Raw genomic sequence first — 72089 nt, 5'->3', positions numbered from 1 at the left:
TTAACTTAAATTATTTTAATTGTTTAATTTTGCTCTGAAATGTAGTAATTATGTTTATTAGTACTAAATTTGTTTCAGTACATTAGTTCCCAAATATGTTATGCATTTCAGAGTTATCTGGAATGGATTTTCTATTGGCATTCCATTGGGTTTTCTAAGGTTTTTTTCCTATAAATGTATCTACTAAAATTTTTATATATTTATTTTGACTACTTTACTGAAATTATTGACTTTTCTATCAGTTTTGTTGTTGATTTCTGAGTTTTCTATGAAACCAAAATAGTATCTAGGAAAAGAGTTAATTTTGACTATTTTAAGCAAATGTTTATTTCTTTAACCTCTTTTTTGTTATTGATAGAGCTAGTATTTCTAGAATTATATCAAATAAGAATAGTGAGTATAGATATTTTTAACAAGCAACCCCAGATGTTACTGGGAAAGCTTTCCACAATTTACTATCACAAATAATGTTAGTTCTTCATTTTGATAACTGTTCATCATGTTAAATAATGTCCATTTATTCACTGGCTTTTATTTATTTTAATATTAATATTATATATTGTCTTACATTACACAGAATTAAAATTAAGGCATGTAGAAGAATTTATTTAAAATATGCAAAGTCCAATAAGGTAGGAATAATAATCATTACTTCAGACAAGGTAACAATATATATGGTTAAGAAAGATAATAACAGAAACTACATTATGCCCAGTCAATATAAATTTTGGAACAATATCAAATAAACACATACACAGAGAAAGCAGAGCTTCTAAATATTTAAAAGATAATCAAACTTATTAGAGGGAGAAGATCCAGTTAATAATTGTTAACTACTTCAATTTGTATCATTCCAAAATTTAACTAATAGATAAATCAGAAAAAGCAAAGGCATTGAACATAATATTGGCAATTACTGAATGAGTATAAATGGTCTACATTGTTTTTAGGTTTGCAAAGCATCTTGCAAAAATTAACCATATATTAAGGTATTTAGGGAGAATATCTTAATACACAGAGAAAGGAAAAAATTAAATATACCATTTATATCATAATGCCATAAAATGTAATTAGCTTGGGAAATATTAATAATACACACATATTTAAATAAAAACTAAACAATCTGATCCTAAATAAAAATACTTTAAAGATTTTAAATGACATAATTAGATTAATTATAACCACTGAATAAATTAGATGATATAATACATGTTATATGCAATCAATATATAATAAAATAAATTTAATAAATTTGATTCATTATAATTTATTAATCCAATAAATCATTAGATTAAATTTTAAATCAAAGTATATTCATGAGATTTCTTTTTCCTTAATGGAAATGAAGAAACAATATGCAAATATTTCTAATAAAGCAGTCCTGAGGGAAGAATTTGTATCTCTAAAGACTAACAGAAATAGAAGCAATATAGTACAGTGGAAAACATGACTTTTGCAGTCTGAGGATTTAGGTTTAAATCCTTCCTGTGATACTTACTATCTGCATAAATTTATTGGGTCACACTTCCTCATCCATAAAATGAGAGGATTGGATTCAATGCTTCTAAGTTTTCTTTTAGCTCTAGATCATAAAAAGAGAGAGAGTAAAATAAATTAGCATAATAGGCAACTAAAAAACCATAGGAAATAGGAAAATAATAATAATCTCCAATTACACATAAATGCATAAATTCTAAAAATCAAAATAGACAAGTTTGGAAAAAACAACAGCAAAAAACTACTGGGATGGCAAATAAAAGTGGGAGTTTTTAAAGAAAAACAAAAGAAAACAAAATAATAGCCAAATTGGTAGTTAATTTGATATGGACAGAGGCAGAGAAACACAGAAAGAGACCAAAAAAGATTTCCATGAATTCATGTCTAATTATATGCCAAGATAACTGAAAATACAAAAGAATGGCTAAAAAATTACAAAAAAATATATAATATACTGATTAATAGAATTGAAAACAGAATATGAACAACTAAATCTTATGGAAATATTAAGTAAATTATTGATGTTCTCTTCAATCTTGAACATCCTCCTGAGTACACTGAAAGTTGCAGTAAGAATCCTGCTGACTCAGATCCTGGGGCAAAGGCTGCAACCATGATCGAATACTTTGATAACAGGGCTGTAACTACAGCTCCCTTCAGCTTCCACACCTTCACCTACACCTTTACTTTCTGCTGCCAGCTGGGGAAGATCTGACCTTAGGACTCATTAATACCCCAGCAGCCTAATCTAGTCAATCAGCAGAGCAGAGAAGAAGCCCCTTAAGGACAAAATAGCCCAACCCCACAGGTCCAGCAAAAAATCAGAAGAGTAAGGTTACAGCCAATGACAAAGGGGAAAGAAGGAAAAAATATGAGTAAACAACAGAAAAAAAGAAAAAAGAAATTACCATCGATAGTTTCTATTCAGGTAATGAACAAAGAGTAAATGGAACAGAGGAGGACCAAAGAACACCAAGCAAAAATGCAGAAACTCCAGTGAATTGGACTCAGGCTTTGGAAGAACTCAAAACACATTTCAAAATATCAATTAAGAAAGACTAACGATAATTGGGAAAAGAACTTAAAAAGCAAAATAAATCATCTGAAAATAGAGGACCATGAACCAAAATAAGAAAATAGTGTTTTGAAAGCCAGAATTGACTAGCTTAAAAATGAGACAAAGAAAGTGAAAAAATGACCTAAAAAGAAAAACAAACCAGTAGGAGAAGAATGACAAAAAAGCCAGGGATGAAATTCAGTCTTTAAAAATTAGAATCCAACAACTAGAAGCAAATTACTTCACAAGGCAACAAGACTCTATAAAACAAAATCAAAAGAATGAAAAAATTGAAAAAAAATATGAAACACCTCATTGACAAAACTACAGACCTGGAAAATAGATTGAGAAGAGATAATTTAAGAATTATTGGTCTATAGGAAAATCACAATTAAAGAAAAAGCCTGGACATAATTCTACAGGAAATTAGGCAAGAAAACTGCCCCAACATTCTTGAACAAGAGGAAAAGTGGAGATTGAAAGAATCCACAATCACCTCCTTTATTAAATCCCCAATTGACAATGTCCAGGAATGTTATAGTCAAATTTAAGAACTACCAAACCAAGGAAAAGTTACTACAAACTGCTAAGAAGGAACCATTCAGATATCATGGAATAACAGTTAGGATAGCACAGGACCTGGCTGAATCCACACTGAAGGACCAGAAGGCATAGAATATGATATTCTGGAAAGCAAGGGAACTGGGTCTACAACCAAGAATCAACTACCCAGCAAAATTGACTGTATTCTTTCGGGGGTAAGTATGGTCATTTAATAAAATAGAAGGCTTCCATGCATTTATAAAGAAAAGGCCTGACTTAGACATAAAATTTGATGTCCAAACACAGAACTCAAGAGAATCACCAAAAGGCAATTAAGAAAGGGGAAAAACAAACAAACAACAAAAAACTTTTTTAAGGGACCCAATAAGTTCAAATGGTTTTATTCTTTTAAGAAAAGATTATATTAGTAACTCTTAAAATTTGTTATTATCATCAGGGTAGCTAGAAGAAACATCCTTAAAGGAAACAGTGACAAACTGTAAAGGATGAAATGTCAATTATATATATATATATATATATATCAATTATATATTAATTATATATATATATATAAACTATGGGTAAAAAAAGAGGATAATACTAAGAAAAATTGGAAAAGAAATAAAATATTCCATAAAGAAGTGCATGGGGGAAGGAGGAAAGAAGACCAATACAATGGAAGAGTGAAAGAAGATGGAGACAGGATCCAAGAAAATTTTAATCTTATAGTAGGATGATCCAGAGAGGTTCAAATGGAAAGAAAATCTCCAACTCCAAATTCAGTCATCATCATCATCTTCAACAGCATCATCAACATAATCAACAACAATATCACCATCATCAACATAATAAACAACAACATCACCATGAGCAACATAATCAACAACATTGCCATAAATATCATCAGCAGCAACAACATCATCAATGGCATCAACAACATCAGCATCAACATCAGCATCAACAATGCCATCAATATCAACATCAACAACATCATCAGTGCCATCAACAACAATAGCAGCAGCAGCATCAACATCAACATCTAACTATTTTCATGGCCTAGGAAAGATTTTTGTTGGGTGGCCTAACCTAATAGAATACTACTGAATGAGAGCCAAAAGACCTAAACCCTAGGCTTGAGAGTGTCACTATGTCATTTGGATGTGAAAAGAAAGCTTTCTTTTTCCTGGACTCAGTTTCCTCAATTACATATGAGTGAAGATTACCTGGACTCTGCATTAAGTTAATCAATTAAATCAATGAATAAACCAGGTGTAAACAAGAAAAAAAGAAAAGAAAAAAATTAGTGACCTCATAAAGGGAGAAAAAACAAAACTCCAGGCTTGCATGGTCTTGCAACTAATCCTGTCAAATATTTAAATATTTACACTTTTAATCCCCCCAAAATAGGGGTGGAAATTGTAAATATCATTGTACTTTTTTATATTGTCCTGTTATATTTGTAGCAAGATAATAATGCAAAAATACTTAATAAAAATAACATAGAACAATATATTCAGTAAATCATTCATTGAGTGAGAAAATTGTCAACATAATGTACCCCTTAAACCATACAACATCACATTATGTAATAGATATAGGAAAAGCCTTTGATAAATTATGGCACTTATTTGTGATAACAATTTGTAAAGCATATTGATAAAACTGAGTATTTTTGAAAAAATCTTTCCAAAATCAAGAGATACAGTTGTTTGTAATGAAGAAACAGCAAGAGCTGTTCCAGTAATATCTATTATTTTATTCATATGAGGCAGTTGCTTTTCAGCATTATTTTGTCTTAGAGAATACACTTAGATAGAACACTGAGAGTTTAAGTGACTGGTCCAGGGTCATAGAAATAGAATATTAACAGGAGCAAAATTTGAACCTCAGCCTCCCAAATTTCAAGGGTAGTTGTCTATCCACTAATTCACACTCTCTCAAATTTGTATATGTAGAGCTAAAAATGCTAACAAAAGAAATAATATCAGAAGAAGAAATTTGGAGGACAAATAAGACAAACATAATCATGAATTATAGGATATTTTAGAGAAAACTAGATATGCAATTAAGTACAAAGTACAAATAAAAGATTCTGTAAAGTAGCAAAATATAAAATGTAACCACAAAAAATATGCATTTTACAAAATATTTTTATCTTTTTATTTACTAACAATGCCAGGAAGAAGAAATAGAAAAATAAATTCCTTTCAAACTAATTACAAAATTAATAAACTATATGGGTATTCACCTAATAAGACATGTATAGGATTTATAAAAACAAAAACAATAAAACACTTCTACAGAAATACTTAGTTGGAGAGATATTTCTTGTTTATGCTTGAGTTATGCCAATATAACTAGTGGAATGACATTAATAAATTATATTGTAGTATTAGATTTTATAGATTAGTCATGCTACCAAGTTATTTCATGAAACTAGATAAAATAATAACCAAATTTTTGAAGGAACAAAAGACCTCAAATTTCAAAGGCATTTTTAAAAAATAAAAATAAAGTGATCTTGGTAATACTGTATTTCAAACTAGGTTGTAAAGTAATAATCACCTAAATTATTTGGTACTTTTTTAAAAATAGAAAAATAAAACTGTTGAACAGATTACCTAAGTAAGTCTAGATAAAACTGAACAGTATACCCCAATATTTAATCAACCTTCCATCATAATCCACACTAGAAAGGGCTCCCAGATTGACAAAAATGTACTAAGAAACTTGGAGTTAATTTTGAAAGAAATTAGGATAAGATGAAAATCATTCAATAAATGTCATGTTATGCCAGGCAAGATACATTATCTAAATGTAAAGGTTAAGACCATGAAAAAGTTAGAGACATTGCGGCTTTTCAAAACTATAGGTGGGGAGGAAATTCATAATTACCTGAGAAAAGTGATAAAATGTAAATTATGTAATTTCAGAAGGGAAGGGAAGGAATGGAGAAGGGATTATGTATATTAAATACAAGAGAGCATCTTATGCACATTTTGGGGGGTTGGGAGTGTCTTTTGTTAAGCATTTATGAACATTTCAATGTTTCTTGTTTTTTTCTCTGGTTTAATTACATGTTATTCAGCTAAGTCCCAGAAGAGGACACAGACATTTTTTCTTTCATCTGAACCCCTTTTCTCTAGTAATAGCTTATTGACAACTTTTCTTTATTTTAGTTTTATTTTTTAAAGAGCTTACCAGTATGCAATATATTCAAATTGTGACAGCAGGGTATATTGTTGGTAGAAATATAAGGAATAAAATTTTAAAGTATGAAAAGCCTTTTTCATTGACAATTTAAGTCAATGAACATTTATTTAGCTTCTATAAAACAAGGAATTGAGGTCAAGATGAGTGAGAACATGATAAAAGAATATTTAAATTCCCTCAAGAAAATAAAGGCATTTGACCTGCATATGCTACAACCTAGGATACTCAAAAAAAGTAGTTAATATTAGGCTAAAATCACCCCAAAATTAGAGACAGGGAAATACAAAATGCAAGTATAGCTCATCTGACTGTGAGCTTGAATTGGATTCTTGGTAAAAGTCAATTCAATATCATTTAAAGGGGCATTATTAGGAGTAAAAAAGTTGTGGCACAGGATTGTGGTGGAATACTACTGGGCTGCAAAGAATGATGTGTAGATTAATTTTTTTTAGAGCATTGGAAGATCGATATGTAATTTTAAATAATGAAATGAACAGAACCAACATTATATACAGTAAAGGAAATCATATTTGAAGAATGGCTTATATATGTCCACCTTCTGAGAAAGATATGATAAGTAGAAACAAACAAGACATCATTTTATATATACACAGGCCTTTTCTTAATCAAATGATACCTTCTCTAGTGTAAGCAGAGCAGAAAGGGAGGGAGGGACTTTCCTGGCAATTTTAATGTAATAAACAAACAAATCAATAAAGTTAAAGGAAAAAAGGTTAGAAAAGGAAGCATTGGTCATTAAGAGACAGCAAACATCAATTTGGTCATGACTTTTTGAAACCTCATTCCTCTCTTAATGGAATTACTAAACTGACTAGTAAGGGGAATACCATAGACCTAGTATGCCTGGATTTCATCAAAGTATTTGAGAAAATCTCTTAGGCTCTTCATGTGAAAAAAAACAGAGAGATGTAGAGTAAATGATAGTGCCCAAGGTGACCTTGGAATTAGCTAATTAGCCAAACCAAAATAAAATAGAAAAAAAACAAAAACAAAAAGAAACAAAAACAAAACAAATGTGTCCTTTAGAGGGCTTAGAATCCTAGCCATTACTTCATTTGCCACAGCATGGTTTCTTTTTTTTAATTAATTAATTAATTTGCTTGTTACATTACAATTCTCAGGCATCTCCATCCCCTCCCTACACTAAAAAAATCATCATTTGACAAAGTTATACATGTATGCATAAAACTATGTCTTGGTATTTCTATATCAGTTATTTCTCTGGAGGTGGGCACACATAAGTTATTTTTTTAATATTTCTACTTCTGTAGATGATATTCTCCTAATTTCATTCTTCATAATTTCATATAGATCTTTCCATTTTAAAATTAAATTTCTTGTCATTGCTTTACTACAGTAGTATTCAATTATTCATAGGTATGGGATGATATCTCAGAATTGTTTGATTTGCATTTCTCTAATAAGTAATAATTATATGATTATATATAGCTTTGATTTCTTCATCCAAAACCTTTCTGTTCATATCTTTAGACCATTTATCAATTGGCTTATTTTCTTTACATTTAACAAAGTTCTCTACACATTTTAGATATGACTTCTACCCAAGAAACTAACTATAAAAAGTTATTTCCAATTTTCTTCTATCTTTGTAATCTTGGCTAAATTAGTTTGTTGGAACAAAACCTTTTTTTAATTTAATATCAAAATTATCCATTTTACCTCTCATACTGCTTTCTAGTTCCTGTTTGTACATAAATTGTTCTCCTATCCATAAATCTGGCCTTATGCTGTTTGCATTTTTGTTAATGAAGGCAAAGATGACATAGTTATCAAATCAAAGCTGGGAGCTAGATCTAATACTTTGAATTTTAATCAAAATCCAAAAGATTTCCATGGGCTAGAGTTAAACTGGTGATCTTAGATAGAGATAATTGTAAAATCTCAGACCTGGCTTTTAAAAATTCACTTTACAAATAAAGGATGAGGAAATCATAGATATACCATAACATATGTCAAAGGCACGGCATGAGTCCATATTTTCCTCAGTAAAATTGGCTCTATTTCTCTGAATATCCTTCATAATTAAAATTTTGTATAAGGTGAAATGTCCATACCAGAATAGGTGATAGTCCTATTGTACTCTTTCTAGATATAACATATCTAGAATATTACTTTCAATTTGGGCAATCAAATTTTAGGAAAGAAGTTCATCAAGTGGTATTGGTCCAGTTAACTAAACAGGAATATAAAAAGACTAGATTTCATAACATAAGGATGATTCAACTGAGAAGGGAAAGGCAGGAAAGTTGGAGGAAACTATCATAATTGTATATCATAAATGTCTCATGTGTTCAAAGAGAGGTAGCCCTTAGAAATTAGATTTGATTAAGTAATGATGCTAATAGGTCAAATGAGGATCAACATGTAAAAGATGCAAAGAAATAAGTGGAGGCTTGATATGAAAGAAAATTTAACAAACTATCCAAAGTGCAATGGGCTATCATAGGATATCATGGATTACTATCACTGGATATCTTCAACCAAAAACTAGAAAAAAATTTGTCAGAATGATGCAGAGGTCATTCCTGTTCAGGAAAAGGGCAGACTAAGAGCCCTCATGAGGCCCTTCCAACTTAAACTTTGTGAAATTCAGGACTATTACCTGAGCTGTGCTATTGTCTTGTGTCTAGAGTAAGGATCAACAGAGGTTTAGGGGGAAAAATAGAAGTAGGAGCTCAGTAAAGGAGGAGGCTCCTTGCTGATAGCAGCATGGAAATAATAAATACAGGATGGAAAATACCAATATCTGCAGGAGGAAGGAAGTCTCTCAGGCAATAAGTAGAGGAAACATCAAGAGGATGAGGAGAATCAAGTTCTGCAATTCAACTAAGGTGTTTACCTGAGGTAAATCAATATCTAAGAGAAAACTGATCAATGATAAAAAAAAAGAAAGGCCTAGAGACACAACTATCAAGATTCCAAAAACACATGCCCAAAGGGCGCTAAAAGGCTGCCTACCCTTTGATCCAGCCATAGCACTGCTGGATTTGTACCCCAAAGAGATAATAAGGAAAAAGACTTGTACAAGAATATTCATAGCTATGCTCTTTGTGGTGGCAAAAAATTGGAAAATGAGGGGATGCCCTTCAATTGGGGAATGGCTGAACAAACTGGTATATGTTGTTGATGGAATACTATTGTGCTCAAGGAATAATAAAGTGGGGGAATTACATGGGAACTGGAATGACCTCCAGGAATTGATGCAGAGTGAGAAGAGCAGAACCAGGAGAGCATTGTACACAGAGACTGATACACTGTGGTACAATAGAATGTAATGGACTTCTCCATTAGTGGCAATGCAGTGATCCTGAACAACTTGAAGCAATCTATGAGAAAGAACACTATCCACATCCAAAGGAAACACTGTGGGAGTAAAAACACAGAAGATAAAACAACTGCTTTAATACATGAGTTGAGGGGATATGGTTGGGGATGTAGATTCTAAATGAACATCCTAGTGCAATCATCAAAAACATGGAAATGGGTTTTGATCAAGGATAAATGCAATACCCAATGAAATTGTGCATCGGCTGTAGGAAGTGTGGGGAGAGAGCAAGGAAGGAAATAATATAATTCTTGTAACCAAGGAATAATGTTCTCAATTGACTAAATAAATTAACTTAAATTTTAAAAAAAGATTTCAAAAATATGAAGAGGCAACTAAAAATGGAATATAAAGTGTGAGGCTAATCAAGAAAAGACCTTTCTAATCTAGGAATCCAGGATCCAAGGACATCACTTTCTCAAGTTAGAAAGCCAAAGGTAAGGAAAGTGACTAAAAACTCCATGTTTGTTTGTTTTTTTTTCCAGTGCCCAGGTGAATGAATGGTTTGGGGAAGAAGTGGTATTAACAAGGATTACTTGCTAAAAGCTGGAGAAATAAGTTATAGAAAGGCTAAAATTCCTAAAAATTCTTAAAAATTTGAATTAATGCAAAAGAATTCTGGGCCAGGTTGAAAATGTGACCAGGTTGGCAATAGACTAGCTAATACAAAAGATCAGGAAGAAAAATAGGAAGTTAAGAGAGAGCGCAAGGCCTAATTTCCTGTAGCAGGCATCTATTACTAGAACTAACTCATTAGTTATATTAATGCTATATTTATGGATATATATATATATACTATATAGACATATACACTATATACATTGGCATGGACATGTATTCACATACACACATACATTGAATACATGTATGTGAATTTACACCTATGTTACATACCTGCATTGACCTATACGTGTGTGTAGATCATGTCATATCTACATGTCTACACACATATACACATGCATATATTTATCTGCATATACTTATAATACCAGTTTGGGGATTATGCTCCCAACTCATTTTTTCCCTAGCAAGTGAATATAGAGCATACTATAATAACTGGACCCTCTCTGGCCAGTTCTCCCATTTCATAAACATATGTATTACATAGTTATGCCTATTTGCTGTTTCATTCATTCAATTGCTTAAGCTCAGCTTATGGTGCTATCTACATGCTACTCAATGTCAAGAACTTTACTAAGCAGAATACAAAAACTTTTTTCTAAACTTAGTGATAGGTGCCCAATTGTCACTAAGGAGTTTAAACCTTAAAATTTCACAGACTTATGAATGTTAAAAATTTTACTCCACATTGAGGAATCCTCCAATTCCCTACTTGAAATAATTCCCTACCAGATAGTGAGAACTCTACTTGAATGTGAAAACTCCTTGCTATGGGAGGATCTCTACCCCATCCTTACTTAAGACTGCTTTAGGGGAGAAAACTCCTTGCTATTGGAGGACCTCGATTCCACCTGTACTTAAGAATGCTTTAGGGCAGAAAACTCCTTGCTAAACAATGAAAGTACTTGAAAACCATACTTATAAAGGAAAGGAGTTCTTTGAGCCATGGCTGTTTTTGGAATTGGTACAATGGGATGCTAGGTGCCTATAAAGGTGGGGCAACTTGTAAACTACTTAGACCTAAAAGGTGAAAACTTACTCAGAGGTTTTCTTTTAATGAAATTAGTCAACACAGCAGCATTTTTTTTCTGACTTACTAAAGAGATTAATCTACTCAGCTGTGAATTCAAAATGGGCAGTCCTTTGGAAAGTGTCTACAGTGATTGGTAGATGTAGGAATTTACGGGAGGTGACATGGGAGAAAAACCCCTATATAAGAAAAAGCAGAATCTCTTGAGGATATATCCTTTTGGAGAAATCCTTTTGGAGGATCTCTGATGAGGATCACTTGGGAACAATCTCTGGAGAGAGGCTCTGGAGAAGGGAAGCTCTTGGAGGACAATCTCTAAGGAGGTCTCGCTGGAGCACCTCTAAGGGGACTCTGTCCCTATGGAGGCTCTAGAGAGAGGCCCTTTGGAACAGTCTCTGATTGGAAGGCTCTCTGGTGAAGTCAGCTGAGATGGAGCTGGCCTAGTGTCACTAGAATCCTTGCTTAGGCAGACCTTGTGGTGAGTGTTAAAAGCCTGACTGACTGATCTCTCTCTCTTAAGACTCAGGTCTAGGCCATGTTTGCTTAAGGCCCTTCATACTTATTTCCTTTTTCTCTCTTTCTCTCTTTTCTTTAATTCCACATTTGTATTAATTAAAATCTCTATAAAACCCAGTTGACTTGGGTATTTGAATAATTGGGAATATTTCCCTGGCGACCACCTTATATTTGATTTAAAAACCAAGATACTGTAGTGAAACATATTTTCTGCGGTCAAATTTACTTACCCTCTCTTATATTTATCGCAATTTATATCTTCCACCATTTTAACTCACTACAGTTTATGGGCTTCACTATTTTAAATCTCACAGGAGGCTGGTAGATCTGCTTGAACTCAGAAATTTGGAGCTACACTAGACTAAGACAAGATACTAGCCAGGCAGGCAGATGGTGTTGTGGATAGAGCTCTAGGGTCTTTATTCAAAGACCTTAGTTAAAAATCTGACCTCAGACATTTACTAGCTGTGTGATAAGTCACTTGACTTCTCCCTGTGCCAATTTCTTCAACTTGTAAATAAATCCATTTGGAAAATGGACATCATAGCACCAAACCCACAGGATGGTGGCAGTGATTTTGGTTGTGAGATATTTGTAAAGTACTTAAAGTCCCTGGCACTCTGTAGACTGAATAAATGCTTGTTTCCTTCCTTCTTCCCCTCCCTTAATCAGGTATAGGTGTGTCTCCAGAAGCAAGGAGCCCCCAGGCTATTTAAGGAAGATTGAAATGGCCCATGTCAGAAGTGGAGCAGATAAAAATTTCCCTGTAACACAACAGTATGATCAGATCTTGAGTGGTCATTGTACTTCCAGCTTGAGCAAAATAAGGAGATCTCATCTCCAAAAACAAAAGAAAATAAAGTTTCACGCAGTTCTTAACACACTTGTGCTTATCCATCAATGCACAACACAGAGCATATGTAATCAAATGGCAGCTTATTTGATACCACAAATGCAATGGGAGAGGAAATTTTAAGAAGGAATAAGTAGGGAAAAGCAATTTGCCTATGACTCAATTCTGGAAACTTTCTGAAATATGACCAAAGAAAAAGCCCTCTCCAGTTTCCCATTCCCAATGTAATTGGTTGGAAATTGTCACTTTATCATAAGAGTCTGAATAAGTTAATGCCTGTACTTCAAATGAGCCATTTTTTAGCATCTTCACTAATGTAGTCAAGTCCAATTTGGATACTGTCAAAAGACACATAGAGGTTAAAGAAAACTATTTTCCAAACCTCACATATTGTGTTTAGCCAGGACAAATGCTTGAAGGATGAGGCAATTTTAGTCATTGCTCTGTTTTATTTCACTGGTTCAATTGTGTGTCCTTTTGAAAATGCAGTCCAACATCACAAGATCCAGAAACACACTCTAAGGTCAAAGCATTTGGGAGTCAAAAGTGAAAGTTGGCGAATGACATGCCAAATTGAATTCTCCAAGGGAAGTATTCATTCTGACAATCCAAGTGGTTGGAAGCTTGTATACTTTCAAGTCAACAGGTGTTTATATATAGTGAAAAAAAAAGTATGACAATCAACAACTTTCTTGATTGTTGTTAAAAAGTGTATGATGATGGCTAACATGCATAACAATTTAAGATTTGCAAAGTAACTTATAAACATCATCTCATTTGATCCTCACAATGACCCTGTGAAGTAGCTGCTCACTACAGAAAAAGAAATTGAGCCTCATATAGACTAGGTGACTTAGTATCTGAAGAGAGATTTGAACCTAATTCTTATTTCTCTAAGTCTAGTGTGCAACCCACTATGTAACACTGCCTCTTGTAGTAAAATAGGGGTGGGGGTGGGAGTGGTGAGAAATGAACTTATTACTTATCAGCTTGTTGTGGAAACTACTTCTGGTTAAATCATAGTGTATATTTTCATGGAGTAGTGATATAGGAAGAAGGGAGGAAAAGGCAAGTAAGAGAAGGGAGGAAATTGTTATTGGGTATAATATAACCATAATTAAAATCTTTTGCCTTCAGATTGCCAACCTGAGGTCACTGATTACCACCACTTTCTCCAATGAGAAGAATCCAGGCTCACTCAAAGAAAGTATTACTCCTACAGAGTTAGAGTGTGGAAATGTTTCTCAAAGTCATACATAAAATGGTTCACATGTGAAGTTCTTAGCACAGTGTCTAGAAACTAGTAGGCATTTAATAAATTACTTGATCTCTTTTCTCTCTCTAAAATGAGGCAAATGTGATCATCTAATTATAAAGAAATCAAGCCTTCAGAGATTTGACTGGCTCACTAATGGCATAGGCACCAAAGCAGTTTGGTACAGTAGAAAGACAGTTGACCTTAGAGCCAGGAAGGCCTTAGTTCAAATTCTATCTCTGACACATGCTGGCTATATGACATCAGAAAAATCATTTCACCTCTCAATGACATAAGCAACTATCTAAGATTAAAAGTCATAGAGAGGGGGAAGCTGGTTGGCTCAGTGGATTGAGAGCCAGACCTAGAATTGGGATATCCTAAGTTAAAATCCAGCCTCAGACACTTCCCAGCTGTGTGACCCTGGTCAAATGACTTAACTCCCATTGCCTAGACCTTACCACTTTTCTGCCTTGGAACCAATACACAGCATTGATTCTAAGATAGAAGGTAAGGGTTTTAAAAAAAAGTCATACAGAAAGTGCTATCCTCTGAAATATATGGCAATCTTCAAATGGAGGTGGATTGTTGAGAAAGGCCTAGATAGATAGGAGATAAGAAACACCCACCTAGGGACCTCTCCCAACCCAGCAAAGCACAAAACCCTTGGGCTTTTGAAACCAAGTTTATTTTGATAATTGGAGTAAAGGAAAAGGGTAGGAAGGGTCCTAAAACTACAGATCTAGACTCAACCCACCTCGAGAGAGGTACTCTTCCTTGCCTCTTTAGGTCCTGCCTATCCACTCCCTGCTCTTGCTTAAAACCCCAAATGCTATCTGACTATCTGCTATTCTAACTACCCAGATTGTCTTTAAGAAGGCTAAGGAGACAGGACTCACTAGTAGCCTGAATCCCCTCTCAAGCCTGGGGTTGGCTTCTTAGGTAACCCAAAGTCCCAGGTTACAAACCCTTGGGATTGCCTTAGCCAAGTGGATCTCTGACTGGTAGCTCTCAGACAGGTGAATCTCTATATTCCAGGGAAAATGCAGTCTAATCCAAGGCAAATTATCCAACCCAGGAATCCCTAACCTTTCCACAAGATCTTCCCAGGGAATGCCAGAGCAAAGATTCTCTTTCCAGCTCTGTGGAAAGCCATAATCGGGAGTGTCAGTTAAAAACAGTCAAATCCCAAGATCCTCCTCTCCTTCCAGGATCTTCCCCCACCCTCAGAGCTCTTATCCAAATTCTCCTCCTGTCTTCTTAAAGACAATCTATGAATTTTTCTTTGTCCCTTATCCCTTATATCCCTACACCTCCATTGGTAGAATGAATCCTTTTATATCTGAGTTCATTATAACAATGAAATCACAGTCCCAGTCCCTATCCCTACAGTCAATGAAAATTGAATTGATCATATTTTAAGATTAAAATTGTGATGGTGATCAGTTTCTAAATCTTTAAAAACTGATCTCACAAAATTGTGTCTTTGTGTTATTCTGGTATTTCTGCTTACTTTAATTGAAATAAATTCATACAAATCTTCTTAGGTTTTTTCTGAAACTATCTGCTTTATTGGCTTTTTTATTAAAATAGTATTCTATTACTTTTATAATTATAATTTGTTCAATCATTCCCTAATTTATGGGAACCCTCTCAGTTCCCATTTCTTTAACATATCATTAATAAATATTTTTTATCCTTAGCATTTTTTCGTTGAACTAATCACTCCCTTGCCTTATTGCTGTTATTGTGTAATTGTTTTTCACTTTTGTCCAGCTTTTTATTACTCTGTTTGAAGTTTTCTTGTCAAAAATACTAGGGTAGTTTACCATTTTCTTCTCCAGGTTGCTTTATCAATTAGAAAACTGGAGCAAAAAGGGCTAAGTGACTTACCCAAGGTCACATAGCGTGACTCAGAAATATTAATTTTCCTGACCCCAGGCCCTTAATCTACTTACTCTCTCTTTCCTTTTCCACCCTTTCCCTCCTATTTTCCTATAGAGTGAAATGTATTTCTGTATCTGACTCTGTTTGTATATATGTGTGTGTGTGTGTGTGTTTGTGTGTGTTCTCTCCTACAACTAGTTTAGATATGGGTAAGGTTTATATATCAACTACTTCTTCCACCCCTTCTTCCATCTTTGTATTGACTTCTACTTACACACCTCAATGATGTGAAATAATTTTCCATAAATATTCTCTTCATTCATCCCTACAGTTCCTTTTCCCTACTTTGTCTTCCTTCTTTAAGATCATCAAAACATAATAGAACTACTCCTAGGCCTTGTCTAAATTAGACTCTCTCTATGACCCTTCAGGATTATGGGTTTAAGAAGGGATATGTGCATCATCTATCCATATTAGAATGTAAGCAGTTTATTCTTGCATTTTATGATGGCTTATTCATGTTTACCTTCTTATGTTTCTCTTCACTCATGTTTTTGCACTTCAGTTTTTTGCAACTCCATGTTGTACTCACTGGTCTACTTGCTGTTTCTCACCCACCATCCCCAATTTCTTCTCTCAGAGTCTTTATGCTTGTTGTGATCAATTCTTGTACCTACTTCTTCACGTCCTATTTTTGCTTTTCTTAATAATCTAAATCCTTAGCAGAGTTCTGAGCATATACTAAGAAATTAATTATTACTTATTAAGAAATTATTTTCATTGAGATGATAGTAGAAGTTCTCTTAATGGAAGGGCCTGAGTACACACACTACTTCAATCTTTCAACTTGCCTTTGTTATTTGTGTATAAGTTTTACTCCTGGTTCTATTGTTCTCACATTGGTTCTCCCATGTACACATGAAATAAACAGAATTTGGGAAGAAGTGAGTAAACAGTTTACCTATGTATGGGGCCAAAAGCAAAGCCTTTGAGGGTGGAAGACTTACCTCTTCCTTGGCCAAAGGGAAAGGAAGAAATTAAAAGCTAACCAGGGAAAATGTTCTCTGTGTTTATGTAATAGTCAGTTCCCAAGTGTGAAAGGAGAATTTGAACTCAGTAGGAAAGTAAACAATCAGTTGGTTTCTCATAAACCAATCAAGACAGGACCCAGGGTGGGTCAACAGGGGTCATAGCCACATGCAGCCCAGCCATTGCATCAACCCTATTGGCTGCAGCTGTATTGGCATGCCTAAGGACAAAGCCTTCAAGTAATTATTTATCTGCCACATGTGGAGGCTGAGGCAATCAGAAACATCTCCAAGGCAGATATCTTCAAATCCTTCACACTGCCCAAGCTTAATGTGAAACTACAGTATTTCATGATGCACAATCAATGTCAAGTAACTGATTCATGCTAGGCAAGAAAATGTCCTATACACCTCTGCCTCTATCACAGACAGAATCAACAAACATTTTCTAAGTACCAAAAATGTGCCAGACACTGTGCAAAACACAGAGGATAAAAAGATAGACATAAGATAGGCCCTGCCCTCAAAGAGCTCACAATCTGATAGAGGAAGACCACAAAATGGAAGACATAATGAAGGGAGGGGGAGGGGGATAGGAACATGATGAAGCCCTTCAGTCATCAGGAAATGATGGGAGGTATGAGTTACAGGGTTTATTTCATCTTAAGGACAATGAATTTCTGGGGATCATAAAGTCTAGGAAAGCAGCTAAGTGAGAAATAAAAAAGTTGATGCCCAGGATGCCTTCTTTAAAAAGTAGATAATCTGGAAGGAATTTACCAATGTCCACTCTCCACCTTTCTAATCCATCATATCAGTGAGTCCTATTTCTCAACACCTCATGCAATTCATATAAAAGATTTTCTGTCCAATAAAACTTTCAAATTCCTCAGGAGGAAATACATTATCTACTTTTAAAAATGCATTGATGGTCATTTTTATTGGAGAATGTTAAAATGTCCCTTGATAGAAAGTAGATTTTTGGGGTGATGATAATTTCATTCTTTGTATCTGTCTACTCAGAACTTGGTAGATGGTACATAATAGATATTGCATAAAGGTTTTGATGATGTTTAAATCTCAGTCTCCCTCTCTTCCATCTCTAGGTTCACAATTAGGTAGTAGAGGAACAAATTGATGATTATTTTCTGACTTCATGACTTTTAGGAAAAGAAGACTGATTTTATATTTTGGGTTTTTTATTTTATATTTTACTTTTTATTTGATAGTTTTTCTGGCTTCATGACTTTCAGGAAGGAAGATTTGCATAATTTTATGATAAATTTTTATTTTAAATTAACAATCATTTATTTTCTCTCCCACTCATGTAATTGAGAATAAAAGAATAAAAGCTTTGTAACAAATATGCACAGTAAAGGAAAACAAATTCTGACATTCTCTGAATCCAAAAAGGTATATCTTAATCTATTCATTTTGCTTCTCTAATCCATCACCTCTCAGTAATTAGCATAGTTCATCAGTAGTCCTCTGGATTTATGATTGGTCATTGAATTTATGAGAGTTCTTAAATCTTTTCAAAGTTGTTGGCCTTTACAATGTTGTTGTTGTATAAATTATCTCCTGGTTCTGGTTATTTGACTCTGCTTTAGTTCCTTTAAACCTTAAGTCTTTCCTCATTTTTTATGTTACCACTTCATTCCATTATATTACTATACTATCTTTTGCCTTTTTTGTACCTTCAGCACTCATCACAGTGCCTGGAACATAGTAGATGATTCATAAATGTTTATTGACTGCTGATTTTTTTCATCCATTCCCTGATTGACATTCTCTTGGTTTTTAGTTTTATATTGCCACAAAAAGGTGTTATAAATATTTTTCCTTTTTCTTTAATTTCTTTGGTGTTATTATACACTTGGAAATAACATGGGAATTCCTCTCTGGGAAGCATAAAGGAATCTCTCTTAAATAAAACAAAATCATTTTATAGTCATCATTATATTATATATAAGCATGAGAATAGGAAAAAGTGGTTTTCCCTCTTTCATCAAACATGAACTTAAGCTAAATATTCTGGGGGGGGAGGGGTTGAAAAACAATTTTCCTCTCCACCACAAGGTTTTCTGAATCCCCTGGACTCTCCTTTGAAGCCCAAGGCAAGAGGAACAGGAAGTTCAGAGACTGGTGAGGAATGAGTGAAGTAGTAATATTCTTTGGGGCTCTAGGTTACTTTTCTTTTTGCCTGCACAGCACCAAAGTAGGCCACAAATTCCATCAAATTAGATAAAGAATGGTTCAATTAAGGGAGACTGAAGAAGTATTCACACTAGCTGCTTAACTGAATTGCCCTATCACTTTAGTTGAAAGATAGCCTAAGGGTAGTGTGGTAGAAAACATCTGCCATTTAACTGTGAGCCAACTTCTGGAATAACCAGCAATTCTGTTGTCACTGGGCCTATTTCTGTTGTGTAGCCATAAAAAATGCAAGTAATATTCAACCTCCTTTGCATTTTGTTTTACTGTTCTTCATTTACCAAGAACGAGCAGTATATTAGACACCACGTTGAAGAGAGAGGAGGTTTGGTCCTTGCCCAGTGGGCTTAGCACCTGACTAATAGATATATGTTATGCCACTGACTCACCATGTGTGCATGTGTGAGAGTGAATTTAGTTCTGGTAAGCAAGGCAATATGACAAACATCATAACAGTTATGCCTGGTATTTATGTCTTTGGAAGGTTTGTGATTTTTCTGAAGTGCTGCTACAAACTTTTTTCTTGGTTGGAGGGGAGTGGTGTGAAGGGAGGATAGGGAGGAAAGGAGACCTGTCACTGGACTGATGAAGAATGGTTGATTTTCTCATGAAGCCTAAAGTGGGATTATTCCTATTAGCATTGTATTTGAAAGGTTATGCCTATTCCTTATCATAACCTTAAGGAGGACCTTTTGGCACCAACAACCCACAACCGGATCTATTGTGTAGTAGTCCAAGCCTTCAGGTCTTCCCACCCACTATACAGCACAGTCAGACATAACAAAAACAGCAGGTTTTCATTCATGCCTTTCATTAGTGGGAAGTGAAAAATAATTTCACTAGTTAAAAGAAACAAACATGTGGGTTTCAATGGAGCCTATCAGCCATGTGCTTCTTAAATGATTAAAAAGGATTTCCCCCCTCATTTTCAATTTGTGTTGGTTAGGGGATATAGGAATTTCTTTTCATGGGATAATGGATTTAGAGCTAGAAGAAATAGTAGAGGTCATCTAGTCTTATACCTTCTTTCTACAGATGAGGAAACGAAGCTTAGCCTTTAAAAAAAAAAAGCCTATTCTACCTATGAATTTCTATGATGGTAGACAACTTAGTACTTTTATTAATGAACATTTTATTCCAAATAACTCTTTTCTAGCTCCTCAATACTTTTTATAGTTCCAATTTATTTCATTTTAATCCCCTTGTATTTGAAAAGCACTGGTTTCTCTTAAAAATTATTGAAAATCATAGCAAAAAAATACCTAAAAAGGCACTTTGGAAAAAAAAACATGCTTTATCTGGTGCCACTTGGTAAACAATATGTATATATTGATTAATTGGGCACTGTACTTGAAAGAATTAAAGATTTAGAGCTAGACACAACCTGAGTCCATGTAGTTTAACCCCCTTATATTAAAGATTAGGAAAAGTGTGTCACTTTTACTTGTTCAAAGTCACACAGACTTTATGCAAGCAGAAGGATTCCAACTCCAGCCTTCTTTAAACATATTTTTCACTATTTCCATTGGACCATCTATCCCTCTTAAAAGAGGGAAAAGAGACATAGCCTCTGCCCTTGAGAAGTTTATATTTATGTTGAAGAAATGTGCCCTTTGCCTATAAAAATTACTTGAGTCCTAAAACTCTACATTCAAATGCATGGAGCACAGATATGCAGGATTCCAAAGTCCCTGTTCTGTTTTATTTTTTAAAAATCACCTAATCTCCAGAGGAAAGAAAAAATTGGGCATTCAGGAGTGACTATTTGGCCTCAGAGAAACTTACTTTCCCTCTCCTTCCTAGGTACCTGAACTCAATTCAACTCAACTCAGCATCCTTTTAGCAAGAGATAGTATAATATTCCTAGCACCTGGGGACTGAATTATCTGTGAATTTTCCTAAGAAGTTACATTGTTAGATTCCTCAAGAGACAAGTTGTTACCTTTTTTTGGTATTCATAGTAGGCACATGGCAGTTACTTAACCAATATTTATTGGCTGATTCATTGATTAAGTGATGAGACCTACATACCTATCTATATATTTCAAAAATGTCTCTTATTTCCATGTTACTTACATGACATTTGAGGACACTGGGTGAGTTGGATGAGGGGCAGGATCTGAGTCTGTACTTGCTTCAGTAGTGGATCAATCATTGCTCTAAAGTAGACACATCCTTCAACAATGAACATACCAACCATCACATCTATTCATTTCTTCTTCTTCCTCTTTCTCTTCTTCCTCTTCCTCCTCCTCCTCTTTCTTCCTCCTTCTCCTTCACCTCCTCTTCCTCATACTCATACTCCTCCTTCTCCTTCTTCTATTAATAATAATAATAACTAGCATATATATAACATATATATATATCACTTCAAAGTTTACAAGGTATTTAACAACTATCATCTCATTTAAACTCACAAATGACCACAGAACGTAGGTGCTATCATTGTGCTCATTTTACAGGTAAAGAAACTGAGGCAGATAGTAGAGAAGTAATTTGCCCAGCATCACCAAACTAGCCAGTGGTGGAGGCAAGTTGTGAACACAGGTCTTCTTTATTCCAGGTCTAGCTTTCTATTCACTGCAAGTAATCCCTCCCTCAACAAATTTCATTATCTGAACACTTTAGTCAGCATAAAAATGTAATGGTGGCAGAAAAACTTGTTGGTTTTAGCTTTTGTAGTTAGCTATAAAGAAGAGATCTATACTTTAACTTTAATAATTAAATATTAGCATTGTCTGTGGTATTCAACCTGAATTATTTTGGTACTTAATGTCCTTATTTACATTGTTGTAGTGTTTTGTTTTGAGTTTTTTGGTTTGGCTCTGCTTTCTCTGTGCTACATCTGCATACAAGCATTCCCATGTTTCCCCAGATCCTTTATTTTTGACTTTTCCTTTTAGAGCAATAATGTTCCATTACATTAGCATATAGCAATTTATTCAGTCATTCCCAAATTGTTGGGCACACAGTTTCCAGATTTTTGCTATTATAAATAGTGACATTATGAATATTTTTGCACTTCTTGGACTTTTTTGCTGTTAATGACACCTCCTTAGGGTGTAAGCTGAGTAGTGAGTCAAAGGGTATAAACTTAGTAACATTTCTAACATAATTCTAAATTGCTTTACAGAATAATTCACACCTATGTCAGCAATGAATTAGTATGCCTGTCCCCCACCACCATTTTCCCTCTGCTATTAAATATTGTCCGTATCTTACCATCTTTGCCACTTTGAAAAATATTATCTAGTAACTCCAAATTATTTTAATTTATATGTATGCATATGTGTGTGTGCACATATATATTATGTATGCAATTATATAATTATGGAAGAAGAAACATTTTAGGTAGACATGGGATGTAATAGCAGTAATATAAGCAAATGTGATTTAGAAAACTATAGTGCTGATTCCCTATAGAGAGAGAAGTGATGCTAGAGATGTAGGAGACATGGAAATGACAAGATTTGACAATGGGTTGGATGTATAAAGGGAGAAAGAGTGAGGAGCTGAGGATAACAGGTTTGTCCAAAAGATGGTGGTGCCCTAGATAGTAATAGGGAAGTTAAATTAAAAAGAGTCATGATTATGGAGGACAGATAATGAGTTCAATTTTGAGCATATTGAATTTGAGGTGTCTATGGCATATACAGTTCAAAATGTCTAATAAAAATTGGTATTAAAGGATTATAGCTCAGGAGAGAGACTAGGTCGGATCTGGAAGTCATCTCTATAAAGATGCTATAATGACATACATGGTCCAGCCTATTCACTATTGTAGTGACTTTCCTGATTCAAATGTTTCCCCACTCAACCCCATGGAACTCCAAGAACAATTTTCCTAAAGTATAGAGATGAACATGTTACTCCCTTTCTTAATAAACTCCAGTGGTTCCCTAATCTCTTTAGGATCAAATAAAATTTTTCTTTCTGGTTATTAACAACCTTCATAATCTAGCTATAATATACCCTAATATTCCTTTTTAGCCTTTTTACACATAGTCTAATTCACAGTCCCTATGGAAAAACCTGGCTTCTTATATTTCCTCGTACCCTATCATTTTCTCATGCTATACTTTTTTAGTGGATTTCTTTTATGACTGGAATGGATTGCCTCAACTCTGGCTCTGAGAATCCTAAGTCTCATTCAAGCGTCAGATCAAAGGGAATCTTCTACATGGTCCTTTTCCTTGTCTTTCCCATTTCTAGTACTCGTTCCACAAAAATTTCCTTTTTTCATTTTGTATATATTAATATGTGCATTTTATCTACCCCAATAAATATCTGCCTTTCTCTTTGAGAGGGAGGATTTTTTCATTTTCCTCTTTGTATCTCCAGGACCTAGAATAATGTCAGGTCTAATTCTACAGAGAGACATTATTTTATAGCCATTTTCATTAAAAAAAAATGTATCTTAGAGAGATAATTTCCACATATTTTATTGTTATTTTAAATGTTTTTTTTTTGCTAAGCATTATTTCAGGGTTTTGTTAATTATGTTCAGAAATACTATTAATTTTGGTATTATTTTATGTCCCACCATTTTCTTGAATCTATTATTTTGATGTTTTTATTAATTTTCTGGGATTTTATAATTAGGTAATCATAATATACACAAATGGGTATTATTTTGCTTTCTTCTTGCCAATGTCTATTTTCTTAATTTCTTTATCTTGTCATATAGATATAGTTAACATTTCCAGTACCAGGCAATAGAAAATATTAACTGTAACAGAAGGTGTTCTTGCTCTACCACTAATCTTTTTTTTTTTTGGTACATATTTAGACTTTATTAGCTCTTTCTCTGGAGAAATATGACATTTTTCACCATGCTTCTCTAGGATTATCTCCAAGCACTTTATTACTGATAATAACTAGGTCATACCCGGTTCCTTTAAAAAAATGCTGTTACTGTGTACAATGTCTTTCTGGTTCTGCTCACTTCACATTGCATCAGTTCATGGAAGTCTTTCCAGGTTTTTCTTTTTGAAAAAATTTTTTAGTCAATTTAGAACATTCTTCCTTGGTTACAAGTCATATTCTTTCCCTCCCTTCTGGCCCCCCCAACCCTCCCCATAGCCAATGTGCAATTACACTGGGTTTTACATGTGACCTTCATCAGAACCTCTTTCCATGTTGTTGATGTTTGCACTAGGATGATCATTTAGAGTCTACATCCCCAATCATATCCCCCTTGACCCATATAATCAAGCAGTTGTTTTCTTCAGTGTTTCTGTTCCAACAGTTTTTCCTCTGGATGTGGATAGTGTTCTTCCTCATAGATCCCTCCAAGTTGTTCAGGATCACTGCATTGCTACTAATGAAGAAGTTCATTACATTTGATTATACCACAGTGTATCAGTTTCTGTGTACAATGTTTTCCTGGTTCTGCTCCTTTCACTGCAGCAATTTCTGGATATCATTCCAGTTCACATGGAATTCCTCCAGTTTATTATTCCTCTGAGCACAATAGTATTCTGTCATCAACATATACCACAATTTGTTCAGTCATTCCCCAATTGAAGGGCATCCCCTCATTTTACAATTTTTTGCCACCACAAAGAGCATAGCTATGAATATTCTTGTACAGGTCTTTTCCCTTATTATCTCTTTGGAGTATAAACACAGCAGTGCTGTGGCTGGATCAAAAGGCAAGCAGTCTATTAGTGCCCTTTGAGCATAGTTTCAAATTGTCCTCCAGAATGGTTGGATCAATTCACAACTCCATCAGCAGTTCATTAGTGTCCCTACTTTGGAACATGGCCTCCAACACTCATTACTTTCCTTTGCTGCCATGTTAGCCAATCTGCTAGGTGTGAGGTGATACCTCAGAGTTGTTTTGATTTGCATCTCTCTGATTATAAGAGATATAGAACAGTTTTTCATGTGCTTATTAATAGTTTTGATTTCTTTGGCTGAGAACTGCCTGTTCATGTCCCTTGCCCATTTATCAATTGGAGAATGACTTGATTTTTTGTACAATTGATTTAGCTCTTTATATATTTGAGTAATTAAACCTTTGTCAGAGGTTTGTGTTATGAAGATTGTTTCCCAATTTGTTACTTCCCTTCTAATTTTGGTTACACTGGTTTTGTTTGCACAAAAACTTTTTAATTTGATTTAGTCAAAATTATTGATTTTACATTTTGTGATTTTTTTCTAATTCTTGCTTGGTCTTAAAATCTTTCCTTTACCAAAGATCTGACATGTATACTATTCTGTATTCACCTAATTTGCTTATAGTTTCCTTCTTTATATTGAAGTAATTCACCCATTCTGAATTTATCTTGGTGTAGGGTGTGAGATGTTGATCCAAACCTAATCTCTCCCACACTGTCTTCCAATTTTCCCAGCAGTTTTTATCAAATAGAGGATTTTGGTCTCAAAAGCGGGGATCTTTGGGCTTATCATAGACAGTCTTGCTGAAGTCACTTACCCCAAGTCTATTCCACTGATCTTCCTTTCTGTCTCTTAGCCAGTACCATATTGTTTTGATGACCACTGTTTTATAGTACAGTTTGAGATCTAGGACTACAAGGCCACCTTCCTTCACATTTTTTTCATGATTTCCCTGGATATCCTTAATCTTTTGTTCTTCCAAATGAACTTTGTTATGTTGTTTTTTTTTTCCTAATTAAGTAAAAAAAGTTTTTTGGTAGTTCAGTGGGGTATGGTACTAAATAAGTAAATTAATTTGGGTAGAATTGTCATTGTTATTATGTTAGCTTGTCCTACCCCTGAGCAATTGATGTTTTTTTTTTCCAATTGTTTAGATCTAGTTTTAATTGTCTGGAGAGTGTTTTGTAGTTGTGTTCATATAGTTCTTGTGTTTGTCTCAGCATATAGATTCCTAAGTGTTTTATATTGTATAGGGAGATTTTAAATGGAATTTTTCCTTCTAATTCTTGCTGCTGAGATGTGTTGGAAATATATAAAAATGCTGATGACTTATGTGGGTTTATTTTGTACCCTCATCTTAGCTAAAGTTGTTGATTGTTTCTACTAGGTTTTTAGTTGATTCTCTAGGATTCTTTAAGTAGACCATCATATCATCTGCAAAGAGTGATAGCTTGGTCCCCTCATTGCCTATTTTAATACCTTCAATTTCTTTTTCTTCTCTAATTGCTTTGCTAGTGTTTCTGGTACAATGTTAAATAATAGAGGTGATAATGGGCATCCTTGTTTCACTCCTGATCTTTTTGGGAAGACTTCTACTTTATCCCCATTGCAGATGGTGTTTGCTGATGGTTTTAGATATATACTGTTCATTATTTTTAGGACAGACACTTCTATTCCTATTCTTTCTAGTGTTTTCAATAGGAATGAGTGTTGTATTTTGGCAAAGGCTTTTTCTGCATCTATTGAGATAATCATGTGATTTTTGTTGGTTTGCTTATTGACATGGTCCATTATGTGAATGGTTTTCCTAATATTGAACCATCCTTGCATTCCTGGTATAAATTCCACCTGATCATAATGAATAACCCTTGTGATCACTTGCTGAAGTCTTTTTGGCTAGTGTACAATTTAAGATTTTTGCATCTATATTCATTAAGGAGATTGGTCTATAGTTTTCTTTCTCTGTTTTTAAACTGCCTGACTTTGGAATAAGTATCATATTTGTGTCATAAGAGGAATTTGATAGAACTCCTTCTTTGCTTATTCTGTCAAATAGTTTGTATAATATTGGGACCAGTTATTCTTTGAATGTTTGATAGAATTCATTTGTAAATCCATCTGGACTTGGGGATTTTTTCTTAGGTAGTTTTGTTGGCTTGATCAATTTCTTTTTCTGATATGGGGTTGTTTAGTTATTCTATTTCTTCTTCTATTAATCTACGTAACTCATATTTTTGTAAATATTCATTCATATCACCTAGATTGTCATATTTATTGCTATATAATTGGACATAATAGTTTTTAATGACTGTTTTAATTTCCACTTCATTAGAGGTAAGGTCTCCCTTTTGATCTTGGATACTGTTAATTTGGTTTTCTTCTTTCCTTTTTTTAATTAAATTGACCAGTACTTTGTCTATTTTGTTTGTTTTTTTCAAAGTATCAGCTTCTAGTCTTATTTATTAAATCAATATTTCTTTGATTTTCAATTTTGCTAATTTTTCCTTTGATTTTTAGGATCTCTAATTTAGTTTTAATCTGAGGATTTTTAATTTGTTCACTTTCTAGTTTTTTAATTTGTAAGCTCAATTCATTGACCTCTGCTCTCCCTAATTCATTAATATATGAACTCAAGGATATAAATTTCCCCAGAGTACTACTTTGCCTGCATCCCATAGATTTTGAAAGGGTGTCTCATCATTGTTATTTTCTTCAATGAAATTATTAATTATTTCTATGATTTGTTCTTTAACCGATTTTGGAGAATTGTATTATTTAATTTCCAATTAATTTTTGGTTTTCCTCTCTATGTATCCTTACTAATTATTATTTTCATTGAATTGTGATCTCAGAAGGTTGCATTTATTATGTCTGCTATTTTGCACTTGTTTACAATGTTTTTATGCACTAATACATGATCAATCTTTGTGAATGTACCATGTGTTGCTGAAAAGAAGGTTCATTCCTTTTTGTCCCTACTTATTTTTCTCCACATATCTACTAACTCTAATTTTTCTAAGATTTCAATCACTTCTTTTACCTCTTTCTTATTTATTTTTTGGTTTGATTTATATAGTTCTGATAGAGGAAGGTTCAGGTCACCCACTAGTATAGTTTTTCTATCTACTTCACCCTTGAATTCCACTAGTTTCTCCTTTAGAAATTTGGATGCTATGTCATTTGGTCCCTATACATGAGTACTGATATTTCCTCATTGTCTATACTGCCTTTTATCAGGATATAATTACCTTCCCTGTCTCTTCTGAATAGATCTATTTTTACTTAGGCTTTGTCAGATATCATGATTGTGACTCCTGACTTCTTTTTTTATCAGTTGATGCCCAATAGATTTGGCTCCATCCACTTACTTTTATCCTATGTGTGTCTACCTTCCTCGTGTGTGTTTTTTGTAGACAGCTTATGGTAGGGTTTTGGTTTCTAATCTACTCTGCTATTTGCTTGTGTTTTATGGGTGAGTTCATTCCATTCATATTCACAGTTATGATTACCAACTGTGTATTTCCCAGTATTTTGATTTCCACTCCTAGTCCTGCCCTTTTTTCTTTCACTATTTACTTTTACACTAGTGTTTTGTTTTTAATCACTGCCTAATTCCCACCCTTATTTTACTTTTATTTCTACCCCCTTCTTATTCCCCTCTTATTTTCTTTATAGTCTTTTTAAACTAACCCCCAACTTTGCCCTCCTTTGTATTGCTTCCGTCCCCACCAGTCCTTTTGTTTCCCTTCTACTTCCCTATAGGGCGCATATCAATTCTCTTCTCCAATATATTTGATTGTTCTTCCCTCTTCAAGTCAATTTCAATGCACATAAGAATTGAGTATTTCCTATCACCAACCTCTTTACCCTTCTAGTGTATTGATGTTCTCACCCCCTCCCACCATGAGCTTCTTTCAGATTTCTCTTAATATTAAACTCTTTTTCTAACTCTAGTTATGCATATATACATATAAACATACATATATGCTTATACATGCATTTATCTATATACATATGTATGTCTTGGCATTTCATCCCACACAGTTTGTCACTGTTCCCTCTAAGTATAATTCTTCTAGCTACCCAGTTGATAATAACAATTGATAATACAATAACAGTTGATAATAATTTTTAAGAGTTACCAATATTCTCTTTTCTTATAGGGATACATATTATTTTAACTTAGTGGGTCCTTTAAAAAAGGAAGTTTTGTTTTATTTTTCTTTTTTTCCTCTTTCTTAATTACCTTTGGTTGATTGAGTTCTGTGTTTGTGCATCAGATTTTCTGTTCAGGTCTGGTCTTTTCTTTACAAATGCTTGTAAATCTTCTATTTTATTTAATGACCATACTTTCCCTGTGTAAGATAATTTTAGTGTTTTGACTTAAATCTAAATAATTTGGTTTCCAGGGATGATTCCCAAATAATAAAATACCCAAGTCAGCTGGGAATTATGGAGATTTTAATTAATAGAGAGAGAAGGAATTAAGGAAAATAGAAAAAGAGAGAGGAGGGAGAGGGAGAGAGAGAGAGAGGGAGAGAGAGAGAGAGAGAGAGAGAGAAAATTAATTTAAATTGCTCTGGCTCAGGCTGAGCCAGGCAGTAATTAAAGGCCTTGGCCAAAATGACCTCCTGAGCCTGAGGGAAAGGGAGTCAGTCTTATCACTCACCAGGAGACCTTCTCCAAGCTGGGTTCCAGTCTTCCACTGAACTCAATCTCTTGAACTGAGTTCAGAACTTAATTCCACTCCGAACTGAATTGCCTGAACTGACTTTTTACCCCTCCATTTAAAGAAATTTTCTCTTATGTCACCTCCCCTAAATTTTCATGCCTACCAATCACAGTAGATGCTTTTTTTCTAGGACTGTCCATTCTTAGTTCTCACCACTCTTTAGTTCTCAGCTTCTCTGTTTAGATTATATCTTCTGAGGTACTTCACACTTCTTTGTTAAGCTTGCCTTTTGTGAGTTACTTGACCTTTTTGTGATTAATTTAACCTTTACAAGTACTTAACACCTTTTTGTATTAGATCTAAAAATAGACCTAGCTTAAGGTTCTAGCTTCACTATAAGGTATGAGTTAAGTACCTTCACTGTTCAATCAGGAGTTTACAACTTTATCTTCCCCTAAATATTATGTCTAATTAATTTATTTATTTATTTATTTATTTATTAAATAATTAATTAAATATGTCTAATTAGGGTGGAGTAATTTTAAAAGTTCCCAATAAATTCCTAATTCTTGTTAGACCAAGTATCTCCATTGTTACAATAAGGGAATCGCTAAATAAAATCTTCTAAAGTACAGTCTGAGTAGTCACACCTGTAAGAATATAGTCAGTTTTGCTGGGTAGTTGATTCTTGGTTGTAGACCTAGTTCCCTTGCTTTCTGGAATATCGTATTCAATGCCTTTTGGTCCTCCAGGGTAGATGTAGCCAGCTCTTGTGTTATCCTCACTGTAGTTCCATGGTATCTGAATGACTTCTTAGAAGCTTGTAATATATTTTCCTTGGTCTGTTAATTCTTGAATTTGGCTATAGCATTCCTGTGTGTTGTCAGTTGGGGATTAAGTACAGGAAGTGATCTGTGGATTCTTTCAATCTCCACTTTTCCCTCTTGTTCTAGAATATCAGGGCATTTTTCTTGGATAATTTCCTGTAGGGTGATGTCTAGACTTTTTCTTTTGTCATGGTCTTCTGGTAGACCAATGATTCTTAAGTTGTCTCTCCTGGAAGGATTTTTTCAATTTTCTATTTTGTGAATGAGGTGTTTCATATTTTCTGCAATTATTTCATTCTTTGGTTTTGTTTTGTTTTTATAGTTTCCTTCTGCTTTGTGAAGTTGCTTGCTTCTAATTGTTGTATTCTAGTTTTTAAAGACTAAATTTCATCCATTGCTTTTTGGTCATCTTTCTCCTAGACTGATTTTTTGGAGGCCATCTTTCATCTTCTTTGCTTCATCTTTCATTTTCTTTTACTCATCTTTCATCTTCTTTGCCTCATTTTCAAGCTGATTAATTTTGACTTTCAAGACACTATTTTCTCATTTTAGTTCAAGTGCCTCTGTTTCCAGATGACTTATCTTGCTTTTTAAGTTCTTTTCCCAGTTGCCTTCAGCCTCTCTTAATTGTGTTTTGAATTATATTTTGAGTTCTTCCAAAGCCTGTGTCCAATTTGCTGGAGTTTCTGTCTTTTTCCTTGGTGTTTCTTGATCTTCCTTTGTTACATTTGCTCTTTGTTCATTGCCTGGAGAGAAGCTGTCAATTGTAATTTCTTTTTTTCCTGTTGTTTGCTCATATTTTCCCCTTCCTTTCCCCATGTAGTTGCCTGTAGTCTTGCTCCTCTCATTATGTGCTGGATATATGGGTCTGGGCTTTTCTGTCAGCCTTCACCCTTGGAGCTTAGCAAGGCACTCAGAGCAGTCTGTGGGGCAGGGGTGTTGGAGTTTGAGCTTCTCTGCCCTCTGAAGGCTTGATAAGATTAAGCCCAGCTGAGCTGAACTTGCAGAGCTAGATGTGCCCTGAGGTCAAAACCTTGGGAATGGGGAGTGGGGGGGGGGGTCAATATGGAGTGTCTCAGCTGAGATAGGGCTGCCTTCTTTGAGGTTCTCTTCCAGCTGCCTCCCCTCAGCCTGTGACCTTGGCCCTGAGCCTGGCACAGCTTTTCCCGCAAAGTACTCCCTCTGGACTAGCACCCTTGCCTGCCCAGAGATTCCAGTCACTGCTGGAGGCTCAGTGCTGTAGGTGGGGTAGGGGTCCTGGGACCTTCCTTCTTCCTTCCCCTTAAACCCAAGTGTTCTCAAAATCAGGCTTTTTGTGGGCATACCTTTTAAGTTGAGTCCAGCAGGATGGTTCCTTGGCTCTGTCCTGTTGTTAGGTTTGGTTTTCAGTCCCCTAGGAACATTTGGTTTTTAACTGGTAAGGAAGAGTTTTCAGAGGTCTGAACTTTCACTGCCTCTATGCTGCCATCTTGACTCTGCCTCCTACCACTAATCTTAATTGAAATTCAAAGGAAAATATCATTAAACTCTTTCATTCCATCCAGAACTATACAAAAAGACAGCTTCCAAAGGCTCTCAAAATGGTCACTATAAGCTCAGGTGAACAGATCAAAAACCCAGAACACTTGGCAAACCTCAGGCTGAGAGAAAAGTGAAGCAACAACTCAACTGGGGATATTCTAAGGAAGATCAAAATATGCGCAATCAATTTATCTAATTACAAACCAGTTTGAAGGGAAGCTTGTAATAATACTTTGAGTGTACCCTGGGTAGATGAAAACCTACAACTACACTTCAGGCAAGTTTGCCTCCAGGGGATCCAGAATACCACAGAAGCACCTGAAACAAGGATGCCTTAAGGAAACTAGATAATTACAGAATTATGACCAAGTAGACAGAATCCATCCAATGCTCTGAGCTCAGACATACCACAAAGAGACAGAAGCCAGTGGCAGGAATCCAGAAAATAAAGGTCAGGAACAAACAAGAACTCATTGCATAACTCAAGGGTAGAAGAGACAACAGAGCTCAACTGTGGCACAAAGTCCTAAATCAGAAACTAAGGCTGGAGATATAAGTAAACAAAGAAAGATTTTAAATACTTTGGAGAAATATAATGGGTCAAGAGATGTCCAAAAGATAAATGCATTAAAAACATATTACTCCAGAAAATTATAAGTAGAACCTCAAAAAAGAAAATGGCTTAACCAGGACATAAAGGCTTTCTGAAAGAAAGTTATTTTAAATGGAATCATAAGTTAAATAAGAACTGTGGTTGAAAGAATTAGAAAGAGGTGGAAAACTAAAAAGATAGTAAACTCCTTGAAAATTAGACTGAATAAACATAGTCAATAAAACCATAAAATAGTGGGAAGTAAAAATAAATAAATAAAAATTGTCAATTAGCATCTATCAGCACTTTTTATATGTAAGGGATAAATAATTTTTAAAAATTTTTAAAAGGAAGAAATCTACTATCAAAATAATTGATCTTGAAAACAAGTCAAGAAGAGGTCATTTACAAACCACAAGTTTCTTTAAAAACTTTGTCCCCCAAAATTTAAATAAAAACATTAAGTCCTGTTTTAAGGAATCATAAAACTGTTTGGGATTGCTAGAACTAGAGGGAAAGTTAAAATAGACAGAATAAAATACTCCATAAAAGAAAATTCAAATTGAAAATTTTAGGAACTGTCAAAGCTAAAATCCAGGTTTTCCAAAAGAAAGAAAAAATATTGCAAAGAGTCAGAAAGAGATAAATACTGAGGAACCATACTTATATCACCAAAACAGTAGGTATTACTTCAAAGGAGAAAAAAATCTTAGAAGGCACCACTGCAATAGGTAAAATATCAAGACTTACAACCAAGAATAATACAACCTATAAAACTTAGTATAATTCTCCTAAGAGAAAAAATCCAAACTTTAAAAGAGGATTTTCACTTATTCTCAATTAAAAAAAAAAAACAATCCTGAATGCTATAGAATTTTCAAAATGCAAATATAGGAGCCAAGAGAAACCTGGATAGACAGTTGAGTCATTTGAAGGAGTTAAATGATGATGGAGTGCTTACATTATAATGTGTGGAGACAAGTGATACTTCAGAATAATGACTGCAATTGTTACATGGGAAATTAAATGACAAACAAAAATTGGTAGGTGGTTTTATTCTGTTTTGGTTTTGTCTCCTCCTGATTAGTCAGTTAGTCACCGTGTCTCAGTTACCTGCTGATTCTGGATCTGGTTTTCCATTTTCCATTAATGCATTCTTCCTAGAACTTTCATTTTGGAATAGGGCCCCAGATCAATCAACTCTCATTCTCTGGATTTACCACAATGACAGAGATTTCCTCCTTCCCCTCACTCTGTTTTTCAACTCCTCTTTCATTTCTGTTTCCTCATGAGAATACAAGCTCTTTGCAGCCAAAGACTTTTTTCTTTTTGTGTATTCTTAAATCTCAAGCATTTAGCACAGTGACTAGAACATTAAGTGCTTAATAAGTGCTTCCTGATTGATGATGTGATAAATAGAATATTATTTCCAGTCTGCATGGTAAATAAGATAGCATATTTCTATGATGCTCACAAACTCTGCTGAAAAGAACCATTGACCACAAATGAATATCAATAATAAATTTAAGTGTTCTGATTGTTTAAGTATTTGGAAGTTGGGAAAATTAACTGAATTGCAAGATATAAACAATCATTGCAAGAGTTTTCAATGTTTCTTTTTCAGATTTAGATGAATTAAACAAAAAAAAAAAAGATAAACCAAATGTAGGGTGATACAAATTATTGAAACTAGAGCTAAAAGATTCAAAGGATCTCCTAAATGGGACTTGTAAATAATTTTTAAAAATTTCAAACCACATAAAATTTTTATAAAAACTGATCCTGTACCCAAGCAGAGAAATGTTGCAAACAAATGTAAAGAGAAATAAATAGTAAATATATACTTTACAGATTGTAAAATTAATTTACAAATAGTTCATTGGGCACAAAAAATCACATACTTAAATAAAATCACAAATAATGAGTGGGTCAAAGAAAAAGTTTAGCTCTCAAAACCCTCAAAGAATGAATTATATCCCTAAAAATATTTTATAACAAAATAGGAATAAACTGAATATTTTTTTTTAATTGGAAAGCAAAGAAATCTAAAATAATTACAAAAGAGGCAATTTTAAAAGTTAGAGGAGACATAGACCAACTGGAAACCAAAATAACCAGAAATGATAAATAAATCAGAAATATAGTTACTTGAAATGATTACTATAAAACTAATAAACCTTTAGAAAATTTTATTAAAAAGAAGAGAGAGAATAAAATCAAATCAATAAAACAGCAAATGTGGTGAAATTTCAATAAAAACAGGAGAAATAAAAATAATTATCAGAAGCTACTATCAATATCTGCAGGTTTCCAAAATTGAGAATAAAAAAGAAATTGAATACCTTCAAAAACATAAAATGACCAATCTAACAGAAAACCCAATAAAAAGTCTTAAAATCCAACCTCAGAAAAAATGGAATACAACTAGCTATTTTTTTTAACTACCAAAGGAAAACTGTTGGTCATGATGAATACAATGGAGAAGTCTATCTAAATTTCTAAAATAGTACAAATACTATAAAAATAATTATCAAAATTTGAGTTAGAAAGCAGTTTGCCATACAGTATAATCCTAAAACCTAAACCAGGGAAGGATAAAACACAGAACTATAGACCAACATCATTAATGCATATTAGTTTAAACAAACCAATGCAATTAATCCAAGAAATCATCCATTAGGACCAAGCTGAATTCATACCAAGAATGCAAGGATAGTTCAACATTAGAAAACAAGTAATAAATCTAGTTACATTACAAGTAAATTATTCAAAACTCTATAGTTATCTCAGTCAATATAGAAAAAAATCCCTTGACCAAGTACACTATTCATTTAATCTAAAAATACTACAAAATATAGTTATGAAGAGATCGTTTGAGTAATATAAAAAATAAGTGTCTAGAATTTAAAATAATCATCATATGAAATGGGGATGCATTAGAAACTTTTCCACTAAATAAGATAGTAAAGCAAAAATGCCCACTCTTCTTATTGTTGTTTTAAATAGTTCTGGAAATACTAACAATAAAAATAAGAGAAGAGAGAGAAACTAGAGACAAAAAGATAGGTAAAAATGGCATAAAACTATCCTTGAGTGTTGATGATATGCTGGATTCCTTGGAAAATCCTGGGAATTAACCAAAGATAGTAATTGAGATAATAATAACTTCATCAAAGTTACAGGCTACAAAATAAACCCTTAAAAATCAAAAGCATTACTATAGCAAAACTCAAGAAACAATAATATAAAGGAGTTTCTCATTCTAAGTAATTGAAAATTGGAAAAATATAGGAGAATCAATCTACCAAAGTTAATAAAATGTTTAGAGATTTAATTGCAAAGTGCTTTAATAAGAGAAAGAGTATTTTTTCTTATTTCTGGAGCATGAAAATAAATTATTTTTAAAACTTATTTTTAATTTGTAAAGTTAATGCTATACCAATAATATTATCAACTGGACGCTTTATAGAATAATAAAAAAATTCACTAGGAAATGTAAAGAGTCTAGAATATCAACAAAATTAATAAAAAGAGGTAAATGTAAAAATGGAATAACTTCTGGACTTTGTGCTCTAATAAAGCATAGTAGTTATCACAGACATTTTGTATTGGTTTACAAATAGAGAGATAGATAATAAGGTCACCTCAATAAGGAGAGAATCAGATACAAGAAAAATCAATAAGCCATTGTTTCATAAACAAAAAAAATAATTGTTTAGAAAACACTCCTTATTTGATTAAAAAATATTTGGAAATTAAAAGATAGTCTGGTAAAAAGATTTAGAACATCGCCTTTTTCTTTATTCCACAATATATTCTAAATGCATGTGGCCTTTATTATTAAACATCATACCATAAAAAAATTAGAAGAGAAACAGATCATATGCTTTTTACACCATAAATAGGAGATATATTCTATGCCAAACAAGGAATAGAGGAAATTACAGAAAATGAAATGTGTAACTTTAATTATATGATATTCAAAATTGTTGGAACAAACAAAAATAATGCAGCTTAGAACAAGAAGGGAAATTGTCAAATGAGAAAAAAAATATCTTTGTTTCAGGTTGTCTTTAAAAAATCTTGATTTCCAAGATATATAAATACTTTTCATACACACATATATGTATATTTACACATAAGGTGTGCATGTGCATATATGTATATATTAAAAGAAAGAAACTTAGTTAAAGCTGCCCCTCTTTTATATTAGTTTAAGAATTTCTTTAGTTTGATACCTTGTAACTATGTGATTTGTAGCAAGAATTTAGTCCCAGATACAACTCTGTTTATGTAACCAGATTAAGATAATATGTGAGTTATAATTTCAAGCATCTGGATTGTTATATTATTTTTAAGTGTGTGTTATCATATTAATCATGTTACTATATTAATCATAAGTGTTTCAATATATTCAACAATATGCCTTGGAGAAACTAGCTCATATGGCAAGCAGAGGGTCACCCAGAGGCCGTGGAGCTCTAGAAGGAGCTCCCCAGGGGAGTTCCAAAAAGGAGTCACCATTACTTTCATCAATAGTAAACCCTGGAAGTTTTTACCTCCACTCTAAGTTCCTTTTTTAGCCTTTAAAAAAAAATTGTAAAAGTCAGTGGTCTGGGTCTCGGATTTTGAACTGGGAGGAAACTAGCTGATTTCTGGTCCTGTGATTTCTCTAATACAAAAAAAGCCAAGTCTTTACTCAGATGGGTATCCAAGGATCATCTTTTTATAGTATGTAATGTATAATTTGTTAACATTTTCAAAGGAAGAATCAAAAACTACTAACAACTATATGAAGAGATGCTCCAAATAATTAATAATAATAGTAATAAAAATCAAAACAACCCTGAGGTTTTACTTTACATCCCCAAAATTAGCAATAATGGGGGAAAAAGGGAATATTCAAGGTTGGACAGTTTATGGAAAGATATTCACAGTTGTGTATTATTGAAGGTTTGGCAAATCAGTATAATCATCTTATTTCTAAAATTTGAAATAAAATTTTTAATTATGTACATCAAGTAATTAAAATATCTATACCCTTTGATGTAGGATTCCACTACTAGGCTTATATCCTCAATAAGGTCATTAAGAAGAAAGTCTCTACGTGTACTAAAATATTTCCCCATTTGACATCTTTATTCCATTTTATCACTTCTTATAATAACAAAGAATTAGAAACTAAGTCTATGCCCATTGACTGAGGAATGGCTATACAAATTATGGTACCTGAGTATAGCAGAATATTACTGCACTGTAAGAAATGATGGATATGATGAATACAGACACAGGTGAATTTTACACGAGCTGATACAAAGTGAAGTAAACAGAACAAAAGAAAAAACAATTTTAAAAATACTACAGTCAGATAAATTGAAAGAACAATTATAAAACAATCATAAGTGAACACTGAAATATTCCAAATTGCAAGAATGGTTCCACAGAAGAGATGTAAGAAGACACTATCATGTCTTTCATTTACAATGGGGGGAGGTCTATAGGAGTGGTACATTGAACATATTTTTCAAACTTTTTCAATGTATTAGTTTTGCTAATTTTTTTTTTCTCTTTAACCAGCTATACCAAAAAAAAGTTTATTTTTAAAATAATTATCCAAAAATCAGGAGAAACATTTTTTTTCTGGAAATACAAAAATTCTCAAATAAAAGAGGAACACTTCAACATGACCTTGCCTCATATCACATGGGATACAAAGGTTAAGAATTTTTTCCAAAATGTGGAAATACACATGTTTTCATGACCAAGGAGCTTACGTTTTTAAAAACACTGTTTAAAATTCGTCGGCTATAATGGAGGTAATATTTGCAGAGGACCACTTGTAGTGGCAGCACCTTTCAGCCCTCACGGTCATCATCTTGGGAATGAACTGTGGTTGAGAAGGGGCCAGTCATCTCTCCTGTGTACTAATCATTGCCACATAATTGTTGAAACAGGCAGGAAACAGCATATTATGGGCAAGCCAAACTACCATGTCAAATCACCTTGACCACCGCCTTCCCTCAAATCCTGATAGAAACAGCTCAGTATTCAAGAATAGCAAAATTTCTCCCCCAGTTCCCCCTGCCATACCTAGGAAGCAACTACTGTAGATATGCAGGCTGACAACTGTTCATGAAGGTGCTCCCGCCACACCAGAGAAAGAAATATTCAAGAAATATACAAGAAAATTCATTTAAAAATACTAGAAAAATTCTTGTCAACAAAGTCCTTGGGACAGTCAAATGGCTCAACATTAAAAACTGAAAACAGTGAAAATGCCATTAAGAAGAGGCTTTTAATATCTGTTTTGCCATTGTAATTGATGTCCACCTGGGATCTGATTTTCAGCTGAAAATTTGCATATATGTTGTTTCTCCTATTACAATGTGAGCTTTCTGAGAGTAGGAAGTTTTCATTTTTTATTCATATGCCCAGCACTTCGGACAGTGTTGTACACATACCAATCAGTATGTTTTGTTCATTTATTCATTAATTTATTCATTCACGTATTCATTCATTTATGGCTAGGCTTGCATAGCCTATCAAAAGTATATTTAACATCTATTGTGATCAAAAGGCAGTTTCATTTTGTTGAATTAAAACAGTAAAAATGTTGTGAGCCCAGTGCCAAATCTTGTAAAAACAAAAGAAGTAATTATAGCAATAGGAAACCATATTGCATGTTAAAAGTGCACTTTAAGAAGTAAAATGTTCTTAGATTTATTGAATAATACTAAATAATGGAATAATACTAAATACTAAATACATTGAATAATACTAAATACTAAATACATCATGGAACTTCATCTGGAAAAAGATTCTGGATTCAAATCTATTCTCAAACACTTCCTAGCTCTGTCACACAGATCAAGTCACTTAATCCCAGTTGCCTCGCCCTTACCCATTCTCTGTCTTGGAATGGATACTTAGTATTGATTCTAAGGCAGAATGTAAAGATTTTTTAAAAATTCATCATCCTGTTGCCCTCCGGTCATAAGTCTCTTCAAACTTAGCTAAATTGGTCCTTGAACAAGAAATATACAGCCAATTGGTATCACCATACCCAAAACCATCTAGTTTGTTAGAACAGTTAGATCTTGTGTTCTACTGGCAAAGCCTTCAAGAACCCAGGAGTCTCCAGTTCAGATTATGATTTTGGTAGAGGATCAATAGGAAAGTTCTCCAAAATAAAATTGTCTGATCTTTAGAAAATACACATAAAATTAATCACTGGGCCCATACTCAAATCCTTATCAATATGACTTCAACTTACCTTTCTAGATTAATCTTTTATTCCCTTCTTTGACTTCATAGAATCTTTGGCTTCCTTCAAAACCCATTTCACATGCCACCTTCTAACCAAATTATTTCCTGATTCCTCTAGTTCCTAGCACTCTTTCCTTAAAATTAGTTTGGTTTTATGTATCTTTGTACACGTTTCTTTCATAGAAGTTGCTCTCAACTATGTGTCAGCTTCTGTCTTGGTTTACTCAGAACCTAGAATATAGTAAGTACTTAATAAATGTTTACCAAAGGAATGTTAGACTGAACCCATGCTATGATTGCATAGCCTTCTAAGACCCAAGATCACCACAATGCCAAAATGAAATATCACAGTACAATATTTGTCAAGACAAGTTATAGTAACGAATGATGATAATAACAGCAATGAAAATTCATCAGCAATTATTATTATTGGGTTTTTACCCCCAGAACATCATTACTAATTGCTTTGAGAATATTTTTCTATTTATAGTATATGCCCATTAATCATTCATCAAGCATTTATTGAGCATTTACTACTTGCAACTGATTACCCACCAGGCACTAATTGTAGCTTTCATATGTCCCCTACAGGATTTTTATTTTCTTCAAGCAAAGTCAGTGTGATCTTTCCTCCATCCCCTAAGTGTTCAAATCATTGTTCCTCCTCAAGAAATACTTGTTGACTGACAGATTGAGAGAGTGCCAGATGCACCTTTGCAAGAGAAGGATACATGAGATGTCACTCAACAGGAATTTTTGGCTCTTTTTTAAGAGTCTACTCAAGCATCAAAAAGCACCACAAAATCTCACACTGAAATTTGTCCATTTGGAACTGGAGAATAACTCAAAAAACCTTCCTGAACATTTTCATTTTTTCTGTTTCTGTGGGATGGCGGTATTGTTTTATATACATTTTGCATATCCCTATATGTAACCCATCTTGAGATTTCTGTTGTAGCTTATTAATAATAATAATTCATATTTCTGTTATTCCCAAAACACTTTCCCCACAACCACCATGTGAGGTAGATAGTGCCAAGCATTCTTATTCTCATTTTGCAGAGAAGGAATATGAACCTCGGAGAGGATGAATGGCTTGTCCATGAGAAGAACAAGAATAGAAGAAGATAAAAGAAGGAACAAGGAAAAAAAGAATGAGGGGACCATCTGGGTGGCTCAATAGGTTGAGACCCAGGCCTAGAGACAAGAGGTCCTAGGTTCAAATCTGGCCTCAGACACAATCTAGCTTTGTGACACTGGACAAGTCACTTAACCCCCATTGCCTTGCCTTACCAGTCTTCTGGCTTGGAACCAATACACAATATTGATTCTAAGATGAAAAGTTAGAGTTTAAAAAAGAATGAGAAAAATAACAGAATATATTAAAATATAACAAAAAAGAAGAGGAAGAAGATGTAGAACAATGAGGTAGAAAGAAAGAAACAAAGAAACAAACAAGGAAAGAAAAGAAACAAAGAGGAGGAGGAACAGAATGAAGGAGGGAGGGAGGGAGGGAGGAGGAAGAGATGGAGGGAGGAAGGGAAAAAAAGAAGAGAGAATACCTTAGAGTGTCAGTATGAAGTAATCAATAGAGAAATGAACTTAATAACGAGGAAAACCTAGGTCCACACCTGACCTCTGACAAATACCAATTACCCTGCACAAGTCACTTAACCTCTCAGTGCTTTAGAAAACTCTCTAACACTATAAGTTTTTTTATAAATTATGAAAGATGTTTCTCTCAATAATTTCAATATGAATTTTATTGTATTACTATTTTCAAAAATATGTATAGATATTCTTGAAATTCTTTCTTATTAAATAAGGAAGATTTTCATATATTAAAAATATATACCCAGGAGGAAGAGAATGAGTATAAGGATAATGAGGAGGAATAGAAAAAAGAAATAGAGGAGGAAGAGAAGGAAAAGGAGGAGAAATATTATTCATACAGGGTGTCCCAAAGCTATTCAAGCTTAAAACTACATTAAGTATTTTGGAATACCTTGAATTACACTTTATAGTTACAAAGCATTTTTCATATGTTATTTAATATAGTTTAATATATTATCTTATTTTAGCCTTATGATAAACTTCTAAGGTAGCTGTGATAAATATTATTTATTCTTGTTTTTTAGACATGGGAACTGAGACTCAGAGAGGGTCAGCTCCCTGCCTAGGGTTATAAAACCAATTAAATTATCAAGTTAGGTCTCCGATATGGATCTTGTGGATATTAAGCCCTGAGCTCTCTCTACTGTCACACTATTTCCTAATAGTTTGCCCATAAAAATATCTTCATTAAACAAAGAAAAGAAACATAAGCGCTATGGCAAAGTGCAACATCCAACCATGAAACAATATGTTTGAGCCTTTCTATAGATTGCCACACACAGAGATATTCACCATATTAAAATGTTGGAACTGTGGGATGGTTGGCAATGGAAACCCAATGTCATTGTTACTAGCTTTCTCATGAAGCCCCAAATCCTCCTAGTTTGGGTGGAAAAAATGAGAAGGAATGGAGTATATTACACTATATCATAAGCGAGAGGGAATGCTTTCGTGGTCTAAACCTCAGCTAGACTCATTGGAACCACAGGTTCAAATCCCTTCAGTGTTGAATCAGCCTTTTGTCCTTCTGAGATAGTTAACTACATGGCATTCAATTTATCTGTGTGGGGTCCTCTTAGCAGAGACCTAAAATATTAAAGCCTAATTTGTTATAAAAAGGCATTAAATATTTGTGGACATTTTAAAACTGCAGGAACCAGCTCTAGTGTCTTTGGTCAAAGTTTGTCAGTCTGTGCTGGACGTTTGGTAAATTCATAAGCCAGCTAAGTCTTCCATCATATTATTAAAAAAGAAAACAACTTAAAAATAAGATTCTGAAAACATGTTTAATGTGCTAATTCTTCCAAAAGCTGAAACAAATCAACATAACTTTCACTGGCAGGTTCTAAATCCACTTAATAAATATGGTTTAATAGTATTTAGAAATATATAGTTCATCATGATAATAAAATTATCTTTACAATACTTTAACTTTTTACACCATGACATAAATGTTCTCAGAAAACTTTCCTCAGTTTTAAAGTGAAAAATGTAATTTGAAAGGCAGTCATGATCATCAGCTCCATCTATAACTCCTCCCCCTCAACTAAAGAAATTTTTCCAGGATTCATTGAAGTTAGTATTGAACTAGGGTTCTCTTTTGTGTGTGTGATTGTTGTCAAGCTTTATTTTTTTTCTTTCAATTTTCTTGTATTTTCCCCATTTGCATGTAAAAAAAAGTTCCCATTATTTTAAAAGAATTAATTTTGAGTCTCAAATTGTCTCCCTCTCCCAATCACTGAGATTTTAAGCAATCTAATAGAGATTTACACTTTAATTTAATTTTAATTTAAAATTTACATATGCAATCATAGAAAACATTTTTCCATGTGAATACTTCTGTGGAAGGAACTCAAACAAACAAAAAAAAGAATGTGAAAAAAAAGTTTTCTCTGTTCTCAATTCGAATTTCATCAGTTCTTCCTCTGGAAGTAGGTGACCTTTTTTATCTTGAGTCCTTTGGAATTGCTTTGCATCATTGTATTACTGAGAATAGCTTTGTACAGTTGTTCATTGTATAGAATTCTTGTTACTGTGAATAATTTTCTTCTGGTTCTGCTTATTTCATTCTGCTTCAGTTCATATAAGTCTTTCTGGTTTGTTGGTTTGTTTGTTTTTTCCTGAGCTCTCCTTACCCTAAGAACCTTACTCAGAACATCTGCATACTAGCAATGCAACAAGTATCTTGCACCCAGATCCAGTAAAGCAACCCCTGTAATCTCCTTCTGAGCAGCTGTCTGACCCACCCTTATATCTGTGACTGAGAACTCCAGAAGCCTTTGCTGCTGAATCAGCTTCCCCCATAGTCTGAGGTGGGACCTGTCTTGGTATGCTGCTTTGCACTGCACTTCCACCCAGGTGCAACAGATCTTTTGTGCTGACTTTCTAAGTTGTTTTAAGCTTCAAGTTTCCTTAATTTTCATATTTATCTTTAGACCTAATGACTCATTCTCACTATTATAATTTTTATTTTAGTTAAGAAAAAGGAGTCAATCCTTAAAATCCCACTTTATGTAAGAAGCATTACTATTAGTGCCTTCCCTTTATCATCTACATTTTATCCTTTGTATATTTTGCTTGTACTTAGTTGCAGACATTGTTCTTCCCCAACCTCTAACCTCACCCAACACACCCCTATTAGACTGAGACTTTTGAGAGAAGTGTTTGCATTTTGCTTTTTCTTTGTATCTTCATCACTTAGCACAATGCCTAGAATGTAACAAAGATTTATTGAATAAATAACCTATACTCAATGCACTTGGTTATTTTCTTTCATATTTATTTTGATAATTTCATTTTCTTTCATATTTATTTTGATAATTTCATTCATTTTAATGTTTCCTTTGTAATCCTATATAATTTAGTTTATCATATAGAAGCATTACCCAAAGAAGTTGTCCATAGGCTTCACCAGATTGTCAAAGAGCTCCATCACACACACACACACACACACACACACACACACACACACACACACAACTACTGTGTTAAAATTATCTTGGAAGATTTTGAGTCCTTATTTGGAGAAAGATGCTACCACAACCACTAGGTGGCATTGCTATTTCATTCAAATATGGATGGAAAGTCATTTTCCTGCCAGAGAGTGGGGGCTGGGGGGAGGGCAGAGGATGAAAGAGAAGGAAGGGGAGGAGAAGAAAGGAGAGAGAAGAGAAGAGAAGAGAAGAGAAGAGAAGAGAAGAGAAGAGAAGAGAAGAGAAGAGAAGAGAAGAGAAGAGAAGAGAAGAGAAGAGAAGAGAAGAGAAGAGAAGAGAAGAGAGAAGAGAAGAGAAGAGAAGAGAAGAGAAGAGAAGAGAAGAGAAGAGAAGAGAAGAGAAGAGAAGAGAAGAGAAGAGAAGAGAAGAGAAGAGAAGAGAAGAGAAGAGAAGAGAAGAGAAGAGAAGAGAAGAGAAGAGAAGAGAAGAGAAGAAACTGACCAATTCAACTTCTATGCAGAGGAATTTTTTTTTTCTTTTGACTCATTGTCATTAAGTGGCCATAATGGTTATAAAAACACAAGTTGTACCTATCAACTATCTATACTCAGCCAACTGGTCAGGGTTGTCCTAATGATCTTTCATAAACATGGCAGGAATTGTGCCAACACATGAGTATACCACAATGTTTAAAAGAACTAAATGAGTCAGCTGGCAATATGCTGGGAAAACTTTAAGAACTTAACTTCATAAAGGACCAATAAAGCTCCCTCACCCTCAACTTGGATCCCTGACCTGTGTGGTGTTTAGCCTTGAACCTTAGTGGAGCAAAAGTTGCCAGTATCTACAAGGAGATGCAAATTGATGTACAAAGGGCCTGAGTAGGAACTTCACCTGAAAACTGCCCAAGTATCCATTTCCCCAGACATTAAGCACTACTTTACTATGTCTTACAAGGGATATATATATATATATATATATATATATATATATATATATATATATATATATATATATTTGCACTGCTTTAGGACCAAAAGAAAAGAGAATAATGGATATAGTCATAAAAAGGGGCATAGAGGTCATCTAGTCCAGTCCATTCATTTTCCAGATAAGGAATCTGAGGACCAGGAGGTTAGGTAATTTGGTCATACAAACAGTAGTAAGCAGTGGACCAAGAATTTATAACTCAGTCCGCTAATACCAAATCAAATGCTCTTCCCAAAGTAACATGCTATTTCACTTTTAAGTCCCTAATAAAGGCTACTCATCTTCAAAGTTTAGTCTGCTTTTATTTACCTTTTTACTTTCTTTCTGACATTCAATATCAGAAACCTAAATAAGAGTTAAGGAATTAAGACAGCATCACATAAGTAAAGAACAAAAACTTTCCAATGTATTTGACAATTGTCATACTTTTATTTGTGAACCATATTCATTTTGTATCTTCAAAAATCATGTTGATTTTAAAATATCTATAGTCATCTCTAAAATGAGATCATATTTAGAATGATAGAGATTCAGAAGAAATAAATGGAGGAAATTAGATGCTTCACTAAATAAGTTGGATAGAAAATAATCTTATAAAAATTGTCAATATTTCTATATAGCATTAATTTAAAAAATAACTAAAAATAATAGAAATGGATATTTATTTGAACATAACTATAAAATATCTTGAAATCAGTCTACTAAGACCTAGCAAAAACATACAAATTAAATTGCAAAATACTCTTTACAGAATTTTTCAAAAAATAATTAAATAGTTCAAGAGTTAGAAGTGATAGTTCTACCAAATTAATTTATAGATTTAGCATTATATATCAAATAATTAAAGAGATTAATTTATAAAGCTAGACAAAATAATAATGAAATTCATTTGGAGGAAAAAATCTTGAATCTTTAGAGAAATGATGAAAAAAGCAGGGAAAAACCCAGTTCAAGACTTCAAATTGTGTTATAAAGTATAATTATCAAAATTAAAAAGTAGAAAAGAAAATCAGAGGAATATATTAAAGAAAGAAGAATCACAACCCTGAAAAATACAATGGAACCAAAAAAATCAAGTATTCCATAAGCTAAAAAGAAATATTTGGAAGGAAACAAAATATATTTTAAAAAGAAGAAAATGAATAATAAAAAAGTCTTTCCAAGAGAACAAGTCAAGGAAAGATAATTTAAGAATCAGTGGACTCCCCCAAATCCATAATATAAAAAGAAGAAAAAGCTTAGGCACTGTATTTCAAAAACCTGTCCAGAGCTATTTAAAGCAGAAGACAAAATAAGATAAAATCTCATGAATATTTTGTGAAAGGAGCCCCAATAGAAAAAATTCCCAAAAACATCATATATAAAAACTAGAATTTTAACATAAAAAATATTCTAAGCATTCAGAAAGAAGCAAGTCAATTACCAAGGAACTGTAGTCAGAATTATGCAAGAGCTATCCACTTCTCCTAAAAATGAGAAGTTTTCTAATACAGTAACTCTGGAGGCAAAAGGCATATGCTTAAAACATACAATTTTCTAAATTCATGTTCTAAGAAGGAGGGGAGTAGTGTGTGTGTGAGATTTTGTATCTCCTGTTTGAGGACAACCAGGGAATTATAATTATCAATATTAATTATTTCCACCTTTTATCATTTTGTTAGTTTTCTGAATGTGAAATGATACTTTAGAGTTCCTTAGCATTTCACTCAGAAATGTGCAAGAATTTTCTGTTGGATTACTAATAGTTTACATACAATTCTTCATTTTGAAGAAGTAGGCAATTAGAAACAATAATAGAAAGAGCAGTGGATCTGGAGTCAGAACACTTGTGATCAAATCTTTCCTCTGAAGCTATATAAATGTGCTTGGGCAGATGTGTTAGGCAGTAATTTTCCTTATCTTTTAATCAGATGAACAATCTATCAAGTAACTTTCTAGTTATATACCTATTAACTGTTTTATTCATATCTTTTGACTATATATTCAAAGAGAATGTTACTTGGGCTTATATATTTGTACTATTTCTTGGTGGACCTGCCCCTTGTCAGAGATGTTGGCTATAAAGATTTTATTCCCAGTTGACTGCTTTCTTTCTTAATTTTGTTTCAATATTATGTTTTGTCTTTTATAAATTTAATTATTAATTCAAACTTAGATGCCAAAATAAGCCACAGTTATCTAGCAGAGAATAAAAAAGCTTCTATATAAAACTAGATCTATTTCATATTGTTTAATTTTTAAATATCTATAATGTCTTCTACAAATTTTTTAAATACATATTTGCTTGTCAGTGCTTCCTTCTGAAGTTCTGTTCATTTAAAATATTTCAATGGCTCTCCTTTGGGGAAGGGAGCATCACTCTACCCGCTCTTTCCAAAATTAATTGTGATAGGAAGAACCTTTGTAACAAATAAACATAGTCAAGCAAGATGAATTCACACAGTGGCCATATCCAAAATGTATGCCTCCGCATCTTGTGGCTATCACCTCTCAGTCAAGAAGTAGGCAATGTGTTTCATCACAGATCCTCCGGAGATCATTTAAGACATTGCTATTCATCATATTTCTTACTTTTTTAAAAAAGCTGTTTTTCTTTACATGTGCTGTTTAATGTCCTTGCATGAATTATTATCATCACTTTCTCACTTGATTGTTAGATAATTCCACTTAAAATTCTCAGAAATAATCTTTTCCTCATTTCTTACCACATATTAATATTTTATTACATTGAATTACCACAGTTTTGTCAAATATTCTCTAATTGTCTGAGAGGTAATCTAATGTATCCTCTTAGATTCTTATTTCTTTCCTCCCTTTCCACTTCAGTCTACCTTTAGGATCATGAAGTTTGTTTTGCACAACTCTGAGGTAACATTTCACACTTATCAGATTGGCTGATAAAAGGAAAATGATAAATGTGGGAGGGGATGTGGAAAAATTGGGACACTAATACAGTCTTGGTAAAGTTGTGAACTGATAAAACCATTCTGGAGAGAAATTTGGAACCAAGTCCAAAGAGCCATAAAACTGTCCATAATCTTTGACCTAGCAATCCCACTATTAGGCCTATATCCCCCAAGAGATCAAAGTGGGAAAGGATCTATTTGCACAAAAATATTGATATATCCTTTTTGTGGTGGCAAAGAATTGGAAACTGAAGGTATGTCCATCAATTGAGGAATATCTGAACCCTGTATATATTAATATAATGGAATGCTCTACTATTGTGTCATAAAAATGATAAACAATACAATTTGAGAAAAACCAGGAACAACTTTTATTAACTGATACAAAGTGAAATGAGCAGAATCAGGAGAATTTTGTACACAGTAACAGTAATAATGTTCAATGATCAACTATGAATGACTTAACTAGTATTAGCAATATAATGATCCACAAAAACTCCAATGGACTCATAATGAAAAATGCTACCTACTACCATAGAAGGAACTGATGGAGTCTGAATGTAATTCAAAGCATACCATTTTTTTAATTTATTTCCTTCATGAATTGTTTTTTTTTTCTTGTAGGTGAACTACATATTGCAAGATAGCATGAGTATACCCTTTATCAGATTACTTGCCATCTTGGGGAAAGGTGAGAGCAGGGAGGGAGGGGAGCAATATGAATGGCAAACTGTCAGGAAATGTTAAATGTCAAAAATTGTTTCTTCATTTAATTGAGGAAAATATACAATAAAATATTATTGAGGAAATAAGAAACAAAAGAGAAGTTCATTTTGTTTGCAACTTTTTCCTCCCCATATTATAACCTTTCTTAATCCTCTCACTTAACCTCACTTGTTTCTCTGTTATTTTTGATGTGCTTCTGCAATAAACTATGTTTGTCAGTATTCGATCCTCCTTTGTTTCAAATAATGGTGAGGTTCATCTAATGCCTATTCCCTGACTTCTTATTCCATGTTTGTATACTCTTATCATACACCTGTCAGAGGAAATTAAAAGTCTCTCTCTGATTTTTCTCTAGTATATTTCCTGTAGTATATTCTCCTCTCTTTGTCTTCCCTTCTTTTTCTCTTCTTAAACCACCCCCCAAAACAATCAATCCAATCCCAAGACATCTTTTTTTTATTTTAACTCTCTCAATAATTTTGGAAAATAGTAAGATTTTGAAGCAACATTTTTCTCTATATATTCAAATGTTCTTTCCCTGTTTGAATTTCAGTACTACATGATAAAACTCCTTTTAAGAGATAAAATAAACTTACCTTTCTAAGTTTTATATATACTATCAGAATTGGTTAATGCATCTACTCATTTTACAATACTACTTTTTCCCCCTGCTTTTCTTTTTTTATATTTTCTCATAAAGTAAGGCTCACTGAATGGAGTGTAGGGGTGGGGGGACAGGGATATATTCCAAAATTCAAGTGATTTGAAAAATATATCAATTAAAAATAAACTAATACTGGTAAAAATAGAAATGTACATAAGTGGGAATATATAAATAAGGGTCAGAAATAATTAAACTAAATAACCCTGAGTTTTATAAACCCAAGAAGATAAACTCCTTGAGATAGAACAAGAATTACTTGAAGAAATAGAAAATAATTTGCTAAAAATAGCTTTAAATAATAACATTATGCCATATTCCAAAATAAATTTCAAGTTAATATTTAAATGTAAAAGGTCATATCACTTAAAAATTACAAGAAAATAGATTTGAATATCCTTCACAGCTATGTCTAAAGAAGTAAATCATACCCAAATAAGGGATAGAAGGGATTATAAAAGATAAAATAATTTTGATTGCATGAAATTCAAAAGGTTTTGTATGAATTGTCAATGTAGCTAGAATAAGAAGGAAAACTGTTGGGAGAATATAATTTATTAAGAATAAGATGCAAAATTATAATGAACTAACATCTAAAACCAAGAATCATGTTTTTTTTAATTTTTTAAATTTTTTTTTTTAAATTGTATTTCGTCAATTCAGAACAGAAGAGTGGTAGGGCTAGACAATGGGGGTGAAGTGACTTTCCCAGGATCACACAGCTAGGAAAGGTCTGAAGTCACATTTGAACTGAGGACCTCCTGTCTCTAGGTCTGGCTCTCAATCTACTGAGCCATCCAGCTGTCCCTGGTAATTTGTTTTTTGGTTGTTTTTTTTTTTTAATAAAAAAGAAGAATAGCAAACAATCAATGACCATATAAAAAGTTTTCCAAATCACTAATAGGAGAAATAAAAACTAAAATAAGGTAATATATTCAAACCCCCCCCAAAAAAATCCCTTCTAGTGTTCTTGATGATTGTTAATCCTTTCTTTGTGAACTCTATTCAATTTTGATAACTCAAATTTTATAATGAACTCTATTCAATTTTGATAACTCAAATTTTATAATGATTTCAACAAACTTTGTTTACCATTATCTCATTGAAAAAGAAAAAAATTGACAGATTATTACACAGAAATATTATGTAAAAAATATATGGATATATTACTTTATATATATACTTACTTCCTGAGAGCCTGAAAGGCTTTCAAAATATTTTCCATTAAAATAAAGTTAGATTTCTTTTTAGCCTCAATATTTTTATATCTTCATCATTTAAGCTATGATTATATTTTTTATAATCTATCCAAAGAATATTTTAAAATACAATTAAAAGTTTCACTTGTATAAGCTAAATTTGGTGGTAAATACAAGCTAAACATGAACATACTCTATTCATATACATTAATGAAAGTCTCAAATAAATAAAATTGTTTTCCTTTTCTTGACAGACAACTTTTCTCTATCAAACTGGTCAGATTAGAAAGAAAAAACAATAAAAGTGAAGGAAAATATAAATAGAAAAGGCTCAAAGGAATTGACATGTAGTTTCTATGTAAGAGGAAAGGTTAAAGTATAATAGGTTTATAGAGCTATCAGTAGTAAATTCATAATTGCCTGGAAAATATTATGCAAAATTGCAACCAGATATTTTCTATCTCTGTTGGGAGAAAACAGAGGAAAAAGATATATATTTCAGCAATAAATTTGAGACTCGATATAAGGAAGAACTCACTGACTGCAAGGGGAACTGAAACATGATATCAAGGAAACTTCGTAATTTAGCATTTTGAGAAGTCAATCTCCTAGTGAAAATATTTTGTCCTAGGGACATTTAAGAATATGCAAGTAGTCAATAGTTACCCAGGGATAACTTAGGTAGAGTCTTGAGTCTCAAAATAGATGACCTCTGGCAATCTCTTCAATATCTATAATTCCACAGTTCATCTACATTTCATTCAGTGGCTTTTCCAATGGCTGCTCTGGTTTTGAGGTGCAGCGTTGGGCCCAAACTGTGTGACCAAAGTTCTTATTATTGAGTTTAAAAGAAAACAATTCCACAGAATAAAAGACACATTCAGATTGTTAAACATCTGTATTGAGAGTAGACCATTCCCCACCATCTTATAATCCATTTACTTGTAAAAATAGTGCTCACTCAGAAGGGAAACAAACATAAATTTTTCATAATATATTTTCTAGGATTCCAAAAATCTTTTAAATGCTACAGTTCTTCCTGTGTCTAATATGTTTAGTTACAGTAGCCATGAAAACCTCAGAAAGGGTGTAAAGTTTTGCAGATTCAGCAAATTTTAATTTTAGCAGTTACAAGGAATGCCAACTGCCTAATTTTTAAACATAGTACTCAAGCTTTGGGAGTTGAACACCAGAAAATCCCCACTCTGGGTCAAGACTTTTTATTTTACTGCTGCATTTATCCAAGAGAAGTTGAAAATAATATTCCAATTTAAATGCCAAGCACATGGGATAGAGTATTAGTGTGCTCAGGCCTCCATAACAAAAAAGGAATGAACTAAGAATACATGGCTGAGGTTAAGTAAGAACATTGATTTAAGTAACTACAAGTGGTTATGTTTTAAGTAATCCTAGCATTTAGATGTGCTTAAAAAGATAGTAGTGATAATGATAACCTCTACATTTAGCTCTTTACAGTTTATAAAGCATTTTACATATTGATCTCATTTATGACCCTATGATATAGTTAAATATTGTCTCAGTTTTACAGAAGAAGGAAATGAGGGAAGATAAGTGATTTACTCAGACACATACACTAAGAAACTGAAGCATGAGTGAAACCTAGTTTTACAAGTTTGAAATCCAGTTCTCTGTGACTACAGTTATTGAACTGGTATAATTTTAAAATGAGATTATATGTTCTTTAATATATCAAAATAAGAGAAAAAATATATAATGTTCAATTCAAGCAATTACAACTTTGTCTACTTAGAAAACCTATTAATTAGGATAGTAGGAAATGGATAATATAATAGACATTGATACAAACTACTGCCATTTCCTAGGGAAGTTGAACTGGTCTAAATCAATTGAGATAGGAAGGAAATGAAAAGGGACTCAAAATCATAGAGAGGTAGATATAAAACTCATGAAAATAAATATAGGAAGATGAACTAGATGTAAATAATTATACACAAAAGAGACCTATAATGTAAATGATAGTTTTAAAGACCTCAAGGGACTGATTCTTTAAAAAGAGAGAATACCAAAGGCAAGGGGGGCAGAAATCTTAGAAACAATTAGTTTCAATAATAGCTAACAGAGGGGGAAGCTGGGTAGCTCAGAGAATTGAGAGCCAGACCTATAGATGGGAGGTCCTAGGTTCAAATCTGGCCTCAGAAACTTCCCAGTTGTATGACCCTGGGAAAGTCACTTAACCCCCATTGCCTAACGCTTACCACTCTTCTGCCTTGGAACCAATACATAGTATTGATTCCAAGATGGAAGTTAAGGGTTTAAAAACAAATAATAGCTAACAGATATAGCACTTACTATGTGCCAGACACTGTAGGAAAGACCTTAAAATTATTGTCTCATTTGATCCTCACATCAACCCTGGCAGGTAGTTAATAATATTATTTCCATTTTCTAAATCAAACCTAAGTGTCTAAGACTGGACTTAATCTCAAGTCTTCCTGACTCCAGACATGGTACTCTATTCACTACACAACCTAAAGTAATGGAAAAAAAATATTTAAATAAAAGACAGTTTTTTAAAAAACCTATCTGCCCATTCATGTGTGTAGTTTCCAAAAGGAAGTGCCAAATTAGATAGCATAAGTAAAGTGTTTTGCAAAATTCAAAGTACTATCTAAATACTAGTTATTATAACTAATTTCATTCTCTACGAGATTATGAGTATCAACTACATATATATATATATTGCAGTATAGCTCAAAGGTATGAGAATAGAATAGACAGATTTTAAGAAATTATATTCCACAATAGACCACAGTCAAACTATTAACTGAAAAGTGAAAAGAATGTGAAATACCATTGTGCTTATTATTTCTTGATTATTGAAAGATTTAGGATCCCTTAGACCTTTCTTACAAGGTGTCTTCCATGGAGATATAAAATATTTCAAGATTCCTTGAAAGTTTAATCAGTGATTAACTTTATTGGAAATCTTCAAATGAGGGGCATTTGGATTGTGTAATGGTTGCACTTGATGTCAGAAAGACATGAGATCAAATCCCTTATCACATACTCACAAAATGTATAACGCATAGAGAACAAGTTATTCAGCCTCTCTGAGCCTCAGTTTACTAGATTTATAAAATGGACCTGATGAGCCTTTTATTGTTCTTCAGTCCCTTTAGTTGTGTCTGATTCTTCATAATTCCATTTGAGGTTGTTTTTTTTTTCAAAGATACTAGGATATTAGAGTAATTTGCCATTTCCTTTTCCAGCTCAATTTACAGATGAGGAAACTGATGCAAACAGGGTTGTGTAGTAAGCATCTGAGGCAAAATTTGAACTCATGAATATGTCTTCCCAATTCCAAACCCAGTGCTCTATCCACTGTACAACCTAAACCCCCTACCAATCATATCTACCTCTCAGCAAAAGAACAAAGACATTTGAGTATCTCTTTGTAGGATGCAGCAAAAACCATGTAAAGTGGAAACAAAAATTTTGCTTCAGTGCTATAATATTGCATTGGCATTGTCCATATAAATTTTATGCTATGCTTTAGAGACATAGGGAAAAGTTTTTAATCTTCCCATGTTTCAGAGGAATAATCTGTATGCATGTAGCAGGAGATTGTCATAGAATCTGTAATTGGAAAGGATTAGAAAAGAATAGGAATGTAAAGAAACTTTGACTAGTGAGTTCAATACAAACCTGAATAAGAATCAGCTCTACTATATAACTGAGAAGAAATCCTCTAGTCTTCCAGTGAGGAAGAACTCATTACTTCCCAGAGCAATCCATTCTATTTCTGGGTCACTGCCATTATTAGTGAATTTTTCTTGACATCAGTGTCTAAATTTGCCACTCTGTAACTTGGAACTCATTGTTCCTATTACTGCCTCCTGGGGCCAAGCAGAGCAAACCTAATCCCTCTTCCACATGCTGAACCTTAAAAAAATACTTGAAGATGTCCATCTGGCCCCATTAAGCCCTCATGTCTCCAGGCCAAACCTCCCAGAAATTCTTGGTACTACCACCTCAGAAGGGATGTTGCAGCTGTGCTAGGTGCATGACAGAAAGACTGTTCTCCAGGAAAGATACTAATGCGTTCTCCTAATTGTGCGCCACTTTGGGCTGGGGAATATTTAAAGAAGTATTTTAAGGGATTTAAGTGAAGTTTAAGTGAAAAATTAGTGAGATACCCTTGTCTAGTTAAACTTGTGTGCTTGATGGACATGTCAATATAACTGAGTGACCTCTTGGATAAGATCAGCTAGAAGGATATCATTGTATCACATAGCATGATCTCAGAGTTCTTTGCCATCTTTGCCATCCTCTATAAACCTTCCAATTTATCAGTGTCCCTGAAATGTGGCACAAATAACTGGGCAGTCCAAGGGAAGTAGAAGCTATAAAGAATTTATAAAAACTTCTTTTCTAGAGAATTCAAGTTCTTTGTAATGATAGAATAGGTGGAACTCAATGAATAATATTATCCTTATTGGGTTTTTTTTTCCTTTTTGCCAAGAAGGGACTATTCTATTGGTTATTCTTTTAAAACTATGAATCAAAAGAAAATAAAAGGAAATAGCATGTAGCCTTCTTTCATGGTATGATGATATAGGAAATACTAGGAAAATGTCTACAAATGTCGTTTTGGACTTTGTGATCCATTTGAATTAAAAAAGACTCACTTCCTCCACATTTTGAACTTCCATTTGGGGCATTACATGTGGGTTGGCCTATTTCTTTGGACAATTTCTCTTATCTCTGAGCAGGTTCTATGATTGAATTTAAAATGAATATACCTTACCCAATAAAAAATAAGAGGACTGATGAAACTCTCTTTTGGGGGTGAATTAAGACTGTTTTTCTAGGCATGGAGTAGAGATAAAGTTTCTTGATCCCCTTCTTGACTTTTCCATTCAACCTTGACCTAATACCATATTTTAGGTTATGTGACACAGTGTAATGTGGTAGACAGGAGGTTTAGACTGGGATAAAGACTTGAATTTGAACTTAGTTGTGTGAGCCTGGGCAAATTATTTAACCTCTCTTGCCTCAGATTCTTCATGAGAAAAATAAGAGGATTCTATTAAAATAGTTTCTTTTTTGTGATACTATGATCTCAGAAAGGACATTGATCATCTCAAGAGCACCTAGAGAACAAGCAAAACAATAAAGGGTTTTGAGATCATACCATAAGAAGTCCAGATGACAGATCCAGAGATTCTTAGCCTTAAAAAGATAGGAGCACAGGAAGGGAAGATGAGAATATCTTTATTTCAATTCAGTTAAACTTAATTCCTGTCTATATCTTCTGACTATTCGTTTTGAACAAGTTGTAAATCAAGAAAGCATCAAAGCTATTAACCACTGTCATGGATTGTATCCCACTTAGTTTAAATGAATGGTTATTGTGGAGAAGAAAAACTATCATGAGCAATGGGGGTAGAAGGAGAAATGACAGCTGTCTTCAAACAAATGAAGGATCATTAAATGGAAGAGAGATTACGATTATACTGTTTCATCTTAGAGAACAAAACAATAGATAGAATACACTAACTTTGTGAACTTAAGCAAATCATTTAAGTTTTCTGAATCCGAGTTTCCTTATATAAAAATGAGAAGGTTGGCCTACATGTCATCTTAGGTCCAGTCCATCTTTAAATCTGCTCCTAAGTTGTAAAGTAGCAAATAACTCATTGCCTCAGACTCCCTTCTTTTTTCTGACCCTTGTTTACCAGGTGATAGTGAAAGCCTCAGGACTGATACAAAACAAAAACAAACAAAAATCTTGCAACTACCTCATCAGTGCCTGAAGATCCCAGATGATGATAATGATCTATAAGTTTGTCAACCCAGCAAGCCATGGCCTGTACAATATTCTCTCTCAGTCAGCTGAAACTCATTAATTTCCTTGGGAAGACCGATTCAAGAGGTCCTCCACCCAAACATGAACAACAATGGGTCCTGACCTTAGCCAAGATACAGACAACCAAATGTCCTGTGTGCAATCCATCTGTGGCAACATGAACCACTTCAAAAAACAATATGTGGCATTTGATAAAATAGAAGGTGCTGGAGGGAAGAGACCATCAGCTTGGGTGAAATTAGATCCAGCTGAAGTACATTCAGGTCAGTTCTGTCTGTAAATGGCTTTTCCCCCCTCTGCCCTGTACATTACAGCAATCTACTACAGATCACAAAAGCCATATGTTTGGCATCATGTGGACAGCATCTGGTTTTTTTTTAGAATACAACTAAAAACGTTGAAAACACAATAAAACAACTGTCATTCATTTGATGCTCATGCTTATCTCTTAGCTCATAGATGGTTTTATAACAAATAAACAGTTGAATGAAGTCTCAGTCAAGTCACCTTCCTTTAAACATTTCTTTCCATGCTTAGTTAAGCTTCACATAAGTCTCTCCCTTTAGCTTCCCACCCCTCCCCTTTTCCTTCTATATTTCCTTTTTTTTTCTTTTTTGCTACTGTCTGTAAGATAATCTTTGCTATATAGGCTGCATGAAACCAGTATTTTTGGTAAAAGACCCAACAAAGTGGTCTACAAGACCATAAATACTGCTTGTGTTCAATACCTATTCAGTAAGCATCAAATTAAATGTTTCAAACTTTTGTAAGCTCAAATTTCCATTAGGTCTATGAGAGAGTAGAGCAGATGTGCCTAGCACTTCTACCTTGGTGAAGAAGGCATTGCCAGATTTGTTGGAAGTTGAGACTCATATTAAGGAGCTTCCCTTTTATGATCCACTTTCTGATTTGAATATGGATTTGCTATTCAGAATTGGCAAAAAATAATTGGCCTATAATAATTGACAAGTCCTTTATTTAAATTTTAGGTGAGTTGAAATCTCGATTTTTATTGTCCAAACCTGGAGGGACTGTGGCCCTTTTTATGCATATTGATGTGCTGGAGCTAGCTTGCCCTCTCACATGATTCTATCAGGTAGTATCTACCTCCTTTCCCTCTATTCTACAAAGATCCCCTTGCTCTACCATTCCATCTCTTCATCTTCACCTTATCTATTCCATTCCATCTGTACCACTTGACTCACTTCAATCCAGCTTATTATTCTACTTTCATTAAGTCCTGCAGCTAATTCTCCCAACTTACATTAGCATTAACTAGATAGGCCTGGAGAGCTTGGAAACATTTCCCCTCAGGGTTTTAGCAGTTAGTATTAGGGGTATGAAGCATGGCTAATCATAAAACTCATGAGACACCATTAAGTGTGTTTTCCCAAATATTAATCATAAGTACCCTATGATATACCCTCAATATCATTTCATAAGTGATTAGCATCCCAATGTCATTTTTTAATGTAATTTCCTCAATATTGCTGAAAAACAATTGATGTCAGTTAGCTTTCACTTTGGTGTATTAATGAATTTTGCTGATATTTATTGAAAGATACAGCAAGAGTCAAAACACAAAAAGACCCCTCAAAACTGTGGTGACCTCTCCTCTCAATACCACAGTCCCTTGGGACAATGGCCTCAACTTAAAGTAGCTACGATAAAATATTTCAGCTTTCATATATTCACAGCACTGAATAGTCAATAAAACATTTATTTGATCTGACACAGCAAGATTTGCAGCAATGATATAGTGGCTCTTAGCTTCTATAGATCTCTCTCTCTCTCTCTCTGTCTCTCTCTCTCTCTCTCTCTTACACACACACACACACACACACACACACACACACACACACACACACACACACACACCATATCTGCATATGGGAAGTCATCTAGTCAGTAGGGCAGGGTCCATTGACTTGACTATTCTTCAGTTTATCCACCAAGTTAGAGTGGTCCTGATCCCACCTTGGTGGAACCTTTTATGTCCCTACATACCCAAGAAGCCATGGATTACATAGCTAGAAGCCCTTAGAAAACTCTCAAGGAGGGGCACAATTTCATTCTTGACACTATTTCCCCAAAAGAAAAATCAAGCCCTGGTTTGTAGCCTTTTCTAAGGATGTTGCAAGGGGGGAAAGGGAACATTGTTTTGTATCAAAGTTGTAAGAAAGCTAAAGTTCATATTATCATTAATGACAAACACAAGAAATTATGTAAGACAATTATCTAAGAAAATTAATGACTGGGAAAAGAGGCGATCCTGCCATAGTAAGCATTAGGGATATCAGATAGATAGCCTGGGTGCTTCACTTGTACCCAGGAACTTTAAAAATATTTAGAGAAAGGCTTCCAATATATTAAAGAAATCCTCCTTGGCTCATTTATTATTCCTTTTCTTCAGGGAATCTAACTCCTGGGTAGTAAATTGTCTATGAACCTTTGAATGTAACACACTAGCTGTATTAATATTTTGGTAACATCTTTGAGTGGAAAAATTTTCTCAGGTTTACTATTTGTCTATTTTTCTAAGGAGATCTGTGCCATATAGCTATTTGAAGAATTAACTGTGTTTTGGGGGATCTTGTGCAAATCTGTGAATATTTCCAAAGTATTTATTTCTCCAGTAATAGTTGGTAACATTGGTAACAGTAATAGTAAATGTATGCTTTGATTTGATTTTACCTACTCTCTCTCTGTACTATTCTTGGCTTATAAGCAGGTTTTGTGTATGTCCTAACAGTATTCAGCTTTTGGATTTCTTCAATCTCCTTATCTCTTAAATTTTTTTGTGATTATTCTTATTTTTCCTTTAAATCTTATATCTGTTTACTTTGCTCCATATAATTGTCATGAATATAAGTTGCCACATCACATAATTCAATTAAACTCACTGTGTCATATTTTGGAAAATAATGTCTGAAAAAGTGTGGTGGGCAGCCTTTCAAAAACTGTCTCAGTACATGTGATGTAGACTCTTCTGTGTTTGCTTCTAAGCCCATTATAGATTCAGCCATTTCAGAGAGGCAATCAATAAAGGAAGCTGGATGTTCTCCTTTATTTTGCACCAATTTGTCAAATCTTGCCCACGCATTTGGACACATCTTAATGGCTTGGAGCAAGTCTTCCCTACATTTCCTCAAGTATGTCATGCCGATGGGATTAGCAAAATCAAAGTCTTCCCTTTGCTCCTCTGTAGGCCAACTTGTCAGGTTGTTTTCTGACCTAGTCTTTGGAGATGCTCATGGGGGCTAAAAAGTTCTGCCAAAAGAAATTCCACATCTTGAAAATCTGGTTCAAAAATTCAGAAAGCATGTTTAAGTTCTTTCTGAATTTTATAGGGCTGATAGATAAATTTTGGGACCCTTTTCTTCAGGGAATCTAACTCCCGGGTAGTAAACTGTCTATGAACCTTTGAATGTAACACACCAGCTATACTTGATATCTTGGTAACATCTTTGAATGGAAAAAATGTTCTCAGGTTCACTATTTGACTTAGTGTCCTTGTCACTGTCATTTATTTCCCTGTGCATTAGACTTTGCTTTCCTGGCCTTTCTGTCTTTCTCTTTGGGTGCACTATCTGCCTGACCATTTCCCTTATCCTTTATCTGATCTAGCCCTTTTGCCTTGAGGAATTCTTCAAACTTCTTTACTACTGCCTCTAGGTTTATATCCACCACCATTATCTTAGCTGTTTGGGAATCACAAATCTGTAGATGTATTTAAGATAGGTCAGTGTCTGTATTGCAGCCATGCAAATTATATAGATCTGTGTCAAAATCTTCCAGAGAACAGTTTCTTTTTGGAATGGCATCAGTAGTATAAACATCATGGTATTGCTAATGTATTCCATTGAATCTACTATCATGTTGGTCATTTTGCTATATAAAATGTTATGGATCCAATACCCCGTAATGGCTGCCAGCACAACTGCCCCACAGATCACTTGTTTGAACATTTTTGCTGTTGTTTTAGGGATTGTAAATTTCAGTCAGTCTGAGTGCCAAATTCTAATAGATAATAATAAGAGACTGTATTTGGTTGTTAATTGATAACTAACAGATCAGGCAGTTATCTTCTTTTGCCTACCCTCCCTTCCTCCTGTTTCCTCCTTCTCTCCCAGCCTCCCTCTTCTTCAGCCTCTTCAGCTTCCCCTCCCCCCCTTTCTTCTTCTTTCTAAATCACTCAGAGTGAGCTATGATGTTTCAAATGAAATACTCTTTATCTTCTTTTATCTTAAGTAAGGGGTTTATTTGGGGAAGACAGGAAAGGACAGAGAATGGAGGTAAGAGGGTTGGGGATTTCCCTATACTACAGGTTGAAGGATGTTGAGAGAAATGGCTGATAGGTCTGCATCTCAGTCACTATCGTGAACAGAGCAAATCAGAGAGATATATGGACTATTGTCCTTCTTTCTTCTGCCTTCAAGGTCACCAGGTCACCTCCAGCTTGATTCTCCAAAGTCCAAGAGAGAAATCAGTTTCTTCCTTCCCTGATACAAAGCAACCAGGATCCACCAGGTAACCCCACAGTTGGTCTGGCTCCCAACTGCCTTTTCTGGTAACATTCCAAGTCAGAATACACTCATTTGACTGACAGATCTTCACTCAGCTGTTTCCTGTCTTGCTGCATGCCTTTCCAATTCTTCTCTTCCACAACTGGTACTCCAGAACTTTAAAAAGATTTAGAGAAAAGCTTCCAATATATTAAAGAAATTCTCCTTGGCTCATTTATGAGAAAACATGATGAAAATTGCGCAGGTTAATACTTCATGTATGGAATATAATCTACCCTGATGGAAAGAATATCCTCATGGATAGAGTCAAGAATGCACTAAAGGATTGATGTCCACCTTTGAAAGGAATATGGCTGAGGTATTATTTATGTATTAATATATGATATATTATGTGTATGTTATGATTAATAAATATGTATCACTTGGTTGGGCAGCTATGTGGCATAGTAGATAGAGTTCCAGGTCTGAAATCAGGAAGACATCTCTCTGAATTCAAATTTGGGTTCAGAAATTTGCTAGCCGTGTGACTGTGGGCAAGTCACTTAACTCTGTTTGCCTTTGTTTCCTCATCTGTAAAGTGATCTGTAGAAGGAAATGGCAAACCACTCCAGTGTCTTTACCAAGAAAATTTTGAAAGGTGTCACAAAAAAGTTGAACACAACTGGACAACAACAAAAATTAATTGGTTATTGATTAATAATAATAATAACATTGGACCTATGACTCAAGAGACATCTGGATGTGCTACCAGATCAATGTGTAACCTTTAGCCTCAGGACTTTCATCTATTAAATGAGAATACTGGAATAACATGGTTCTCTAATACCCCTCCCATGATTAAAGGTTATGATCCAATAATTTCATCTTGCCATGCATATAACCAAAATCACAGAATTGTAGAATCAATGTAACTCAGAGTTGAAAGAGATGTCAAAAACTGCCTAGTGCAACCTGAAAAAGAATCTTTCCTATACCACACAGGAAATCATCTAAGCTTTTGCTCAAAGAGTTCCATTGAAATGAAACCTACTCCTTTCCATACTTCTAATTGTCAGGAAATGTTTTTCACATCAAGTCTAAATATTTCTCCTAACAATTTCCACCTATCTCTCCTTGTTTTACTCTTTGGGTCCAAGGGGAGTAAGTCTAATCCATCTGCTGTAAGAAAGCCTTCATGTACTGGCAAACAAATATTCTATCTCCCTTAGGTCTTTTCTAAAATAATCTATCTTCACATAGCATATCAGGGCTCTACTCTATGCTGCCCTCCTCTGGACACTCTCTAGTTTGCCAACTTCATAAAATATAGCAACCAGACCTGGACATGTTGCAGATGTGATTTTACCAAGGGAATTATGAAGTCTCTACCTCTCTTTAAAAAGCCTAAAATTATGACCAGGCATCTAGGTGGTCCAGTGGAGAGAATGCTGGACCTGTAGTTCAAATCTGTCCTCAGATATTTGATAGCTGTGTGACTCTAAGCATGTCACTTAACTGTTTGCCTCAGTTTCCTCATCTGTAAAATAAGCTGGAGAATAAAATGGCAAACCAGTCCAATATCTTTGCCAAGAAAACACCAAAAAGGGTCACAAAGAGTCTTATATGTCTGAAAAAGTACTAAACAACAACAAACCACACTCAATTATAGTAATTTTTGTTGTACTGTTGTATACATCTCTTTTGTGACCTCATGGGAACTACAATACTTGTCCATGAAGTTTTATTGGCAAAGATGTTGGAATAGTTTGCCACTTCCTTCTCCAGTGGATGAAGGCAAATAGAGATTAAATGATTTGCCCAGAAGGACACAGTTGGTAAGAATCTGAGGCTATATTTGAACTCAATTCTTCCTAACTCCAGGTCTGTTTTTCTTTACACTAAGTCATCTAGCTATCTCTTAGTTTTGTGTCATATACCTTATTAATTTTTAAAACCTTAGACCTTTTTCAGAGCAAGTGCAATTTAGGAACTCCACCATCTTGAACTCACAAAAATGATTTTTAGAATTCAAATGTCTGACTTTATTTTTGTCATTATCAAATTTCATTTTATTTGAGTTTGTCTAAATGGTCTATCCTGTCTAGGTCTTTCTGAATCCTTATTTTATTCTGAGTTAACTATTCTTCTTTTGTGTGCATCATTTAAAAATTTGATAAGAATTTCATTTGTGCCGTTATCTAAATTATTTTTAAATGACAATCCAAATGGAAAGTACTATCAGTGAATATTTAAAAATTACAAGGAATAAGCATGATCCAAGTAAGAAATATTAGAAGACACCTCTCCCATTTCCTTTGCATAGGTGAAAGCTCCCCAGGGTAGAAGACTGCATGTGTTTCCAAAAATATTTTGGATGTACAGTACACTTTTACTGATTTTTCTTCTCTTTTCTTAAAAATTTTTGTTTTTATATGGGCTGACTCTCTAGAACTGCAGAGAGGCACATGGAGAAAATTATGATGTGCAAAAACAAAAGTTATCAATAAATTCCATTCTTAAATTTGTAATGTTACAAGGCACAAGGCCAAACACAGATCCCTAAGTCATTCTATTAGACTTCATTCTAAGTTAACACAAAACCATAATGACTACTCATTATGTTCTACCATTAAGCTATTTCCAAATCCATTTAGCTATACTATCATCTGATCTATATTTCTCCATCTTTTTTCCATAAGAATGGCTCTGCCCAATATACTTTTCTATAATGTAGTTATTACTAGTCTTGTGATTCTGTCAAGAATGGAATTGTGATCAGTTTGGCATGACCTGTTTTTGATCAAGACATGCTAACTCTTTTTTATCATTGCTTCATTTCCTAAATATTCAATAACTATTTCTTTTAAAAATACATCCTAAAAAAATAAATAAAATAAGATACATTCTAGAGGGTCAACTATGTGGCTCAGTGGATTAAGAGCCAGGGCCAGAGACAGGAGGTCTTGAGTTTGAATATGGCCTCAGACACTTCCTAGCTATGTGATCTTGGGCAAGTCACTTGACCCCCATTGCCTAACCCTTACCACTCTACTGCCTTGGAACCAATACACAGTATTGATTCTAAGATGTAAGATAAGGGTTTTTTTTTAAATACATCCTAGAATTTTGCCATGAATTGAAGGGAAACTCAGTGGAGTAAAAAGTCTATATTCTTCTTCTCCCCTTTTTGAAAATTGGGCTATTTATCCTTCTTCAAGATCCAAGTGTTCATGATTTTTCAAAAATCACCAATGATAACTTACCAATTAATTACACCTGCCTACTTCCAAAAGATGTAGCTACATCCTACACTATATCTTTAATTCAATTAAATCCAATTAACATTTTTAAGTATTTGTTAGGTACTGTGTGAAGTACTGTGGCTATAAATAAAAAAAGACTGTCCCTATTTTTAGCTTTATCTAAACTAATTATTTTGATAATAAAATACTCTCATACTATCTTATTCATCTTGCATTTCAACTCCCTATTAGTCATTCTTTCCTTTCCAGTTCAAATATTATTTTCCTTGACAGATAAAGCAAATCAATGATTTGAGAACTTAAGCCTTTTCTCTCTAAAAATTATCATTGCATTATCTACCAGATGTCCAAAATCAAGACATCACCCCATGATGCCATTGGTCCCTTTCAAAATAAAAGGATGGACATTTACCAGACGCCCAAGACTTTCCTTGAAATATAACTACACAACCCATTTTTGTTGTCCTTAGATTTATGGCCAATCTCAACTTAGTCTGAGAGTTAAAAATGAAGGCACCACACTTGTCATATCTTGCTACCTGTGCTGCTTCCATCTTCTACATATCTTTTTTAAAGTTTAAGTTGGTTGCAGGACTCTATATTCTCCTTTTCTCCCTTATCAGAATTGTTTCTCATCATGTCTTCAGAATTCAGTTCTTTAGAACTTCCCTTACTTGTTGTTTCTCTTTATATAATTTGGACCCTAGCTGTTATTCCTCTGAATGCTTTGAAATCTGCTCTCTGAAAATTAAAGTTTTATGGCAGATTACTCTCATGTCTCTTTTTCTTTATCACCAATTATAATTTAGTGTTCATTTCCACCACTATCATGACACGCAGGATTATCACCATCCCCTTTTCCCAGCACCCAAATGATAAGTTCCTATTTATTAATGAAAGAATTTATTTTTGTTGCTTCTTCAAACTTTTGTAAATGAAATTATTATTTAGATAAATCAAGGAATTATTAGCTTTTCTGCTTTTGACAGAGAGAGCTCTAGGACTTGTCTGGATAACCTCATATGCCCAGTTCTACCCATTATTATATCATGCATTTATGACAGGTTTGTCATCTACTTCATTAACTTCAACTCTGTTTCCTCTTTCTGTCTAGGTAGTTTGTAATATATGACAATGACACTATCACTTTCATTTCTCTCTTATTTGATCCACTGATATTTTCTCTACCATGCTTCCTCCTCACGATTTCCTCATATAAGTGTTTCTTCTTAATATTTCCACCTTGCCTCCCTTCCAATTTTTGGTAAAGTTTTCCAGAACCATATTTTAGCCATGTGTTTCATTCACCTAATCTCAGTGATACCTATGATGTCACATTGGCTTCCATGTATTAGTTACCAGTTAATTTGTTTTTCCATTTCTGAATAGATATCTGTAGCCATAATTTTTATTATTGGCTCATTTCTTGGATCCTGCTTCCTGTAAATGAGAATCTGACCTACTCTTCTTCCTCTAATGTAGCTACTCTCCAATGTTTAAAAATAAGATAAAAGATGGAAGTTTTGTGCCCCAATGGGGAACTTGGACTTTTGGTATAGAGAGGGGGAAAGAGAGGAGAACCCCCTTCTCAAAGCGGGGTTCAAGGGAGACAGCAGATGTAATGGGTTAGCTCAGAGAGAGGAGAAGGGGTTTAAAGATTCTCTCCCTAATTCTTTCCCTCCTTAGCTAAAGCTGCTCTCCCCAATTCGCTCTTGTCCCTCTTGTTCCCCCTCCACTACTCAAGACCAAAAGGTCTCCTCTTGATCAGTTCACTCACACTCAGCTTGGGGAACAGAGAACTTTTAATGTTAACTCAATCAGGTAATACAAAAGTGATAATAGGCAGGGAAGACTGGGAAAAGGAAAGAGGGGAAAGGGGGTCCCTCTCTCTATCTAAACCCTTTCCCCTCCCTCCTTGAGTTTGGGGGGAACTCAGGCCTTGGCAGCCTGAGCCCCCTGAGAAAAAGTCAGGTTGACTTGCTCCTGGGCAACAGGAGCTGAGGTAAAGTCTGCTCAGGTTTCTCTTCAGAAAGTCCTTTCAATTGGGAAGTATTGGGGGAAAGATTTCCAGTCACCAGCAGGAAAAGTGGGTAACCCTCAGGAGAAAGTTTTTTTTCCCACCTTCTCTCTTCAGAGTCTCAAGACCGAAAGACCCTCACTGCTCTCCCCACCAGAGTCTTCTCTCCTCCGGAATTTCACTCCTGGGGTCCCTCCCCTGTCAGGGTGATCAATTTCACATACTCTTCAGCATGGCACTTTTTCCTAGTGCCAGCCTGTGTCACACCAAGGAGATTTCATAATTATGGCTCAGTAGTTTGTTTGCAGATAATTGTTTAAAATATGTTTTTGAACAAATTATTATTGGTCTTCATAAAAATTCTTGAATGGGGGTCAATTGTACTTCCTACTAAATAAAAAAGAAAATTGAGAAATTATATTTCTTATGGAAAGTTATAAAACTTCTACTTGCCTTTTTCCTAGAGGAGTCCAAGTTTTTAAAAAATAACTTGAAATATTCTTTCCTTGACTCTAAAAATTATTCAGTTTTAAGTAATCATATACCTGGACCAAGTTGAAAATAAATAGATGAAACTGTACCCTAAGAAATTATAATTGAGATGGTTGGCCCCAAAGAAGAGCTAAGAGAATCAGTCAATCAAGGACAATTTATTAGGGATTGAATATGTACCAAACATTGTTCTAGGTACTGGGGATACAAATGTGAAGAATGAACTAATCCCAAATCAAAAAAGAGCAGTTTCCTCTACTTCAAAAGATGGGGGTCCATGAATACAAAACCCATTATATATCAGATATTTTTGAAAGATTGGTTTTGCTAAACTGTCTTTTTATTCCCTCTTTTGACTCTTTGATTTAAAGGATGGCCCTTGGGGAGGGAGAGAAGCACATACTGGGAAATGTAAGTCAAGTAAAAACCAAAAATACTGAGTATTTGGAAAAAAATAATTGGAAAAATTTTATCTGAGGCAATATAAAAATGAGTAGACCCAAAAACAGATGAATGAAGGATTTTGAAAAATTGGTCCATTTTTCACCAGTTCAAGAAGGATACACAATGAGTAATTATGAAGTTGTGCGTCAGCAACATAAGTTACTTGAATGGTTTGCAGCCTCAGTTACCAGTGTCACAGTAAATACTTTGCAAATTTTGCCATGCCATTTTGAACCACAGTTGATGGTCCAGAAAATCTGAAGCTACTTAATTTTTTTAAAAATAAGACAAAAGGCATTCTAACTTATAAACTTTTAATTTAATAACACAATTTGATAATTCCATAAGAACCAATTCAATTCAAATATTTTCTTTTCTCATTTGCTTTTATAATGATACCATAGAAGTCCATTCTGGTTCATTAATCATTAACTAAGCCATGAATTTTTTTAAAACACTGATTCTGACTGGAGGTACAAAACTCAGACACAACAGAGCCTTTGTCTTCATGAAAGCTGAACTGTCACCTCTTAGCTAGTCCTTTGTATGACTTTTTGGAATGCTTCATCGGTAACAGAGGAGGCCAATTCCCCATTTCACAAACCTTAGAGGAAAAGTCAGGAACATGACCAAAGTCAGATTCCAAACCAGAGTTCAGGTACAACAGTATGACAGATCCCTGCATTCCTTCCTGAACTTTCAATAAGTCAATATCTGAGGAAATCCAGTGAATATGGAATGACAAGGGCGTATACAATGACAGCCTAGTTACCTTTGTCTCTGCCTTGGCTATATCTCTGTCACTGCCCCCAGTCCCTGAATCACCCCTCAATCACTGCTCCAATCTGCAACTATGCCAGTAGATATCTCCATAAGGACCCAAAAAAACAAAGAATTACTGAGAAAATAGGAAATTGTTACAATCAAATGGAGTAGAGGATAGACTAATACATATTTTGTAACTATGTGGTATTTCTATTTTTATATAAAAATCTATTTTAAATATTTTTATTTTTCTTTCTCCTAAGTCATCATAGTGGTCCAGTATCTCAGTGAAATCATCACATTAGCAAATGGACTCATTTAATCAGGGCACCATTTTGAACAATGAGGGTTTTTCAGTAGAGAATTATGAATAAATAATGTATTTATACAACTGGAAGTGATTTACAACAGATTTGACTTATCAAGTAATACCGAGTTTAGTCGTGGTAAATATTAGTAAAATGTTGGATGGAATTCAGACCACATTGGTTGTGACAGGCCAAGATGGGTTTGGGGGAGAACAAGAAGCTAGTAGTGTAATGAAAACCATGAGCATTAAATTCACCTAAAATTTCACCTACAAAATCTCCAGTTCACTCCCAACACATTGATGATATAAGCACCAGGATATCTATAGCCAAGATGTATACTTCCATATATTATCCTTCTAATTACCTCATTAATGTCATTGGATCAAAGATTTACAGTTGAAAATGACCTAAATGCCCACCTACTTCAATGATCTCATTTTAAAGATGAAGAAACTGAAGCACAGGCTACTTAAGAGACTTGTGCCCAAGACCACACAAATAGTAATCATCAGAGTTAAGGTTTGAATTTGGATCTTCTGATTCTAGAGCAAGAGTTTTCTCTACTGAACACTGGCAATGAAGGATCTCCCTATGAAGTGAAAGAGCATATCTTTACCTCATGATCTAGCCAATTTTAGAACCTTCGATATAGGAGCCAAATATTTTCCTGGGATGTTAATTTTTTGGGTTGGGATCTCTGTCATTATGAATCATAAAAAAGAAACTAGCTTAGCCTTAGTATATTTCGATATATGTACTACACAAAACATTTATGAAGATATAGTAGGATTTTATGTTTTAGGAAGTTTTTTTAACATATAGACTAGTAAAGCACAAATAATATCATGTATAATATTTAATCATGAGTCAGAGCAGCATAATGAATGCAGTTACATAAGTCAGTGGGGTAGAGTGCTGTTCCTGGAGTCAGGAAGACTCATCTTCCTAAGTTCAACTCTGACCTTGAACACTTTACTAGCTTTGTGACCCTATTCAAGTCATGTAAAGTTCTGCCTCAGTCTCCTCATCTGTAAAATAAACTGGAGAAAGAAATGCCATATCACTCCATTATCTTTGCCAAGAAAACCCCAATATAGTCACAAAGAATTGGACATAACTGAAACAACCGAACAACAAAAATGGCATAATGGAAAGAACATTGGACCTAATAAAGGACAACTTAAATAAGATTCCACCTTTAATATTTACTACATGTGTCACAAACTCTCTAAGCCTCAGTTCCCTCATCTGCAAAGAGAAGATAGTAAAAGAAGTAGAGCTTATCCCATTCAATGGTAGTAGCCAGAGAGTGAGAGATCAGTGCTTTTTTTCAAACAAACAATTCCTATTTCTATTCACTCTTAGAACAAGATAGATTTAGAGTTGAAAGGAACTTCGAGTCATGTAGTCCAACTCCTGATTTTAAAGCTGAGAGAATTATGCATAGTAGACAGAGCTGGTCTCTAAGTCAAGATGACCTGGATTCAAATTTTGCTTCTGACCCATATTAGCTGTGTGATGCCAAGGCAAATCCTCTCAGATGATGCTCTAAGAATATAAATTGCAGAGAAGTTGTTGATCTGCAGGGTAGATAATTTCTTCACCAAGACTTCTCTACTCTAAGTCTAGATTAAAATGAAATAAATCATAACCTGCAATCGCTACTTCACAGATTTGTTATGAGACTTAAAAGAGATAATATATATAAAGTGCTTTGTAGTCACACCTATGCCACTCTCTACTTATGTGATGTTTTTGTCTCCCTGGGCCTTAGCTCCTTCTCTGTAAAGTGATTCAGTTAGCCTTGAAGGTGGCTATGTTCCCTTCCAGTTATAAATCCATGATATCAAAACCTTAAATGTCAAATATTAATATTATTATTATTAAGAACTGTTATCTGTATAATTTTTGCTTATGTTTTCTTTCCCAACATAACTAACATGGAAATATGTTTTACATGACTGCACATATATAACCCTTATCAAATCATTTGCCTTCTCAGTAAGGGGAGAGAGAGAAGGAGAGAATTTGGAAATCAAAATTATTTTTTAAAATGAAGGTTAAAATCATTTTTATATGTGATAGGAAAAATAAAATATTAGGTTTTTTTTAATTAATAAAAAATAATTGTTATCTTGATGTCCTAAATCCCAATTCTACTGGAAGCTCTGTAACAGCAATAATAGTGTCATGTAAACTTTGTATCTTAGCCAGCAGAATATTCTTTGCACACAATAGATGCTTCTTAAACTCTTTAAGGAATAAATGAATGAATATTGGAAGAAGCAGTAGCAGTCAGATCTTAGAATATAAATTATCAGTCTCACACAAAATAAGTGACAAAGGAGAATAATTTCAGCAATCTATCAATATGTAATTAAGAGGATTTGGGGTAGGTGAATACACCCTTTTAAACCATATTTCCCACAGTATACATACATTTATGAGAAGCCACTAAAAGCTAATCTCTCCCATGGTGTTTTTGAGAAGCCAGTCATAAGAACATAAATATATAGAGCCAGAAAGAATCTTATAGGCTATTGAATCTGATTCTTATTTTACAAATGAGTTACTTAACTAAGACTCAAGAGATATTAAGTAACTTGCCCATTCACACAGCTAGTCATTATCTAAGTTTTTTAATTTGTCTTCCTGTCTCCAAACGCAGTTCTCTATCCCCCCCAGACACCTTGGTGATGTTAGGAATACTTTCAAATAGCTTTGCAGGCTGAAATCTTGCTTTCTGCCTTCCAATATCTTTTATTACATCAACTGCCCTGATTCTTTTCTTAGTATCTCATGTTCATACATAATATTTGATTATGACATCTCTGTTCACTAAACATTCACTGAGTACTGCAAAAATAGACTCGAATCCAGGACTCCAATCCCCAGAATCCTTTGCTCTACTTCCCCAGAGTGCTTTGTAATCACACTGAATTCTCGCCTGGGCGAGAACACAAATGATTATTTAAAGGACTTCTCCGCCTACTGAGGGCTCTTTTGGACTTCCGTTTTGGAGCAGACACGTCTCTTTCATGATGTGAGGTTATCTTGTCTAGGCCTCTGGCCTAGGCACAAATTTTTCTTATTCTGTATTTTCTTTAATCCTTAAACTTTAATAAACCTCTAAAAAATATAATACTCCTTGCAGAGAGAAACTAATTTCTACCTGCCTCCGTTTCCCTAAATTTTAATCTTTACAGTACTGAGCACTTTAAGAGAGCAAGAAAATTTATAACAGAGCACTTAAATGGAATCTGTCATGCATTATAGTTTCTAATTACTCAGGAGAAGGGGGTATATAACTGACTGTCCTACTGTTCTGTCATGTTTGATTCTTTGTGACCCACTGGATGTTTTCTTTACAAAAATGCTGGAATGATTTGTTATTTCTTTCTCCCATTCATTTTGCAGATAAGGGAAATGAAGCAAACAGGGATAAGTGACATGCTTATGGTCATATAGCTAGTAAGTGTCTGAGACCAGATTTGAATTCAAGAAGATGAAGACGAGTCTTCCTGAATTCAGGCCTGGCACTCTATCCTCCATACCTTCTAGCTGCCTGTTTAACCAGACGCAACTTATTTAATCTTTTCTAGTAGTGATGAACCTAATGCTAGAAAATTATTCAAGGAATATTTAACTTCAATAGTCATGCTGCTAAATAGGACTACCAAACTCAGTATACTAAGAATGTATAACTATTATAATAACCAGTAATTATATTCACATTGGGAAATGGACAGGTGACAAAAGTGTCTTGTGCTCAGAAGAAAAGCAAACAAGAAAAATAATAATGATCACCTTTGTAAAACAAAACTTTATAAG

Source organism: Monodelphis domestica, chromosome 2 (genome assembly GCF_027887165.1).
Source record: "Monodelphis domestica isolate mMonDom1 chromosome 2, mMonDom1.pri, whole genome shotgun sequence".
Classification (NCBI taxonomy): domain Eukaryota; kingdom Metazoa; phylum Chordata; class Mammalia; order Didelphimorphia; family Didelphidae; genus Monodelphis; species Monodelphis domestica.
This window is presented reverse-complemented; position numbering follows the sequence as displayed.